This window comes from Esox lucius, chromosome 17 (genome assembly GCF_011004845.1).
Source record: "Esox lucius isolate fEsoLuc1 chromosome 17, fEsoLuc1.pri, whole genome shotgun sequence".
In the NCBI taxonomy this organism is placed as follows: Eukaryota; Metazoa; Chordata; class Actinopteri; order Esociformes; family Esocidae; genus Esox; species Esox lucius.
Genome location: NC_047585.1, coordinates 31162330 through 31218756, shown reverse-complemented (window position 1 = coordinate 31218756; position 56427 = coordinate 31162330). Strand labels below are relative to the sequence as shown.

The window sequence follows — 56427 nt, the reverse complement described above, 5'->3', positions numbered from 1 at the left end:
TAATAGCAGACAGGTGGAAGTAAATGGCACAACATAAATGGCAAAATATTTGGTAGACTTGGTTACACATAAGGTCTGGTCACTGATCTACATACAAAAAAGAAAAGGTTACTGGAGTATCCTTGACTTAAAACTGTGGTGGAACCCCTATATGCAATTAATGGAAACATTTTAAAAGGTTATTTTAAAGAACTACACTGCTCAAAGAAATTAAGGGAACACAATCATCACAGTATAACACTAAGTCAAGGGATATCAAAATGTTCAGTTAGGAAGCATAAGCAATTGTGAATCAGGGTCACCTGTGTTGGTACAAATGAAAGTAAACAGGTGTACTGGAGAGGCAAAAGCCAGACAACCCCCCCTCCCCAAAATATTTAGTGATTTTGCAGGTGGTGGACACAGAGAATTGCTCTCTCCTTATCCTTCCTGACTGAATCTTCTCTAGTTTTGTGTTTTGCTAGTGTCCTTGTCACTACTGGTAGCATGAGGCAGTAACTGCAGCCCATTCAGGTTGCACAGGCAGTCCAGCTCCTCCAGGATGGCACATCCATGTGCCATTGCAAGAAGGTATGCTGTGTCTCCCAGCACAATCTCAAGAGCATGGAGGAGATACCAGGAGATGGGAAGTTCCACGAGGAGAGCTGGACAGGGCTGTAAAAGGGCATGAACTCAACAGCGGTATCTGCTTCTTTGTGCAAGAAGGAACAGGAGGAGCACTGCCACAGCCCTACAAAATGAACTCCAGTGGGCTACTTGTGTGCATGTTTCTGACCAAACTATCAGAAACAGACTCTATGAGGATAGCATGAGGGCCGACATCCTCTATTGGGACCTGCTCACAGCCCAGCACTGTGCAGCTCGATTGGCATTCGCCAGAGAACAGAGAGCAGGTCTGCCATTGTTGCCCTGTTTTCTTTACAGATGAGAACAGGTTCTCACTGAGCACGTGACAGACATAAGAGTCACATAAGAGTCTGGAGATGCTGTGGTGAACGTTCTGATGTCTGCAACATTATCCAGCATGACCAGTTTGGCGGTGGGTCAGTGATGGTCTGGGGAGGCAAATCCTTGAAGGGATGCACAGACCTCCATGTGCTAGCCAACGGTACCCTGACTGCTGTTAGTACTGGGATGAAATCCTCAGACCTTACGCTGGTACAGTGGGCCCTGGGTTCCTCCTGGCGCAAGACAATGCCTGGCCTCATGTGGCCGGAGTTATGTATCGGGTGCATCCGACGGCCCCAAGTAGCGCCATAGACTGTCCAGGATGTCACTGATGCTCTGATCCAGGTCTGGGAGGAGATCCCCCAGGACACTACCCACCGGCTCATCGGGAGCATGCCCAGACATTGTGGGGAGTGCATAAAGGCACGTGGAGGCCACACACAATACTGAGTCACATTATGAGTTGCCGTGATGAAATTCATACAAGTTGGAACAGGCTGTGATTTCAATTGTTCACTTTTATTTTCGGTGCGAGTTTGAATCCGGCCTTCAATCAGTTGGTGACTTTGGTTTCCATTGACCGTTGTTACATCAGTTTGTTCTCAACGAATTACACAATGCACAGTAAAGATTTTGATCTTTAATATATTTAGATCATTGAGACCTGATGTGTGATTTAACTGGTCCCTTTTTTTGAGCAGTTTGAAAATAAACGTGTATTTCCCATACTTAGGATTTTAAATGCTGTACTGACTATGGGTTTGAAGTGTAGACTTTCACCTTTCATTTGACAGTATTTTGATCCACACTGGATGAACCAAATAATATAGAAATTACAGCAAGTTTTGCATACAGACCCCTTATTAGGAATTTGGGTTGTTGCATCATCTCCAAATGCACCAGAGGTGCCAATGTGCAGTTTTGATTATAGCCTTTTAATTTAAAGTATAATGCTAGTTTCTGACAAAAGGACCAAATAAGTCTCACTGCAGGTCAAGATGGCCACCATGAGGGAGCTAAATCTGAAGAAATTGATCAGAGCCATAGCCAAAACAAAAACTACTATACACACAAGAGTTCACCAGCAGACATCTTGAGGGGGACACCACAATATCCAAACCACTAGTGAACCTCAAGAACAGAAAAGCCAGGTTACAGTTTGTCAAAAGGTATTTTTTTTAAACTGCAGAGTTCTGCAACTGGTTTGTGGACATATGAGTTGAAGCTTAACCCCTATAACAATGGAAAGTGTGTAGAATTTTTTTTAAGAACGGCCCATGAAAAAAGACCACCTTGCCTGTGAAACATAGCGGAGAGAGTACTATGACTTGGGCATGTATGGCTACAACTGGAATAGGCAGACCATCACCAGGGAACATACCAAGCCTTTGGGGATGTCTATGGGTTGCAGACTTCAGGCAATCATTGTGTGAAAACAATACTCAACCAAGTCCTAAGTATGGCCACTTTATTGTACATAATGTCAAAGTACTTTTTGTACTGTGCACTATGCACAAATGTGCAGTAATTTCCAGAAAGTTCCTCCATTGATACCCTAAAATGAAAGTGGACAATGCACTTTAACTCAGACACTGGATCATATAAAATCCAAAGTGCTTGTATAGATTTTTTTTTGACATTGTCTAAATACTCTTGTTCAATGTATCCATAATTTTGTATTGCCAGTTTATATTGATTTCCTTAGTACTTTGGGTAAAAATCTAATACTTGATTTGCTGGTTTTTCGAAGTCCAATCTTTATTAGAAAATGTTCTACTGATACAGTGTGTTGTCCTGCATTTTTCTGAGATTCAGCTGAGAATTATACTTGGTTGAACTACAGAGCAGAACACATCTGAATGTTACTCCTCTCTGTGTTAATAAAGTATAACAGTATGAAAACCGATCTGTTAATGTTTCAGAAGGTCAGAATCTCAGGATATTTGCCCTAAATAGGTTACAATTCCCATTGAGCCCATTTTCTTCCACACCTTTAAAATAGCCTTAATAATAAAAATGAATGTGATACCTGGACTCACTTTGTATCCAACAACAACAAAAAAGGTTGGCTGGTCTACCCATTTGGAAGGTAATGATATAAAGTGGATATAAAAAGTCTACACAGTTTTTGTGATGTAAAAGAATGAGACAAAGATATATCATGTCAGAACATTTTCCACTTTTAATGTGACCTATAACGTGAACTATTCACATAAAAACTTACAATAACCTGGTTGCATAAGTGTCCCCCTCTTATAACTGGGGATGTGGCTGTGTTCAGAATTAACCGATCACATTCAAACTCATGTTAAATACACACCTGCCATCATTTAAAGTGACTTTGGACCTCCCTCCAAAATGTATGAAAAGACGAGAAGAAAACTGGTCAAGGAGGCTTCCAAGAGGCCTCCAGCACCATTAAAGGAACTGCAGGAATTTCTGGCAAGTACTGGTATTCTTCATATGAATGGGCTATGGGGTAGGGTGGCAAGACGGGAGCCTTTTCTTACAAAGAAAAACATCCAAACCTGGCTGAAGTTTGCAAAAACAAACATCAAGTCCCCCAAAAGCATGTGGGCAAATGTGTTACCGTCTGATGAAACCAAGGTTGAACTTTTTGGCCATAATCCAAAAGGTATGTTTGGCACAAAAACAACACTGCACAAAAGAACACCATACCCACAGTGAAGCATGGTGGTGGCAGCATCATGCTTTGGGGCTGTTTTCTTCAGCTGGAACCAAGGCCTTGGTCAGGGTGGAGGGAATTATGAACAGTTCCAAATACCAGGCAATTTTGGCACAACATCTTCAGCTTCCTAACGGACGCCTGAAGGTTAAGAGGAAGTTCCCCTTTCAGCATGACCCAAAGCACACATCCAAATCCACAAAAGCATGGCTTCACCAGAAGAAGATTGATGTTTTGAAACCAGAGCCCAGACCTGAATCCAATTGAACATCTTTGGGGTGATTTGAAGAGGGCTCTGCACAGGAGATGTCCTTGCAATATGACAGATTTGGAGTGCTTTTGCAAAGAAGAGTGGGCAAATATTGCCATGTCAAGACGTGCCATGCTAATAGACTCCTACCCAAAAAGACTGAGTGCTTTAATAAAATCAAAAGGTGCTTCAACAAAGTATTAGTTTTAGGGTGTGCACACTTAAGCAACCAGGTTATTGTGAGGTTTTCATTTGTTTCCCTCAAATATTTCAGTATTTCAATTGAATTGTTCACGTTATAGGTCACATTAAATGTGGAAAAAGTTCTGACATGATTCATGTTTGTCTCATTCTTTTACATCACAAGAACCTGGCATTTTAACAGGGGTGTGTAGACTTTTTATATCCACCGTAGCAATAACCATTAAATAAAGAAGAATATAGTGAAGGTAAATTGGGGTCCACACCCAATAGGATTAATTGCTGGACTCTAATCAGTAACACCTTTGTGTCCAGCTCAATAATGGACCAGTGATCAGAAGAAATAATATTTATACTTGTTCACTTGAATGAGTCCAGTTCCAGCTATTTTGTGCACACCACTACTTCTGTTACAAATACACTTTTCTTAAGTACAGTATTTGGATCAACCATAAAATTAAATTTTAGGAGAGCAACTGCCCCTTGTTAAATAGCGTAGTGGTTAGAAACGCGGACTCCCATGCAGGGGACCAGTGTTTGAGCCTCACCACAGTCAAAGCAAATTGTGCATTAGGATTTGTTCAGGATAGACAAAAACTGGCCACAACCTTCAGAAGCAAGTTAAATTAAACCTAAAATGAAATTGTTTACGATAATATTCAGACTATTTCTGGTGAATTTTTGAAGTATGCAGCCATGCTTGACGAAAAAGTCAATTATCACCTATATTGATAGTTATTGTGTCAATGTCATTCATGAATAAAAGATAAATGAAAGTTGTTGTGCCATGAAATAGCACAATACAAATGATGCATTAGGATTTGTTCAGGATAGACAAAAACTTCACTGGATACAACCTTCAGTAGCTACATTACAATAAGCCTAAAATAAAACTGTATGGTTATATTGCAACTATTTCTGGCGGTTTTTTAATGTACGCTTTTTGGTGTAGTATAGGCTAGATCACAACCCCTTGGGCAGTAAAAGAGGAGAGGTTTCCAGGTTTCGTCTTTCCACTCAACGAAAAACTAGCGTTGTTGTGCCATGAAATAAAATAGCTTTGATAGTATAAAGTTCATCTTCAGTCTCGCTAGAAATTGCTAAATTCTTATGACTATTCTAAGTAGTAAGTAGATACTAGTAGGCCTATTACTGGCTAATAAGCTGTTAAAATAGCCAGTGGAAAAAACATAGGTCCTAGAAGCTATTTGTTTTGGAAGTAAATTTAATAGGAAACGTTAATCAGTTTAACAAAATGCTTAATGGTGTCTAGTGAAATATTCAAACTTGGCATGATGTAGCTTTGTGGCGTAGTGGTTATAGACAGCCTCTCACAAGAGACCCGGGTTCAAATCCAGTGAGGGCAATGACAATCATCTTTTCTAATCGTGGGCCGGCTGAACTAGACTTGCATGGTTTCTTAACGCAGGTATTTGACAAACATGACCAAAAATGTATGAACTATGTATGTAAATATAGAGTGCCTTTGGAAAGTATTCTTAATCATCCACTTATTTTAAATAATTACAATAAAAGAAATGTTCATAATGACATTCATTTTTTAGCCATCAAAGCACAAACAACAGTTACTATTAACGCAGTGCCATTCAGCGGCCCTGTGCAACTTCTATTTGTAGCAGGCGCTTCTATCCTTAAAAAAAACTTAAACATACGTGGCATGTTTAGCCATTTCACACTTTAAAGGGAAATATTATTTCTTACAAATATTTTTAGATATAAAATGAACAAAAAAACATTAAAAAAATAATTTCAAAGAATGTAGACTTTCCATAAACAGAAAACTGCAAAACATTAGGGCCTAATCCATAGATTTCTAAATAAATATGCAAGAAACACTGAACCAATAATTTAGATGATGCATTTATATTTTTGTTCAGTACATTTCAGGATATTGTATCTACTCTAAGTACAACATACTACTAACACCTTTAGCCTAAGGACCAGATTATTAGCTACCAGGATGCTACCTTTCACATGATGGATTTAGGACCTCATATTGTAGTTTGAGGAGACCACAAGTGATGTACAAAATGGTCTAACAGTTTCTCAGTCACGTACAAGGATTCCTCAGAACAATGTATTTGTTTTTCCAAAAACAGCCTTCAAGACAAACAAAAAACAAACACTATGTGGCAGGAATATTTTTTTTTAAATGTGGTATCTTTCTCAAATCAAAATCATTCCAACTATTATACCATCAACATAAATACATTAATCAGCACATACATTTGCCAAAAAAATTAAGCTTTCAAAATCTCATTAGATCACATTTTCTTTTGCAATAACTAAATCACCATGATTACAATGACATGCAGTGCCAATTAAGTATTAATTACATCGCATTTTTCCCCAACCTGTGATGCAATAGCAATCATTAGCTTTACCTGAGCAAATTTATCATCTTCACAACCAAATAATTTAATGGCCTGAACCTTTGTGAAACTGTAGTAGTTCCATTTTAGAACAAATGCAGCAGTTTCTGTTGCGAACTGGTTCCACCTGATGGAGTACGGAATGACAAAAAAACAACCATGAACACCAATTTGAAAAGAACCATAGGGACAGAGTTAACATCCATAGGGACATCAGGAGGATGGGTATACAAAGATTTCAAAAACCTTGAATGCCCATGGGAGCGTGTTAAAGATTAATAAGAAATTAAAGGTGCATGGCACCACCAAGACCATGCCAAGATCAAGCTGTCACTCCAAACAGGGATAACCAAGACATTAGGAGACTGATCAAATGGCAACTTTGAACAGCCCTGGTCATAAAATTCTGCAGCTCTGTCAAAGTGTTCATGTGTAAACACTGCCCTGCAATGTAGGGTCCAGAGGAAAACCATTACACAAAGCCCACCAATGAATTATGCACAGACAAAAACAAAATTCAGGAGTAACACCAAGAAAAAAAATGAAAAGGAACCAGGCATGCCTAGTTCAGCCGGTCCGTAATTAGAAGGGATGAATGTTGTTGTCCCTGGCTGGTTTCGATCCGTTTTCTATGTGGCAGACTGAGTCTTTAACCATTTTGGTATTTAAACAGCGGGTAGTTTTGGACATGGTGTATACTGCTGTGCAAAGGCTAAAGGCCATCATTTCAATTTTGCTCAAAAATAAGTCATTGTTTTAGTTTTTTTAATAAAATAGTGTTATCTTCGCCATAACTTCCAAAAGCCCTAGAGAAGCCAAGGCAGAATCCTGGAACATCAGTTACGGGTCGTTTTCACTGCCCTCTGGAACGTCAAATTGCTGCGCATTAAAGTGAAGTGACGGTTTACCTTGCTGGAGTTACAGTGTTACGCATATGCTTATGTATTAATCTGTCAACAAAGCATTTCTGACACACAGTAGTTTGAATAAACTGTAAAGCAAAGTGTTGCAGTGGTGGTTTTTTCCAAACATTACATGTAGCTTTTAAGAATGGCCCATTGCTCTCGAAGGTTAATGCTGGTGGAGGTAGCTTTAAACCATACACCAAGATCAATGTATGAAAGATTAGGCTAAAACAGATAGGCAATCTATTAAAATTACTTTTTAGCTAGCTTAGACATGTTATGTGCCGGCTGTAAAATTACTGAGTGGATAAATATTTGAGTGAAAAAAATTGGAAAGTCTGAGGGGGGAATTGAACCAGGGTCAAAATGTTAATAATACAGGGGGGAGAACAAGCATTTGATACACTGCCGATCTTACAAAGCATGTAGAAGTCTGTAATATTATCATAGGTAATCTTCAATTGTGAGTGACGGAATCTAAAACAAAACTCCTGAAAATCACATTGTATGATTTAAGTAATTAGTTTGCATTTTATTGCATGACAATTATTTGATACATCAGAAAAGCAGAACTTAATAATTGGTACAGAAATCACATGTTTCCTGTAGTTCTTGACCAGGTTTGCACACACTGCAGCAGGGATTTTGGCCCACTCCTCCATACAGACCTTCTCCAGATCCTTCAGGTTTCAGGGCTGTCGCTGGGCAATACGGACTTTCAGCTCCCTCCAAAGATTTTCTATTGGGTTCATCTTACGGAGCCACTCCTTAGTTGCCCGGGCTGTGTTTTGGGTTGTTGTCATGCTGGAAGACCCAGCCACGACCCATCTTCAATGCTCTTACTGAGGGAAGGAGGTTGTTGGCCAAGATCTGGCGATACATGGCCCCATCCATCCTCCCCTCAATACGGTGCAGTCGTCCTGTCCCCTTTGCAGAAAAGCATCCCCAAAGAATAATGTTTCCACCTCCATGCTTCACGGTTGGGAGGGTATTCTTGGGGTTGTACTCATCCTTCCTCCAAACACAGCCAGCGGAGTTTACACCAAAAAGCTCTATTTTTGTCAGACGGGCCTGGACATGCGCTGGCTTGAGCAGGGGGACCTTGTGTGCGCTGCAGGATTTAAATCCATGATGGCGTAGTGTATTACTAAAGGTTTTTCTTTGAGACGGTGGTCCCAGCTCTCTTCAGGTCATTGACCACGTCCTGCCGTGTAGTTCTGGGCTGATCCCTCACATTCCTCATGATCATTGATGCTCCACAAGGTGAGATCTTGCATGGAGCTCCAGACCGAGGGAGATTGACCGTCATCTTGAACATCTTCCATTTTCTAATAATTGCACCAACAGTTGTTGCCCTCTCACCAAGCTGCTTGCCTATTGACCTGTAGCCCATCCCAGCCTTGTGCAGGTCTACAATTTTATCCCTGATGTCCTTACACAGCTCTCTGGTCTTGGCCATTGTGGAGAGGTTGGAGTCTGTTTGATTGAGTGTGTGGACAGATGTCTTTTATACAGGTAACGAGTTCAAAGAGGTGCAGTTAATACAGGTAATGAGTGGAGAACAGGAGGGCTTCTTAAAGAAAAACTAACAGGTCTGTGAGAGACGGAATTCTTACTGGATGGTATGTGATCAAATACTTATGTCATGCAATAAAATGCTAATTAATTATTTTTAAAAATCATACAATGTGATTTTCTGGATTTTTGTTTTAGATTCCCTCTCTCACAGTTGAAGAGTACCCATGATAAACATTACAGACCTCTATATGCTTTGTAAGTAGGAAAACCTGTACAACTCGGCAGTGTATCAAATACTTGTTCGCCCCACTGTATTTAACAATGTTGGGGATGTTCCCACAACACTACAGGGCTTGCTGGTACTCCATATAGTTTCTAAATGCAACGGGTACCTCAGCCATTATATTTTTGCTGAAATACAGTGGGCATCAAAACGTTTATTAACCAACCTTTGCCAGCTCTGCTTATGCGGTCCGGCCAAAAAAAAGCACCAACCCTACTGTGTTGCATGACAGAATTTGAATTATTTTAAGTAGGTGTAGACTTTCTATAAGCAGTCCATCAAAAAGGTGCTGCGAATGTCTTAAATACAAATCAATTCCTAATAAAAAGGTTATTGAACACAAAACAGGAAGGATAATAGACAAAAGTTTTATAGAATTTTATATCAATTAAAATACAAACAACCAAAAATAAAATATGGGAATAGATGTTCATGACACTAAACACTGCCAGAATATGAGAACAATGTTTGTTTTCATAAGAACAAATTAGTTTTTTGTGTTTGTGTATGATCAGCGAAAAAAACACTAATTGTATTTCAAGTTTGGCAAAAATGGGGCTAAAAAGATCAAAACAAGAAAATGCCTACATTAAAAAGATTTATCAAAGCATTTGATTATCGTTGTTATAGGCATGTAAGAAAACAGTGAAAAATGTGTAGGCAATTGAGAAACACAATGTCCCAAAAAATTTGCTACCTATCAATGAGGTCCTATTCCTAAACATTTGGCCTCTTTTTGCATGGTTATCTAGAAACAAGGCATGCTTTACCCCAGTCTCCCCGGCCACAGCACCTAGTTGTTAGGGCACTACGGAGAAGTTTAACTATAGGTTGCTAAGCCATTATCCATTGGAGGGGGTCACACCCAAATCCATACAAGGGCATGTAAGCCCCTAGAGGAGAAAGCGTACTTTGGTATACAACAGCACTATTACCCTAGCATGCTCTATACCTTACAGGGACTTGGACAACAGGACAGGTGTAATTAAAAAAAGTTATTATTAGGACACAGAAAAAGGAAACTGAAGAATGTATTTAATTGCTGTTGTATATTGTAATTATTTCTTAAACAGCACAGTTGATTTTTTTTCCAATGTAAAACAAGAGTAACAACTTTAAAAAATACAAAATCAAATATATAAAAAAAAAAATCATCAAATATTTCCAAATCGTTCGGCTCGCTTCCTCTTCTTTGCCTGAAATGGGAGGGGGTGGAGTAACAAGTAAGTAGCGGTCTACATAAATATTGTGCATGTCAAACAGAATGCCCAGAATCAGGATTTCTATCTGTGGAATTGCAGGGTTGGGCATTGACAGAGTTTGTTTTTGTGATGCATATTGACATGAGCCATCCCCATAAAAATACTGCTGCAAATTTCATTTCTTCCATTGGGGATTTTTAGACCCATTGCAAAGGTCTGTGTTGTGCAGACTTACACTGCCTCTGTGTTATGAATACCAAGAATCTATAGGACAAAGTGACTTTAATCATCATCATTATTTTAATAAATTAAAATGTGTGATATGCCATTAAATTAACTTGGTTCTTGACTTTTATTTTGGTAGTTTGTCCCAAGATCACTTCATGAAAACACAGTACAGTGGATATTGAAGTTCTACACACCCTTTGCACAGTCTTCACAGTTTGTAGCGAATTAAAAAGCGATGAAATGTGATGCTTTTCCGACTAAGACAACGTACTTATAGATGTCAAAATTGGATAGGTCTTCACACCAGAGAGCTTGTTGTAAGTACATTTGGTAGCCAAAACAGAATCAGATTCTACCAACTTTGCACAACTGTTTGAGCTAGATATAATGTAAAACTCAGAACATAATCTAGGTTGACACAACCGTAAAAAAAAAGATTAACAGATGCCAGGGTGGTTGAGGGTGCTTCAACTCTGTGGTGTGAAGACATGCAATCAATGCATAGACTTAGTGCACTTTGATTTCATTGTAAAGCCTGTGAAAGGGTGTGTACAAGTTCATACTGACAATACTAACAGTTCTAAATTACCAGTAATATTGTTTAAAACTGAAACACTTTAGCTGTTGGTCAGCAATCACCTGCTAAATTAATTTCACAGAAACAATTTCTTTGAAAACAAGAACCTTTTTCCAAAATTCTGAATTGTAATTATTTTGTACTGAAGATATTATGTTTGCCTGTAAAAGAGGACTCATAATGCCTTCAACAAGTTTGTCAAAACATCCATAGACTTAAGTTTTTCTTTCAAATGCAGTCAGCAATGCCCAATACTTTTTGCTTCAGATCTAGGCCATTCTTCACTATTTGTCCTCTTCTAGCACATTCTAATAGTGCCTTACAAAACATTGTAATACACACACACACACACACACACACACACACACACACACACACACACACACACACACACACACACACACACACACACACACACACACACACACACACACACACACACACACACACACACACACACACACACACACACACACACACACACACACACACACACACACACACACACACACACACACACACACAAAACACAACAGTGTGAACATTCCATTCACTTATTTTGAATGTTTTTCACAGCAGTGTTTGATCACTTGAAAGTCAGTCCAACCAGCTCTCTTTGGCAACAACAGGTCATAGCCTAGGAACATGAAAACAAAACCTTTTGTACCTCACTATCTTCAACCCCAAATGCAGCAGCAGCAGTGAGAATCCCAAATCGCTCCTTCCTCTTTTTCAGCTTCTCATCAACTTCAACCTGCAACAGAGACATTGATGAGCCATCCATCCAATGAAGAAGCAAACAAATGACAAAGCATTGAGGGGGGATAAAAGGGGAGAATAACACTCAAAATGTTCCCATAATCTAGTCTACCCCCCCCCACCTACTTTTTAACTGAGTCAATTTTTTGCCAACTGTGTTTATCAATATACACAGATGACACTTGTGTATGCCATTGCCTATACAGCTGGCCAGGCTATTTTGGAGCTTCATTCGGTCATCATTGCTTTGCAGAAAACAATATTGTTTCATTGAAATTGATACCCCACCTAAAACCACATATTCCAATTATTTAAACTGTTAAATAACACAAACGTAAACACTATTAAAAAAAAAAGCGCATTCAGTTGTGATAAATGAACAGGCAAAATTGGCCATTTCCTTTTTGGATTGCTAGGTTAACGCATATCTCAGTGGCTAGGTAGAAGACAGATCAAAACCCAATAATACCAAAGTCAATATCAGTTGTGTGAAATGGTTATAAATCAAATTTAATATCAATTCATTTCAAGTTGCCATGTGAACAATCAAAGGGTCCTGCAAGTGTGCAAGTTGTGAAGGAGATACAGGAACTGCTTTGTGTCATGGTAGTTAAAAGGCAATACATTTGAAGGTACACTTTGTACTTTCAGAAAATCCATCCATCCTCCTATAGATGACTCATACCACACCTTACACCTCAAACATACCATGCCTTCTATTAAATGGCATTACAATAATTGTGGATTTTGCATTATAGTTTAAGACTACGGTGATTTTGCCTACATGAATGCAGAAGCCATTGTAATTAAGTAGGTGAGCTACGTTAAAATGTTCCTTCGACTACTCCCACAGTCTAGTTCAACAGCATTGTCGGTATGTAAGTGCAGTGGGTATATGAAGTTACCACCCCTTTCCGAAATGTTCACCTTTTGTTGACCTGAGTTTTCATTTCAGGCTCTTTGGCAACAAAAAGGTGAATGTTTTGTAACGGGGTGGTGACTTTCTATACCCACTGAATTTGTACATAAACACTAACACCTTTTGCACAGTAGTACATGCTAAACAAAAACAAAATGCTATCAAGTATTGGTCCCATGTTTTGACCTAAATGAAATAGCCCAGAAGCACAATAAAAAAAAAAGAAGCTTCCCTCTCAGATTCTGTGCAGAAATGTGTTAACATTGCAGTTGCTGAGCGTTTGTCGTTATGGGTTTACCACCACGACAGGTATGGCATATCAACAAGCCGATTAATGAGCATGCTTATGACTCAGGTGCTGCTTCTGCAGGGGACAATTAAAGGTCACTACAGGAGGATGGGTTGTTTTGTCACAACACAATGCCACAGGTACCTCAGGTTTTGCAGGAGCATAAAATTGGCATGCTGACAGCAAGAATGTCGACCAGAGCTGTTGCCAAATAGGAATTTCTTTACCATTGGCTGCCTAATGACAGCGAGAAGCAAGCAAACTCAAAATTGCAAATTGAGGAAATGGTATTCCCTGCACTACAGGTCTTAGGTTTCACACAGAATGGTTGAGGCACTTGAATGTGTAGCCATTAAAAAGTACAGATTAAATTAACGCTAGAATAATTCCCGTAGCCATTAAAAAGAACAGATTAAATTAACGCTAGGATAATTCCCGTAAAATCAGCTGAATGTTTTTTTGCACCTGGGAAGAACCTGCCTTAACATACAAAACAGAATGGAAAGTCTTTTGCCAATTGGCATTTTATAGGTTGGTACAAAACATTAGAAAATCTGGATCTGGTGAATCATTTTAAGGTGAAGACAGCAAGTTTCTCCTCACACACGGTGTTCTGGCTAGATTGACAACAAGAACAAACTGACAGATTCCAGGCCACTGGTCAAAATACAAGCCCGGAGGTCCTCTCCATCCCCATCCCCATCCTAGAACTAACGTGCGGAGCAAGAGGGGCTGAGGGTGGGATGCCCCATACAGCAGCAACAGTGATGGTCCAGCTTTATTCTACATCCTGATTCTCCACCCTTCCTCAAAGCACTTTGCAGAGTTCTAAAAAAAAAAACATTTAAAAATATACAGAATTAAGGAATTTCTTAACTTTGATGAACACGCATTTTTAAAACTCAGGAATTCAGGGTTGACCTACCAATCCAAAAAACAATGAGTCTGTTATTCCTTACCAGAATTGCCATTGGCTTATTCTGCATTGCCTTACTCAACTGCACGTCATTGCAATTTAAAATGTGTTTACTGTAGATTACAATGCAAAGTTTAGAAGCAGAGCAATTAACAGTAACTGTGTGCCAAAACGTAGAAAATAAATCGGAGCATGGTACTTTTGTCATCTATAGAGCCTAATTAAAAATGCCACTTGGCTTATCATTCAAGTTAGATCCAGAAAATGGAATGACATAAGCACACCTCAAATCAACATTGGGGAAGCTTGGGGAGGAAATGCTACACTAAACGGTTGTTACTGAAAACATTTACCACAGATGAGATAAAAATTTAAAGATGTGGATTAAGAGGACGTGTACTTACACGATATTTTTCACAAAATATTGAGTTGAGGGAAAGAGGTCTGTAGTTTACGACGTAGGCCTATGAAAAGGTTGTGCATTTCTTTAAAGCCTGCACAGTCAGTGAAAGGCTCTGTGGGGTCTCCATAGTTCACATGGCAAACTCAAAAACCGGAGAGGGCTTTATCCCCCCGTCCCTGTCATGCCTTAAGCAGAGGCCAGTGTTGACACAGTGCTGGCCAATCTAATTTTGATTGTCAGGAGCAGGGAACGGCAATACCCTCCACCCCCCTGAGATCATCAAGTTCATTTCTCTGGCTGGAGTGGGGATTTTTTCCTTCTCCCCCCATTGTGCCCCCCCCCCTCCCCATCTCCCCACCCCTAGAACAATATTCAGCCATTCCTGGGCCTCATGGAGTGAGCTCACTGAGTTAATCTCTCAGGCCTCTCTATCCTCCCTCGCTCTTGCTCACTCTCCCTCTTTCGCTCTCTATTCACAAAGCCATTCTAGAACAGCTTGAATCAGTGACAGTTATTATTCAGACTAATGAGTAAAAACTCAGAGGCCACAAGAGTGGACCAAAGCATGTAGTTAAGTGCATTCATAAAACTCAAATTCTTAGATAAATTAAAAATGAGGGCGTGATGACAGGTATAACATTAACTCTTTTAGTATGAAGTCACTTTTCACAAATCACAACCTTGCCCCCAGAAACAAATTAAAACATGCAAAATGCACTACTTCTGATTAATAGGGAAACAGAGAGAGTTGATCATCTTTGTACCTCCCTTTGTGAGAGATGGTGCTCGCCATCAGATATTCTGAGGGAGATGAAATTGTGACATGTCAAGAAGCCTTCATTGTTTTCTCAGATCTGTATGGCTGGAGAGGACAGATGGCCCTCTATACTTCAATACAAAAGTGTGTGCGTACATTTGTGTGTGTGTGGTTCCATACAATGTGGGGGGGGGGGGGGGGGGGGGAGAAGGCCCATTGCTATTATCATTCCGGATTCAAATGCACACAGAGCTGAAAATCCAGCCAAGCCCCCTTCTCCTTAAAAATCCCAAATAAATGATGATCCTTCAAATGAGTGGACCAATGCCTTGTCTGTATGTGGAAAATGATGAATGACCAATGCTGGAAATTCAGTTATTCACTCATTCATTCCCAGGAATAATGAATTAATTTGGCTCATTGCATTCCTTCGATTCAAATTAAAGTATGCATGACGCGGTAATGTAGAAAACAGCTCCTTAATTGTCTTTTGTAGAGTGGAGGGTACGGAAAGGGGGGGGGGGGGGGCATAGTGATTGCCGGCCATCGTATTTAGGAGAGTCATCAGCATCGCCACAAAATTCTAACTGTTAAAACCGTTGCAGAAATGAATTGATTTCCATAATGATTTAAATGCTAATGGGAACCCTGGAAAGTATAGCAGAGACATAGTGGTAAGATAATAAAACAGAGAAGGCCTTTATGGGCACTAGATTCACACAGGTGGTTCCATGTGGCGTTCCTCAGTAAAGCATACACACGAGGAATGGAACATCAACCTAAAACCATTAGCAACACAAGCCTTGACATTGAAATAAAGGAACCCTTTGAACAACTAATCAGAAATGGAATGGAGAGAGAACATACAGTGCTTTGCAAAAGTATTCAAACCCCTGACTATTTCTACATTGTTACAGAAATACAAACAGTAGGAGCTAGAGTTCTGTGGCTGAGCCGGTGTTTTGTACAGTGGCAAGAAATACGCCACTACTCAAAAAAGTACCATCTGAAAGCATGTTATATTATGTTAAATTCCAAAACAATATTTCGAGAAACAAGAAAAGGAACCAGGTAAGCCTAGTTCTGTCGGCCGGCCATCAAACCAATTATTCCAAACGCGACTGTTCCCTACATTAGTTAACATCCAAACCAACAACTGGTATAACAGGATCTCTAAACTACATTCAACACAATAAATTAGAAAGATTACGGTAGATGGCTAGCTTATATAGTACCTACAGTGAGGGAAAACATTTTTGATCCCCTGCTGATTGTGTGTTTGCCCACAGACAAAGAAATTATCAGTCTATAATTTTAATAGTAGGTTTATTTGAACAGTGAGAGACAGAATAACAACAAACAAAATCCAGAAAAACGCATGTAAATTTTTTTATAAATTGACTTGCATTTTAATGAGTGAAATAAGTATTTGATCCCCTCTCAATCAAAAAGATTTCTGGGTCCCAGGTGACTTGTATACAGGTAACAAGGTGAGATTAGGAGCACACTCTTAAAGGGAGTGCTCCTAATCTCAGCTTGTTACCTGTATACAAGACACCTGACCACAAAAGCAATCAGATTCCAAACTCTCCACCATGGCCAAGACCAAAGAGCTGTCCAAGGATGTCAGGGACAAGATTGTAGATCTACACAAAGCTGGAATGGGCTACAAGACCGTTGCCAAGCAGCTTGGTGAGAAGGTGACAACAGTTAGTTTATTGATTATTCACAAATGAACTGTCAATCTCCCTCGGTCAGGGGCTCCATGCAAGATCTCCCCTCATGGACTTGCATTGATCATGAGAATGGCGAGGAATCAGCCCAGAACGACATGGGAGGATCTTGTCAATGATCTCAAGGCAGCTGGGACCATAGTCACCAAGAAAACAACTGGTAACACACTACGCCGTGAAGGACTGAAATCCTGCAGCGCCCGCAAGGTCCCCCTGCTCAAGAAAACACATGTACAGGCTGTCTGAAGTTTGCAAATGAACATCTGAATGATTCAGAGGAGAACTGGGTGAAAGAGTTGTGGTCAGATGAGACCAAAATCGAGCTCTTTGGCATCAACTCAACTCGCCGTGTTTGGAGGATGAGGAATGCTGCCTATGACCCCAAGGACACCATCCCCACTGTCTAACATGGAGGGGGAAACATTATGCTTTGGGGGTGTTTTTCTGCCAAGGGAACAGGACAACTTCACCGCATCAAAGGGACGATGGACGGGGCCATGTACCGTCAGATCTTGGGTGAGAACCTCCTTCCCTCAGCCAGGACATTGAAAATGGGTGGTGGATGGGTATTCCAGCATTACAATGACCCAAAACACACAGACAGGCAACAAAGGAGTGACTCAAGAAGTGGCCTAGCCAGTCTCCAGACCTTAATCCCATAGAAAATCTGTGGAGGGAGCTGAAGGTTCGAGTTGCCAAACGTCAGCCTCGATACCTTAATGACTCTGCAAAGAGGAGTGGGACAAAATCCCTCCTGAGATGTGTGCAAACCTGGTGGCCAACTATAAGAAACATCATGATACGTCATGTTTTGCAGAAGGGTCGAATACTTATTTCACCCATTAAAATGCAAATCAATTCATAACATTTCTGACATGCATTATTTTGAATTTTTTTAATTACACTATGTAAATCGAAAACTAAAGCAATTGTTTATCACCAATGCAGTTCATCCATCACAATATAACAACATTGCAGTCTATCCTGAACAAATCTTAATGCTGGATTTGTTTGGGATGGCTAGCTAATAGCCATACAGTACCTATAATGAAAAAAATTACTCAAATCACTACATGGCTGGTTTGTTTCTTTAGAAAACAAACAGACAGATGAATAGCTAAACACTACGCCAAGTGAATTACGCTACGTAAATCGTAAACTAGAGCAAAATGTTCGTCGCCGGTGCATTCGTCCATCACAATATAACGCAAAGTTCTAGTCCATCCAGAACAAAAACTAAAGCCTGATTTGTTTAGGCCGTGGTGAGGATCGGACCCCGGTTGGCTGTGTGAGAGACTGCATCTGTAACCACTATGCTATTTAACAATAGTTGGTCAGTCAGTAAGAGACATTCACTCTTCACGGCCTGGTCCGCTAATGTGGTCCTGCAGAAAATGAACACAGTTCTAACCATCCAAGTAGGGACACATGGAAGACATTGCACAGCAGTTGGCGGGTTTATTAATGATCCATAACTTACACAACCAGTAGCCCAAATTAACTTTTTATCTCACCTGCCAAGGGGACTGGTAGATCCACCAGCCAAGCATATTTTTTTTTAACCTTTTTGTGTAATTGCCTTTTTGGGGCACACAGAACTCATCATCATCAAAGCCTCAGCATCATACTGTAGCTAGTTTCTTGAAACTCCTTGATCTCAAAACCACCATTTCTCACAAAACTTGTTTTGTGATTCGGCCCCTCGCTATATTAATATTTTAAAACAAATTCTTGAAATTCTACAAATCCTCCAATGATATGTTTATTATTTTAATGCTAATATCCTGAAATTCTAAAATAATTCACATGAAGCTGAGAACAATGGCCCTGCAAATATTGTATACACATTCACCATTTTAGATGTAGCAATAATAAATAACAACAAAATTTCCTCAGAATAGCCCTGAGAATAGCCCAGAGAAGTTTTGATGTTTTACAAATATCCATGTCCTATGAAATGATTTACATTCTAGTTATTCAGGATCAAAACCACTTGTTCTTTGTTTTCACAGGTTGGCTAAAAGAAGGTTACTAATTAGAAAACTAACCTTGTAATGACTGGTATTGTAATGTGAAAATATTGAATGAATACCTTAAAGCCCCTATCTACTAAAGGCTTTATAATAACCTACATTAACAATATACACCGATCAGCCACACCATTATGACCACCTGCCTAATAGACTTAATATGTGAATTAAGGTGGAAATATTTGATGTTGTTGTGAATGGTTTGTAATGTTCTATTCATAAATAGGAGTGATCTACATTCAGGATCTACATACTTTATAAACGTTATGTAAACGTTATGGATATACAGGTGCTGGTCATATAATAAGAATATCATCAAAAAGTTGATTTATTTCAGTAATTCCATTCAAAAAGTGAAACTTGTATAATGTATACATTCATTCCACACAGACTGATATATTTCAAGTGTTTATTTCTTTTAATTTTGATGATTATAACTGACAACTAATAAAAATCCCAAATTCAGTATCTCAGAAAATTAGAATATTACTTTTAAATGTTGGCCAACTGAAAAGTATGAACATGAAAAGTATGAACATGAACAGCACTCAATACTTAGTTATGGCTCCTTTTGCCTGAATTACTGCAGCAATGCGGCATGGCATGGAGTCGATCAGTCTGTGGCACTGCTCCGGTGTTATGAGAGGTTGCTCTGATAGTGGCCTTCAGCTCTTCCTGATGTATCGAGTCTTCCTCTTCACGATACCCCATAGATTTTCTATAGGGTTAAGGTCAGGCGAGTTTGCTTGCCAATTAAGAACAGGGATACCATAATCCTTAAACCAGGTACTGGTAGCTTTGACACTGTGTGCAGGTGCCAAGTCCTGTTGGAAAATGAAATCTGCATCTACATAAAGTTGGTCAGCAGCAGGAAGTGCTCGAAACTTCCTGGTAGACGGCTTCGTTGACCTTGGACCTCAAAAAACACATTGGACCAACACCAGCAGATGACATAGCACCCCAAACCATCACTGACTGGATACTTTAAACTGGACTTCAAGCAACATGGATTATGTGCCTCTCCTCTCTTCCTCCAGACTCTGGGACCTTGATTTCCAAAGGAAATGCTAAATTTACTTTCTTCAGAGAACATTACTCAGCAGCAGTCCAGTCCTTTTTGTCTTTAGCCCAGGCGAGACGCTTCTGACGCTGTGTCTTGTTCAGGAGTGGCTTAACACAAGGAATGCGACAGCTGAAACCCATGTCTTGTATGCGTCTGACTCCAGCTGCAGTCCACTCTGTGAATCTCCCCCACATCTTTGAATGGGTTTTGTTTCACAATCCTCTCCAGGGTGCAGTTATCCCTATTACTTGTACACTTTTTTCTACCACATCTTCTCCTTCCCTTCGCCTCTCTATTAAAGTGCTTGGACACAGAGCTCTGTGAACAGCCAGCCTCTTTGGCAATGACCTTTTGTGTCTTGCCCTCCTTGTGTAAGGTGTCAATGGTCGTCTTTTGGACAGCTGTCAAGTCAGCAGTCTTCCCCATGATTGTGTTGCCTACAGAACTAGACTGAGAGATCATTTAAAGGCCTTTGCAGGTGTTTTGAGTTAATTAGCTGATTAGAGTGTGGCATCAGGTGTCTTGAATATTGAACCTTTTCACAATATAAAAATTTTCTGAGATACTGAATTTGGGATTTTCATTAGTTGTCAGTTATAATCATCAAAATGAAAAGAAATAAAACACTTGAAATATATCAGTCTGTGTGGAATGAATGTATACAAGTTTCACTTTTTGGATTGAATTACTGAAATAAATCAACTCTGACGATATTCTAATTACATGACCAGCACCTGTATACACCAATCAGCCTTAACACTATGACCACCTTCCTAATATTGTGTACGTCCCCCTTTTGCCGCCAAAACAGCCCTGACCCATCGAGGCATGGACTCCACTAGACCTCTGAAGGTGTGCTGTGGTTTCTGGCACCAAGATGTTAGCAGAAAATCCTTTAAGTCCTGTAAGTTGCGAGGTGGGGCTTCCATGGATCAGACCTGTTTGTCCAGCACATCCCACAGATGCTCGATTGGATTGAGATCTGGGTCATTTGGAAGTCAACACCTTGAACTCATTGTGTTCCTCAAACCATTCCTGCATTGTGGCAGGGCACATTATCCTGCTGAAAGAGGCCAATGCCATCGGGGAATACCGTTTCCATGAAAGGGAGCAGATGGTCTGCCACAATGCTCAGGTAGGTGGTACATGTCAAAGTAACATCCACATGAATGGTAGGATCCAAGGGTTGCCAGCAGAACATTGCCCAAAGCATCACACTGCCTCCTTCCCATAGCGATGCACACGCACCCGGCCATCCACGTGATGTAAAAGGAAACATGATTCATCAGACCAGGCCACCTTCTTCCATTGCTCCATGATCCAATTCCGATGCTCACATTGTAGGCGCTTTCGGCAGTACAGGGGTCAGCATGTGCACCCTGACTGGTCAGCGGCAACACAGCCCCATACATAAACTGCGATGCACTGTGTGTTCTGACACCTTTCTATCAGTACCAGCATTAACTTTTTCAGCCATTTGAGCTTCAGTAGCTCGTCTGTTGGATCAGACCACACATGCCAGTCTTCTCTTCCCACGTGCATCAATGAGCCTTGGTTGCTCATGACCCTGTTGTCGGTTCACCACTTTTCCTTCCTTGAACCACTTTTGATAGGTACTGACCACTGCAGACCGGGAACAACCCACAAGGGCTGCAGTTTTGGAGATGCTCTGACCCAGTCATGTAGCCAACACAATTTGGCTACACATTTAAAAATGTTCATGCTTCCAACACATCAACATCGAGGACAGAATGTTCCCTTGCTGCCTAATATATCCCACCCACTGACAGGTGCCATGATAACGAGATTATCAGTGTTATTCACTTCACCGGTCAGTGGTCATAATGTTATGGCTGATCAGGGTATATGCTCATGGGTCAGGATTTTATTCCTGTAATCTTGCTAACATCTGTCTCTGGGTTCAGTCATTTTCTCATTACTCTCTGCGCCCATGTCTTCCAGTACCTGCTGGTACTCCTCCAGCACCTCTACACTACCTTCAGTCACTGGTTCACAATCCAACAGTAAAAACGTACTTGAATTCTATAAAGCAGTTGCCCAGGGTTACTGAAATTATATATTACTTTATATTTTACATTTATTAAAATGTTTTGTCAGTAAAATCTTTAGACCTTGTGGTCATTGTGCTATGTAGTTCCCTTTCGTGGCCTCTAACTCTGAGTGGGGAAGAATTATGCTATTTTCCATGGTTTACATGCAAAATATGAACCCATTATCGCGCAACCTGTCTAATTATTAACAAAACTAAAACTCTGCAGCATTACCATAGCAAACTTTTTAACTCATAAATAATGCAGCTTATAGACACTGTAGGGTCTTCAGTCTGGGAGATTTCTCTCACTTCAAATATCCTTACCACTGTCAGTACAGTAGTGATGTGCAGTTTGCGAAAGATTCATTTGTTTTGAATGAATCTATTTAGTGACTTGGGACTCACAAGTATATTTTTCTAGTGACTCGTTCAATTGTATCATTCATTTGAACATTAACAGTGGATTTCTACAACATGATCACATGCTTCATACCCGGTCCTCCAGCTCAGTTCCCCGATCAACAGCTATGTACATTCGCAGAGAAACATAGATCAAGGCAGGAACATCATAGAGACATACTAGGAACAGGCTAATAATAATATAGTTGATTGTAGGGGGTTTGGCTGTAGGCATTACTGACTCAAATGAACAAAATGATCTGAAAGATTCAAACTTTTTATTGATCCGAGTAAGAAGAAAGAGTTGAAGTTCCAATCACTACAATACAGACATTTTTACTACTGTGCTAGCGTGAAGCTACCAAACAATTCTGCCCAACGAATTTAAGACTGGCTTTCTGACTGTGAACCTTCAAAAATGCACGCACATTTTCTCACCGAAGTTACGGGTGGATTTCAATGTAATACCAACATGAGTAATTTCCTCCGACCGATCAGGACAGGTTTTATTACATTACTATTTTGGTACAAACATTCTCCTGCCCGTGTGGCGGATAGCCTTCTGAAATGTACTTGCCAAACGGAAAATCTATTAATTTCAGGCCCTGTACACAACCATTCAAAAGTTTGAGGTCACTTAGAAATATTGTTTTTGAAAGAAAAGCAAATTGAGGTCCATTAAAATAACATCTAATTAATCAGAAATAGAGTGTAGACATTATTACTGTTGTAAATTGTACCCACAAAACACCAGTCTCAATATCAACAGTTAAGAGGGGACTCTGGGATACAACAGCGTTGCAAGAAAAATACAGCTCAGACTGGCCAAAAAAAGGAGGCGAAAAAGAGGACAGAAACTGGACAATGGAAGATTGGAAAAAAAGTGTACTGGACAAATCTAAGTTTGAGGTGTGAGGATCACAAAGAACATTCATGAGATGCAGATGAAATGAAAAGATGCTGGAGGAGAGCTTGAAACCATCTGTCAAGCATGGTGGAGGCAACTTGATGGTCTTGGGGTGCTTTGGTGGTGGTAAAGTAGATTTATACAGAGTAAAAGGGATCTTGAAGGAGGAAGGCCATCACTCCATTTTGCAACACCATGCCATAACCTGTTGACAGCACATGAGGAGCCAATTTCCTCCCACAAGACAATGACCCAAAGCACAGCTCCAAACTACTGCACATGTGCAGTCGCCACTTATCCTGGCCTTTTTCGATTTGTCAGATGATAGTCATTATTGCTACAACAGGAAGAGTTTCTGATAATTGGCTACCAGCTCAGTAACTTCAACTTGTTGGCTATACAAAAGTTCTGAACATTGGTTATGTAAGCAAATGCACATTTCTCAGATTATACGCATGCCACTTGAGGATAACTTGCTAGCTACATACAAACTCTGTTCTAGCTACAAGCTGTATAGGTAGTTTTTAATATGTGTAGAGCAGTATATTTGGCAGCTTTTGTTAGTTTTAGTCATTACAATTATAATTATGTAGGCCATACTTATTTACTATATTTACAAATATATTCATTTAAATCCGTTCTGACAATGCTTTTGAGGAGATGAAATGTATTACGTATTTATAAATTGACAGTTTCCGGTTTGAATAAATCACACGTTTTGGTGCACAAGTAGGAAAAATACAACGCATGCAACACCCCAAATGCAATTCATCCACAAAGGGTACGCATAGCGTTGCCTGTCTTTGCATCACGCTCATGTTCACTGGAAATGACTGAACCGTGGTTACGCATATTATTGACGGATTTGGTCTGGCCAAGGTGTAACAGATGAGAAAAGGTTCACACGGAGCACGTGACAGACTTGAGTCTGGAGACGCCGTGGTGAACATTATACTGCGTGCAACATCATCCAGTATGACCGGTTTGGCAGTGGGTCATTGGGGAGGCATATCCTTGGAGGATCGCAGAGATAAGTACTGGGATGAAAGACGTGCTAGCTAACGGTACCCTCAGACCCATCGTCAGACCGTATGCTGGCGCGGTAGGTCCTGGGTTCCTCCTGGAGTAGGACAATGCCTGGCCTCATGGGGCCAGAATGTGTAGGTGGTTCCTGGATAACGAAGGCTTTGAAGCCATTGTCTGGCCCTCATGTTCCCCAGACCTGAATCCAATTGAGAACCTCTGGGACATTATGTATCAATACATTCGACACCACCAAGCAGTTTATTTACAGTTTGATCCAGAAATAGCGACACTGACAAAAGTTATTTTAGCCATTTACCAAAATATTTTCAAGTTAGTTAAATAATGAATACAGGCATAAAGTGCAGTCTCCGCTTTAATTTGAGGATAAGCAGGAAGGAAGGGTTTAGAAATTACAGCTCCATAATATGTAGCCCCCCTCTATTTCAAGGGACCAAATGTAATTGGACAATTGACAAAAGCTGTTTCATGGACAGGTGTGAGAGCTATACCTTCAATTGAGTAGGTAAAAGGTTGATTCCAGGTGTGGCATTCACATTTGGATGCTATTGCTAGAAACCCACAACATGCAGTCAAATGAGCTCTCATTGCAAGTGAAACAGGCCATCCTTTAGGCTGCAAAAAATAATAATTCCAAGAGATAGCAGGAACATTATGAGTGGCCAAATCAACAGTTTGGTACATTCAGAGGAAAAAAAAGAACACTGGTGAACTCAGCAACACAAAAAGGCCTGGACTACCACAGAAGACAACAGTGGTGGATGATCATAGGATTCTTACCATCCAAAACATACCACATCTGTAAAACACGGTGGAGGCAGTGTGATGGCATGCACATGCATGGCTTCAAATGGCACAGGGTCACTAGCGTTTATTGATGATGTGACAGAAGCAGCTGAATGAACTTGAAGTGTATAGGGATATTTTGTCTGCTCAGATTCAGCAAAATACAGCCAAGTTGATTGGACGGCGCTTCACTTTACAGATGGACAATGGACCAAAACATACTGTGAAAGCAACTCAGGAGTTCAAGGCAAAGAAGTGGAATATTCTGCAATGGCAGAATCAATCACCAGATCTCAACCCGATCATGCATGCATTTCACTTGCTGAAGACAAAACGAACAAACATCTGAAGACAACTTTAGCAAAGGCCTGGCAAAACATCACAATGGAGGAAACCCAGCGTTTGGTGATGTCCATGCATTCCAGACTTCAAGCAGTCATTGCCTGCAAAAGGATTCTCGATAAATAAAAAAAGTTCAATTTAATACTTTGATTGTGTTAATTTGTTCAATTATATTTGAGCCCTAATAAGGGGACTTTATGAAAATGGTTGCAATTCCTAAACGTTTCATACAATATTTATTTTCCAATCCCTTGAATTAAAGCTGAAAGTCTACAATTTAATTGCATCTTGATTGTTTCATTGCAAATCCATTGCGGTGGCGTACAGTGCCAAAATTATGAAAAATGTGTCAGAGTCCAAATATTTCTGGACCTAACTATATCGCGTGTGAATAAACCTTCTTTTTGGGACTGGGTGTGTTATTTGCTGTGTGTGTCCATAATGGGAATCACAATCAGACATCCAGCAGCGATGAAATTACAAGTTTTAAAGTGAGTGGCGCTGATATCTCAGCACAAATGACTTAGTACACAATTTTTGGGGACCGTTTTCTGACAACACCACTTTTAAAACAATTGGCCAAAATCCCCAGAATGAATCTTTAACAATATCAGAAAAAGGTTGTCTCCAAATAATCATTATTTGGAGACATAATTCATCATCTAAATTCAAAAACTCATTAAGTAGTAAGTAAATTTAACAAACAACCTGTAGAAAGTTAGTACACCCCTCTTTACAATCACAGAAAAGTGATAACATTTTAATTAACTACACTAAAACAGGTGCCAATTATTCGAAAACCATTACAGGGTGACCTGAGAGGGTCCAGCCGCCCATTCAGATTAGATACTTGATCTGGTTTGGCCTTAACCAATGTTGTAACATCCTGCCAAGAACAAAATAACATTGAGGACTTCAGAAGAAAGATGATTAATACATTTTGGGAGGGGTTACAAAGCCATTTCAAAGTAATTCGAAGCACGTCATTCCACTCTTTGATGGATCAATCTACAAATGGAGAAAGCCTCTGCAAGCCTCTCTTGCCACAATCAATGTCGAAATGTATAAGTAAACGGTCAGAAAGAGACGGCACAGAGCGGTCACAGGATGGAAAAGGCCTCTGCCCTCAAAAAAACCATAGCCAGATATGACTGACATAGACGTCATGTTTAGGAAAAATTAAACAGAAGAATCACAACATTAAATTAACATTTAATGATTGAATTAATGCTGAAATAGTCAGATTTGTTTTTAATTTTTGCATAAATAACACTACAGATTCAGAGATTGTCATCAAAAAACAAACATTGACACTGTCATTACCATTAATATTAGTAAATTACTAAATGTGTCACATTCAAGTATGCTGAAATGCTGTGACGTAGTCACCAACACTGTCAATCGTTGTGGAGCCGTAACGTTTCCTGACCCTAGTTAGCCCATCAGTGTACCCATAATGAGCAGGGGGCCCCACCCTCTGTTCATTGATGCGTGTGCGCGCGAGTGCGTGCGTGCGTGCCACCTCAACGCTGCCAGAAACTCATGGGAAGAGACGTGTTGCATTGTCACACTAAATCAACATTGTTCTAATGAGGTGTCACACTTGACCTCCAGCAGTCTGAGTCTTACGTGGGTGTCAATGCAACACCACAATGGGCACCCCCTCCATCTCTAACACCTTCCTGACACATATTGATTCATGGGAATGCCTGGGCCCAGTCAGGACCAAATTACCCCCCCCCCATCAAAACGGCAAAATTGACACAGTCATCAGCCTCACTCACCATCCCCCAACACACTTTGCTGCAACAACACAAACTACTCAAGAAAAATGCACACTCCAGTAAGGCTATACCAAGTCTAATGCCAAAGCACACACTTAAAACTGCCACAAACCAGCTTGACCATTGCAAAACAGAGCCACACTGTGAGAGAATAAAAGATGGCACCCCCTAACCTGTGATGTTAGTCTCCGGTGTGAGGCAGCCTCTGACCCACTGACCCAAAACACACCCAAAGTGAGTAGGTCCACAAACAACACTTATCAGTGCCGGGAATGGAGCCAATTTCATGTACTGTGGAACAGCAAGGCAACAAAAGCCTGAGGCAATATTTGCTGCCAAGTCTTATAACACTAAAACCATGAAAGGTGTACTTGTTAGTCACCTTAAGCAATTTAACTTCAGTTGTACAGAACCCTGAAACATTAAGGAAACTAAAACGAATCAACTAGGGCATTGAACCACCCTGACGCTCAACTATGGTCTGTGTGATGGGACTCTGCAATGAACACTAAGAACCGAGACATAATTAGCTTAGAGGCATGTATTGTTCTTAACATCAACTGAGTAGTCTGAGCATTATCACACACACACACACACACACACACACACACACACACACACACACACACACACACACACACACACACACACACACACACACACACACACACACACACACACACACACACACACACACACACACACACACACACACACACACACACACACACACACACACACACACACACACACACACACACACACACACACACACACACACACACACACACACACACACACACACACACACACACACACACACACACACTTGGTGTTACCTAAGCCAATTAAAGAATACACTCTGTGGAAACATTCTGCCAGCACTGGAATGCCAGGTCATGACAAAAACACAAAATAAGCCATTATTTCTTCTTTTTATCATTTAAATTTCTCTTCAGCTACTCCTCTTTTACCTCCACTTTCTCACTTCCATTCTTACCACCAGCTGCCAGCAGCGCTGCCCCAATAATGCCTTCTTAATTAGTCATTTAAACAATTACGTTAGTCCATGCAGGCCTCCACAGACACTCCCAGGTCCACGGGCAGGTCACCAGTACTTGGGTCCTTGCCCCAGTCCCCAGGGGCCCCCTCATTAGAGCCGCTCCCCTCCTCTCCAGGTCGGGCCGGGCCAAGGTGGAGTAATGAGGCTTATGTCGTAACCAAGTCCGCAAGGAAATTAGATTTGGGTATGAAAAGGTAGAAGGGGCGAGGGACCACTGATAACTAAAGCACCACTGGCTCTACATGCATTGCTCACTGACTTGGCTTCTTTGAGCGATTGCATAATGCTGGAAAACATCATATTGTACAGTGGCATGCATGGGAAGGGGAAGGGGTAGTGGTGGGTTCATTCAGAAGCAGGGAATTTGTAGGATCTGTTTGGGAATCTCATTATCACCACCAGCCGTCAATACTAAATCACAGGCACATCAACAGAAGGATATAATTAGCCCTCTACTTTGCTTGAAAAGACAATACCAACTAAAAGTTGTTTCACAAATGTAAAAAGTTTGTGAATGCGTAGGATTTCAGGGCCACGACAGATCAACAAGAGTGCCTGTAGAAATGGTTTTAGATTATCCAATGAGAAAGGCCTACCAACATTACATCATTATGAAGGTAAACTGGGAAGAAAGATACATGACTAAGGGAAATAATTAGAGGGAAGGAGAGAAAGGACGGGAGAAAATGGACAGAGCAGGAAAAAAGACGATATATTCCGTGTTGTTGTAAGCACCAGAAGGTTTTGCTCACAGCATGGCCAAGTGAAACCCAATGACCCATCCAGAGGGTAGGTTCTTAGGGTTAGTAACCCATGGATGTTCCCCCCCCCCCAAACCTTGTAAATCCCATCTCACACGCTCAGGGTTTTCTACGAAAAGGTACACGCTTAAAAAAAGAAAAAAAAGAAACACCTCAAATACATATGCATTCTTCATCCGTGGAAGGACTTCATCTACACTTATACATAGGAAAGATCTGTCTGGAGTTAGTCATTGGAGTTTTTATTCTCATCCATCCATTAAAAATAAATGCCCTCCTTTTCAAATTGAACATAAACTTCAAATGGGATCCTTGACCAAGCTCTACCACGACCATCTTTTTAAAAAGGCTGCATTATAAACATGGAGGAAAAGCAGGGGCATAAATGTGGACCACGAGAGAATCTGGGCGTGGGGGCGAGTGGTTTAGGGTTGTGGGGGTGTTCTAACAATAGGAGAACACAGTTAATACCCCGGGCCACTCGAACCGACACTATTGGGAAGAGTGAGGCTGTGCAGGCCTCTTTGTGTAGAAGGAGCTCTTGATTTAGTTACACAGCTGAAACAAGAGCCTTTCACTTGCAAACAATGGATGGCTTTTCTGAGGGCTAGTGCTGGAAAACTGAGGAGCAAATTTTGTGTGCGTGTGTGTGTTTGTGTGTCTAACCATGTCCAACCCCTCCCCTGCCCAAATAAAAACAGTGTTAAAAGAAAGAGAAATCATCTACTGCTGAAGTACTTTACGAGATCTTTCTTTAAACAGAGGGAAGCCTAAGTGCGCAAGGCTCCATGGGAATCTTAGCACGTTAGGGGGGGCCTTTCTCCCCCTCTGGCTCTCCCCCCCCTGTACTCCTGGTCCAATGCAATTGTTTATTTTCACCTATTGAGGTTGCTCCATTCACTGGCTTTCACATTTAACCAGCTCAATTGGAGTGAGACCGGACTTATTCGTAGGAAAGGAATGCAGGGATACAACAGCGGTAATTACGTTATTTTTAAAAACTTTCAACGTCAGGGAACATTGTCAATCACATCATCTAATTCTGCAGAGGAAAACGGACAGGACTCATCTTCGATGACCACATCGCCCTGACATTACAGGAAGGTGTTTCAATAAAGGCACGTTAATAACCAGGGTAGAACAATGAATGGATTTATGAACAACCACACACCCGGTTGTCACGACAGATGTCAGTGAAGATGAGAAAAAATTTAAAATATATATTAAACAAAAAAACACCCACCCACACAGGGAAAGTAAAAGTCAGGGCGAGTTTCAAATTCATTCAAGTTTGAAATCAGCTAACAAAGCTTGAATCAACCCAGCGTGTGCTCCAAAACGATACAAGAGCCCAAAACTCGGAATATACAAACTGATTAAATTCTGAACTGATGTACAGGCTTGAGGACACACTGGATCTCCGGAGTTTTGAATACTGCCTGCCTTGCTAACAGCCTCATTTCTGAAGGATGAATGCATTTTGCTGCCCCTAGAGCCAACTCCTATGTGCTGCTGCTGTAGCCTTCTCAACCAGGCCTGGCCTAGCTGCCCCAGCACAATAGCCCTGATGAGCAAGCTCTTCTCCCCAGGGTTCATTCTCCACTCAAGGGATTGTTGGCCGACCACTTCTCCCCTTCTCTGTAACAATTATCATGGCTGCCAGGGCCTTTTTCCATCCTGTCAATAGCAATTATCCCTGACCAGCAAGAGCCCCTCATAGACAATCCACAAGACGTGGGTTCGAGCAGGGGCAAGGGGGTATTGACCAAAATCTGATGTATGCCCCTCCCCTCACAGCGCAGGCCTCTTAGCTGGGGGGACGACGACACTAAACACTAAACACAATGGGAGGATTCGGAGGGGTGAGGTAAGGGTTAAGTCAGGTTCATTGATTACCTCCCGTCAAGGTCAAAACAGATGATTCGCAAATTGACAGATTGACTGCCCAATGGAGACGCAATTTTCAACAGCAAGCTACACATGACTGCATATTAATAAGGACAGCCAAGGCTTCACCTCAACAAAATGTAAGGGGATGAGGGGCCATACTCCATTTTCTACTGACACACAAGTAGAAAACGGGCGAGAGACCGACAAGAGATCCTAGTTGGAAACGCACCTGACAGGCCAGAACTCCAACGCAAGAAGACTGGGAGAGCAGTTTAAAAGTAGAGGCAGCACATTTGTTCAGCAGCTACTTTACTCATACACCCCTTTGGATGGAGAGAACACATGCCAAGGACGGGGCAAAAGGGCAGGAGAACGGGAGTGAGAGAAGTGAACGTCTGCTGACATTACACAACATGCATTGTTGCCCACCTCCCCAGGAGCTTGGTGCCGGGCACTTCCGCCTGCACACAAAGGCCTCCAGTGAAAAGGCCCTGCCGCGATAATTGAATCTGCTCCTCACTCACTGCACACTCGTAACGCCATTTATACCCCCTCCCCCAAACCAGGAGCTATTATATCTGCCCCCCGTGGGCAGCCATTTCCGTTGTGTAAAAAAAAAATTAAGTGAAAAGAGAGAGGGAGGGGAGAGGGAAAGGTGAGGGTTGCGGTGCTGAACTCAATACGTGTGTGTGTGTGTGTGTGTGTGTGTGCGCGCGCGCGCACGCACCATTCTTGAATTACAGCAGATTAAACGGAGCACAAACAAGAACATTAACTGCTTGCAGGCCAACATCACCAAAAAGAATAGTTTGGGAATATTCATTTTAAACGGCAAGGTACAAATTGAAGAGGTTGTGATAAACACAACGGTCACGTCTAGGGTTCTCAAGTGCCGACATCGGTTTATTTTCATAATGATAAGGTACCGTCCTTTTTGAGCATCCACAGGAAAAGCGCAGATTGGTAAACCATGTCGTGGACTGTTACTATTACCCATTTGTTTACATTTTGTTACATGTTACCTCACTGGCCGGCTAAATAGCAACCAACTTAGTAACTTCACCAATTCCTCCAGAATTACTGGTGTCCTTGAAAAACATTTGCATAAAAAGGGCTGTGAAAACATCCCATTGATCTCACACTCCTGAGTGAAATAAAAGTTTTAATTGAGGTAGATTTGATAAAGAAAATGTTAATCAAGATTGAGTGGTCATTCATGAATACCGGTTTCACTGGGGTATAAATGAGGTGACACACATGCCCAACGCCCTTAGTCATCCATCAACATGGGGAAGGTCAGAGAACACAAATTAAATGACAAAAGGTTGTTGACCTTCATAAATTAGGCAACCGCTAGAAAAGTAAATAGCTACATGTGAAAATAATAACCACTACTTGGGCAGCATGTTCAAGAAACTATTTAGGAGACAATTATCATTAAAACAATTTCATTTAACATGGACATTTTCAATTCACACTATGAATGAAAAACTCTCCCTGTGCTGTAAAGTGAAACATAGGCAAATCCAGCGCTTTGGGCAGACCCTTGACATGGAAGGAGTATAAAAACTCACTGGAAATGTTGTTTACCTGGAAACTTACATGGCGCTCTCTGTCAACCAAGTGCTGTCACTGGTGATAGAACTGTTTCAGTCCAGTCGGAGATGCTATCAGTTGCTTCAGAACGACAAAGACTTTTTATTGGTTTTATTTACTGAAGTATTCATACATTTTACCACTTGTCTCCAAACTTGCTTGACCAACCTGCTTACCAGTCCATGCATCCATCACGACAAACACACCAAGCAGTTATATCCACACTGCTTGCTCAACCAGGATGCTTGGAAACATTGAAAGATTTGCTGGCAGGCACACAGCACTATCCTGGAAGCCCATTGGATCTTTACTTCTACTGTTTAACTGGCAGTGACACACCCTGGCATTGAACCGAGGGTGTAAGGTTTCCTCTGCACTATGGCTTAGAGCTTCAGACCAACACCCTACATTATTATAAATGTATCCAGTGTTACATGACTGTTTCTAAGGCACAACGTGCTTCCAAATTACCTAGAATTCATTCGCGAAACACGGCCATTTCAAAACAATGAATGTCATTGAAAAAAATACTTTCCAGTGCTATTAAATATACCGTGGTGCTCGTAATGAAGTTAGAAGCACCACTGCAACTAATGAAACGTAATTTAGAGCCCTGGTTGTGTTGTAAGTGAAGAGGTGAGGCGAACTGATGACTGGATTATCTGTAAAAGAAGGCTTGTAGAAAAGGCCATCCTTATAAAAAGCGTATATACGACGACGATTTCCTCAGTGGCATGGTTGTCAACAGGTTCAGTCCTCCCTTGTACTTTACTGATGTGTTATGGGCAATGCTAAGAAAAACGTGCAATATATCTGTTCTGAAATTGCCACTAATCTTTTCATAATTTTGTAATTTACTGATGGTATGTTACTGTTTGAGAATGTTTTTGAGGTAAGGGGGTACTTGCTAAAGTATTAAACTAAATTCAATGCATAACATTCTTGAGTAATTGCATTTTGCTATTTTAGCCTCTTCCCTGACTAACCCTAACACAGCGAACTGCACTCAAATCAAAAGCAAAAAACTGAAAACAGCAAACGTTTAGTTCCCAGTATTCATGAGTCTGCTTACCGTTTTGGCAACAGGGGAGACATTCATGCCAAAGCGCTCGGCCCGCTTCTTCAAAACCTCAACGCTGACCTGATGTCACAGAGGGAGGAGATGCATTAGTTTGTTCGGAAAACCCCGAAGAGCAATCAGGTAATTCAAAAACACCAATTCATAATGTTCCGTCTCAACTCCTCACTGACCCCATGGTGCCCGAAGGCCCGATTGATTCTGTGACGGCCCTCGGATTCGGACGAACCCAACAGCTGCACCGTTAAAAGAATCTCGGGCCGGCTGAGGCACCGCCTGTTATGGCAACCGCGCTGCCATTAACCGCACAGTTCAAAAGAGGGTAGCGGGGATGGCCCAATACGTCACAGGAGGTGAGCGCTCTGCCCTCAGAAGGCCGTTAAGGACGCCAGTCACCCCAGCCAAAGACTGTTCACTGACCCTTTAACCATCTGGCAAGCAGTATTGGAGCATTGGGTCTTGGACCATTGCATCAGACGGCTGAACGCCTATACCAAGCAGTCTCCCTGAACCCCTGAATGTCTGTTTGCATCTGCACTTGACAATATTTTCACTGACATTCAAGCCTTAAAAGCAGACACACAAATGGCATCAAGTGTGTATACAAAAGCAACAAAGCTTGTTAGACTGACTGCAACCAACTGATTTAGCCTAGTTTTAGAGCTCGCTCGTTAGGAAATGCCAGAGCAGTGACATGCCCAAACAAGATTTGTTTTGAAGGACTGTTTTAATATTGGTGTCTCCTGGCATGGCAAGTCCACCCCCACCTGTCAAAACCATGAAACCAACAACCAACTTTAACCCCAATCACGGCAACAGCAGCAAATCAAGTAGCTACTGGTCGAGGTTCAGGTTGAAGACAAGGCAAGTGAAGTGAACACAACCCAGTGCAAATTAAAGGGGAGAGGGTGGGGGATGTGAAAGAATGGCAGCAAGCTAGATAGATAACCCTTATGACAAAACTCTTAAATAATTTTTTTTATTGGTATTAGAATTTTAATTCTGCAACATCCGTCTCAGTCATGGTTGATATTATACTGAATGTAGGAATGTTCAAAAATCCCTACCAAAAGGATTCCCAACAGAATTACCTTGGGGGGGAAAAGCTCACTGCCATTGCCCGTGCAATGTGAGACACTAACAGGTATTCAAAAGAGGATTTTTCAATTATTTGGACTTCTACATTTGACAATTACAAAATAATACATTTTGTCTGAAAAGGAAATGAGTATTTAAATAATTTTTTACATATTTAAGTGGGTGAATCATTTCAGACCTCACTGTATCAGTCATATTGGTTGCACACCATTTGCTTCTGAACTAGTTCTTAGGACTGTAAGCCAGTGCTAAACTAAGAGAGAAAACACTGCAACATTGAAATAGCTGCCTAATACAAATGTGTTAATTATATTAAAGCATAAAGAAATACATTGATACTCACAGCCGGTTTACTACTGGCTACCGCAGCACCTAACAGACAGAAAACACAAATTACAACATCTATCTTCTGAAATGCTGGAGGATGTTTAAAAATTATAAGCTTCAAATTCAACTTGCCTGGTGTGGAAGACTGCGTGGGAGCTGGTAAACCAAACCTAACAAACATACATACATGTAATATTAACACAGCATATATGCAAGAGATACATGACGAGTTCCATCCAACAGATTCATAACAGGAGTTTTATTGAGTCAACAGCTGATCCATTGTCATTCAGTCTCAGGTCTCACCTGGCAGCGCGGGCCTCCTTCTTACTATCAGCAGTAGCAGGCAGGTTGAAACGTTCCGCCCTCTTCTGCAGCCTCTGTGATGTACATGATTAGGTGACAACGTAAATATTTAAGTACACTTCAAAAATGTAGAGCCATTTAAAACATAATTCCTGTCAAGGTTTCTAACACAGTAAGGAGTAATAGACCTGATTAGTGTTACTCGGAAATACAAAAAATGTCCATGTAATTAGTAATTCTATGTGTAATGAGCATGAGTAGAGCACCTCATCCGCAGCTGTCGGGGCAGTGATTTTAACAAGTTTCTTCTCAGCTTCCCTTAAGCAAAACAAAATGAGAAGTTGAATAAACATCCTCCATCGGAAAACCTGTAAACCCAGCCTGCCCTCTACTGGCAAACATCATCCATTGGAAAACCTGTAAACCCAGCCTGCCCTCCATTGGTAAACATTATCCATTGGAAAACCTGTAAACCCAGCCTGCCCTCTATTGTTAAACATTATCTACTGGAAAACCTGTAAACCCAGCCTGCCCTCTATTGGTAAACATTATCCATTGGAAAACCTGTAAACCCAGCCAGCCCTCTATTGGTAAACATTATCCATTGGAAAACCTGCAAACCCAGCCTGCCCTCTACTGGTAAACATTATCCATTGGATGACCAGGGGAATAATCACCCATCTTGTACATCAGAACATGATCATGAAGGAGATGCAGACAGGGAAAAAGGACGACATGCAAATATTAAGCATTCTCTAAAAATAAATTCAATTAGGAAAAGTCTTGTTAAAGAAAACAAAATGAGAAAGGTGAGAGTTACAAATAAGAGTACTGACTTTTCAGGCACAGCTACCACTTCTGCGGGGGTTTCAATGATTTCCTCCTCTTTAGGATCATCCTGGAAACGCAAACACAGCACACAAGACAAACCCATCATTTTCTGAAAGATTTTATTAAAAGGACATTTGAAAAAAAGCTTAAAATATCAATTACATTTTTCTTTGAAACATTTACACGCTTACCTCTAATTCTCCCAAAACCTCCTCTTCATTCACCTCATCTTCTGGAATACAAAACCAAATACATTTCCCTCAATCACATTGTCAAAGTAACAAGTTGGATATAAAAACAATACTGCTTATTATAGCACAGACAAGAATATACACTCCACCTGTCAGGAGTAAAAGGAGTACAAACAGTGTTGTGAAAAAGTATTTCCACCCTGCCTGCATTTCTGTGTTGTGGGACATTAGTTCAAATCTTCATGGTGGTTGGTATTATATAGTCTGACAGAAAGAAATTACAAAGTTACATAACGTTTTGGAAAGAGAGGTAGACCGTTGGGCAAGTTGGTTATTGAACAAAGATTTGACCTAAACATGCCAATACATGCTGCAAAAGATTTACTAGACTGAACTGAAGTAACCTACCATTCACAATATAGGGCTTTTGCATTGAAGTCCTTTACCACGCACTATGCCAAAGCACGTTTAGCAGTAAGTGTATATATATTTTTCATATAGATATACATATAAATATTTACTATTTAGCCATGGGAGGCATAGGTCCACAAATGGTAAATATACAAATCCCAATTGGCAGGAAATACCATTTGCAGAGCAGTGACTCTACATCACACTTTCCTTAATCTGATCCTCTCCAGACATAATCAGGAATTGGATTCTTTAACACCTGCTTCCTGCCATCAAGATCAGACCAATTTTCAAAATTTTCAGAAAATAATTGGAGGATAATTTTAACACGGACACCACAGATTGTGCTTTAGGTGTCTCTATGTACTAATCAACAAGGAAAGTTATGCCACAACCTTTTGATTAGCCAATAAGGCAAAGAAGTCTGCAACCTGTCACGACCATAGAATCAATTTTTAGTAACTGCATAAAAAAATTAAAATAAATCATGGACATCACATTGCATTTGACACTATAACAACATGCGACTGTATACTTCAGGCAATTCAATATTAAATACTTTTAAATCACTTAAAACTACATATAATCCCTAATGGCTAGAAGAGCCAGGAGAAAATAGCTGTTCTGGTTGATACAGTATAGGAGAAATTACAAGCAATAGACAACTCAACAGCATCAGATAGTGTGAAAATAAGTTTCGAAGTGTTGAGGATCAAAGACCTTTCCAACAAAGCACAACACTAAGTCATGCGCTCAAAAGCTGCCATAACATTTCACTAACTGACCTCTTGACGTTTATCTGCTCTGTGATTGGAGGATAAAGATATCAAAGCCGTAAGAGTGGAGTAGCTTGTTCTTACTTGGTGGGTATACAGTATTGTATGCTTAATTTAAAAATATACATTTGAACACACTGTCTAATCTTGTGAATTCACCCCCATTCAATGCTTGGATCCCGAATAAACAGCATGTTGTTGAAATTAGCGGCCGTGTCAGTTCCAGGTTACATAACCATGGGAACAGAGGTGAAGCCCATTTAAGCCTTATTAACAGGGCAGAGGAACATTATGCACCAATTCATACAAGGAAAAACACTGTCTTGTATGATACTCTTTTCTTCCACTGAATGTAAAAGTGTAAGTGTGCAAAAAAAGACCCCACACCCTACCATGCTCCTCAAGGTACGCCTGCAACCGGCCAATAAGGTCAGCTTTGTTTCCTTTCACATCCAATCCCCTCACAGCACACTCTTGCTTCAGCTCAGCCAACTGAGGGAAAAGTAAACAGATAAAGACTATCAGAGAACACAGTATGAATATAATACAAAAGTCGTCTCACAGACTCAAAGGGTATAAAACATTAAACAGGGCAACACCAGCATAATAGACGTGACATTCACACAAAAGGTTTAATTTCTGCCAGGCAATTTCTTTATCAACAATAACTTAAATGTTCATGAATATATTTGAACCCTACGGAGGTTTTGGCCAACTCAATGCAATTTGGCAAAAGTACTCTACAAACGGACCCTTTTTACTCATATATGCAGTTACATATTTGTCTGTGGGACTTAACTTTAGACACAGGGTGTTACAAAAATGAACAATTACCACTTAAATAGCTCAAACATGTTTAAATGCATCGTGCTCATACACTTTTCTTTTTTACAAGGAGCATTGGTGCCGCTAAACTGAAAAGGCAAACGTAAAACCCATAACAGACAGGGCTTTCAGTACGTATATTTAGTACAATAAATATTACATCGTATTAAAAATGAAAAATGTAACATTACCTGCCTTTTCAATAGGTAGGTCAAATTAAAGAAGCTTAAATAAAAAAGCTTAGGAAAAAGCTGGAAAGGGGACAGTCCTTTCGGGTTACTAAGTTTAAACTCGGTCACAGGCTTGTATAGTACAAATGCTAATTTAAACATTAATAAAGCTTGCAATAGTGTTGGAAAACTTGAAGTTCACTTTCCTTAAAGTACATTTAGATTGCATTTGCTGCACACACCCGGAGTTGGGTGGCATTTGTAATTGAATAATCATTTAAAAGGTGGTGAGCAAATTTGTGGTGAGTCACCTTTACCCAAAAGACATTATCAGTCAATATATTTCAGGAAATAGCAGAACAGTAGAGAAACATTTTGAAATAAGGCGTGCATCGATTGGTTATGACAAACATAAATAATTTCCCCCAATGGTTTGTCAATAAAACCAAGAGAGTGACATTCAGGACAGAGGAGGTCCAGGGACACTTTGTTCCAGATGGAATTGCATTAAAAGAATATAGCGTATTCCCTGAGAGAAATAGGAATATTATCAAGATGAAAGAAATCCTCATAGACAGTAGACCTACAGTAAAACCTGGACACACCAGTGAAATATTAAACCAATTCTTCAAAAATAAATATGTATTCCTGTATAAAATATCCTTGTTGTTCCAATTAATTAACGATGTGGGAAAAGGTTCCATTTATATACCAAGGTAACAACCCTTTTCTATGGAAAACATAATTTCATGGGTATCTTATCAATGTTATACAAAGCAAGTCAAAGTAGAAACCACCAAGACAGGAAGAAATAAAATTAGGGATCCAACCAGGGCCAGAGTGGGACTCATTTTCAGCCTGGGAGTTGCATGGTGCCTCAGCCCAATTGGGGTGGTGACGTAATAATGAAAACTACACACTTCTTTGGGGAACTTCACAACTAAGTTATACCACACAAATACAGATAGCTAACACTGAAGCGCTTTTGAATAAAATGTCATAACAAAAAAAGCTGTGCCTTATGTATAAGACACTGTTTTATTGTAAACTGAACAGTGCTTGACTTGGAATTAAATAAATGCAAGTTGTCACAGCCCTTAATGTCAGTTCACAATCACAATAACTGGTAGCAGCATATACATGTAGCCCATGTAAATCTAAACACACTGCACAAAAAATAAAAATACTCAAATGAAGGGAACACAATCATCACAGTAGAACACCAAGTAAATTAAACATCAGGGATATCAATCAATCTGTCCAGTTAGGAATCATAAGTGATTGTGAATCACTTGTTTGGGGGCAAATGAAAGTGACAACAGGTGCACTGGAGAGGTGGTGGCCACAGACAACTGCTCTCCGTATCCTTCCTGACTGATTCATCTCTAGTTTTGCATTTTGCTCATGTCCTTGTCACTACTGGTAGCATGAGGCTGTACCTGCAGCCCATTCAGGTTGCACAGTTAGTCGAACTCCTCCAAGATGGCACAATCATACGTGCCGTCGCGAGAAGGTTCGCTGTGTCTCAGTACAGTCTCAAGAGCATGGAGGAGATACCAGGAGACAGGCCGTTACACGAGGAGAGCTGGACAGGGCCGTAGAAAGGCATTAATCCAGCAGCAGGACCGGTATCTGCTCCTTTGTGCAAGAGGAACAGGAGGAGAACTGCCAGAGCCCTACAAAATGACCTCCAGCGGGCTACCAAACTGTCAGAAACAGACTCCATGAGGGTGGCATGAGGGCCCAACGTTTTCTAGTGGGACCTGTGCTCACAGCCCTGTTAGGCACCGGGATGAACTGCTCAGACCCATCGTCAGAACTTATGCTGGTGCAGTGGGCCCTGGGTTCCTCCTGGTGAAGGACAATGCCCGGCCTCATGTGGCCAGAGTGTATAGGCAGTTCCTGGATGATGAAGGCATTGATGCCATTGACTGGCCCTCACGTTCCCCGAGTCCAATTGAGAACCTCTGGGACGTTATGTATAGGTGTATCCGACATTGCCAAGTAACACCACAGACTGTCCAGGAGCTCACTGATGCCCTGATCCAGGTCTGGGAGGAGATCCCACAGCACAACATCCACTGTCTCATACACACTGAGTCACATTGAGTAGCTGTGATGAAAATCACATAAGTTGGAACAGGCTGTGATTTCAATTGGTTACTTCGGTTTTCAGTGCGAGTTTGAATCCGGCCCTCAATCAGCTGGTGATTTTGGTTCCCATTGACCGTTGTTAAATCCTTTTGTTCTCAACTAATTACAAAATGTACAGTCAGGATTTTGATCTTTAATATATCTTGTTCATCGAGGACCGATGTGTGATTTGAGTGTCCCTAAATCTTTTTGAGCAGTGTATTTAACGTTGTCTAGTCAAAGACCTATCTATTGTTTAACTAACGTAACACCCCGGCAAGCTTCGCAAGGCTACAGAAATATTACTTTGTAACTACAACTTGCTGACGTTGTATCCTTACACTTACCGGCATTGGCTCATCAATAAGCTGGCAAAAATGTCTTATGGACAATAGATAGATAAAACCAGTTGAAGGCAGAAAGCAATGTACACACTTTCTTTTTATCAACAATTGAGCATTTCCTTTAGCCAAGCCCAAAAGGTTGCAATATGCTGTTTTCTGGGTGACAGGTTTAGGGATCGTCAAGAAGAACATACATAATACTGTCTTTTGTACAGTATTATTATCTGTAATAATGTATGCTTAGCCAATTTGTTTTGAACAAAGTATAACCTTAAAATTATGCGAAAACATGGAAGTTGGCATAACATAAAAAACATTTCTAAACAATAAGTGATGCAGATTGCATTTTTAAGACGGTCCCTTAGTCACAATCACGTAATGGTCTCCGATTGAAAATAACGAATGATTTTTGAAAACGGAAAAAAAGGAGCAGCCAAAGGGTGTACCCAACCAAAGGGTGTAAACTTCTCCTGACTTTATCTATATCAATGTCGTCTTCGTAAAACGTTGCGTGAGACAGCTGTATTGACGAGTATACTCCGAATAATGACCATCGCCAAATTTACCGCGGTTCGTTATTTTCATGTTTTACATACTAACATTTTGTTGGTGTACTAAAACATAACAGTTGTTTTCTACCTAACCATCTTCCATTTACAGTCAAACCCCTCATAGTACTGAGCAACATTAGCTACTGTACCCCCGTCCAACTTAACTAGCGTGTTGTGGACCTTACGTTACACATACCTTCAATCAGTTATAGCTACACTTTTCACGAGGCCAAACTATAAATATTTTCATTATGTAGTTAATATGATTCTTTTTAAAACAGTAATTTCTCACCTTCAATTTCTGGAGTTCAACAACCTCAGCCATCTTGTTTGTATCGGGTAAGAGTGGAAGAGAATCGTCGAATGGTAATACGTTTTATTTAAAGGCGTAATAAAACCTCAGATGATTGGCTGTGCACACATTGGTCGCTTTCATGTGAGATCTTAAACATTTTGAAAAGGTTCGGTAGTGCTGCCATCTGCCGAAACTTATAAGATTGCCACTGTTTTGATATTCATCCCGAAGAAAATAAAGGAGAACTGGATGTGCTTGCCCCCGTTCTACTCTTGCCACTTTCATATAGCCTGAAAGTAATCAATGAGCCAAGGCAACGTGCAAACAAACATCATATGATTTTGTAATGTGTAAATTATTTTGTATTTTAAGAAACAAAAAGTGATGTATAAGAAGAATAGTGGATTTGTTAAATTACATTTCTTCAATTTCAGCAATTTTTTGTATCCTCACATTTTCATGATGTCCAATTTGTTATCATGGCCTTACCGCATAACAACCACTCCACAGCAGGAATGGAAACACTCGAACGGTTGTAAACATTTCCCCTAATAAATAAAAGCTCAGCTGTTAATGCACCTGACTAATTTAAATTCATTAATAATAACAGACCATAATATCCCAAATCTAAGATGGGAGGACAACATCACACCAATCACTAAGGCACAATAGCAGATGTACCACTTGTGGAAGATGACAAATCAAGATGATCCATTAATTCCTGATCCAGCTCTACACATCAATAATCCATCATTAGCACATTTATTACTGGCTGCAGAAAGTGTCATCAACTCCCACTTGCTCTCGAACAAGGTCCTACAACTATGACTCATGGGCAAGTAATTGTGCAGGGAACAGAATTGCTGACCCTCACCCTGATCTCTTTGTCTCAAAAAGTAAAAAGTGGGGAAATGTGGATATGATTCATGGGGCCAATAGCTTTGGGGGCGGGGGGGGGGGGGGGGGGGGGGGGGGGGGGGGGCATATATCTTTTCAGGGGGCCCAGAATTCCTAGCAACGGCTCTGGGCACTACACATCAATCACAATATTGAAAAAAATAAATCCTGCCATCTAAACATTTTCTTTCCCTGTGCTGTGGCCTTCAGCAACTGGCCATCTGTCCTTTTGAGAACAATACGACAATGCCCAGTTGCCCACCACATAAAGCCACCTCAAAACCATTAACAAACACTATATGTAATATATGTGACTGTTCAGCAGCAATACTGACCCGAAAACTCATTCACCTGCATCTAGATATGCATGTACAAATAATTGAAAAGGAGGTACTATAGCTCATTTACAATTATTTTACAGTGCCCTCTTGAACTATAGATTAAGCCTTTGAAAAATTACGCTTGTTTATCAGCCTGATCATACACTGAAAATAGTAGAAGTCTAAGTAAAAAGAAATTTTAAAAATGTTCTACAAAACTCAGAAATAATTCTCATGATTATTGGCATGTCTAGAAATGAATATAAACCAAATCTAATAGAGGCGTCGTATTATTTGCATCATAGTGGTTATTCATGACCGCCTGTTTTACTGGAGTATAAATGAGCTGACTACTCTTGTCACGCCAGTATTTCTAAACGTCATTGGAACCTCAGGAAAATTCAGGGGTCTTTGTTTCATATTCTAGCAGGAATACAGCCACGAAAAAGGGTGCTAGGAATAACAGCTAGTTAGTGTATCTAACTAGCTGTTAGTGTAATCTCGAAAAGCTGGCGGCAGTAATGTTTTTCATGTACTAACCGAGTACATATTTGACTAGCCTATATATTTGCAAATTACACTACCATTCAAAAGTTTGGGGTCACATAGAAATGTTCTTGAATTTGAAAGAAAAGCATTCTGCCCATTAAAATAACATCATTTTTTTTTAATATACTGTAGAAATTATTCTTGATGAAAGCTTGAATGTAGCTGTTAACTGCTGATTTTAAAAGGAATGTCTACATAGGCTGTGAGGGCCATTATTAGATTTCCTATTCAATCTCACTTCTTTCATTGAAAACACATACATTTCTAAGTGAACCCAAACTTTAGTGTACAGTAGTGTACATTAATAATTTATTGAACTGCACCATTGTATTCTACCAAAAATGCCTTACCCTGGATGGCAAACAATGTTTAATCAAATATTGCCTCTTTTCAATCTTAGTTCATAAATACTGCTAGATTTGATGTCACCTATATGTCACCACTGTCTTTGTTTCATATCTGTGAATTAAAATGCTGTTCCAATAAAGATATAGTCATGTTTTTTTAAAGACAAGGCTGGATTACATAATGTAAGTCAATAAGCAAAGCATTGCCTACATTGCTTAACTATCTGTATAGAAACTCCAATGCATTACAACGGTTGATTTTCTAAAGTGGTGGGCCACTGCATTCCAGGCCAAATCCAAAATCATGTCAGGCTCTAACATCAAAACATTTAACTGAATGCAGCCCTGTTATTTCGATATAAAAATTGACTTGCTCCACTGGGTGTGTTTGTAAGCCACTAATAGGCCCAAATGATGGTTAAATAGCCTATTTACAACTGTCTGAAACAGTAACTTCAGATAAGCACAGAAAAAGTTCTGATGTGAAATATCTGATGTTTAAAGAGGACAGTTATACTGTGTATACACACCCACACATTAAGGCCCAATCCTTAAATCGACATGAAACCCATACAAACAGATTGGAATTTTGAGGTGTGAGAAACGTAGAAAATAATCCTCTTACCCCGAAAGGGTAATTAGTTAATACCAAACATGTCCTCTCACGTCTCCATAACCGCATTGGGTTTACAAGACGTCATATCTAAAAGAATACAAGTGCTACTGAAGATGTTATTATAGAGGCAACATAGGTAAAATTATATAATTTTTATAGTTTACAAACAAATCCACAGGCCTGACATAGGATTATGAACTACATACGTAAACATTCAAGCATTATAAAATGATGAATTGAAAAAAAATCACAAGAATGAGAAAAGTTTGTCTTTATGTTTATCACTGAACATTTATAAAATTGGCTAACAAGTTTTGGATAAAATCTAAAATGGCAACATTTTTATTATGAAAGTATAACAATAACCTTCCAGAAAGTTTGCAATAAAACAAAATAAATACATTTAATCACAAGAAATGTCCAGATGGATAAAAATCCCTGCACATTTTTTTTTTTCACCTCTAGAGGCAACATTTGAGAAAAAATAATCTGAACCTGTTTAGAATCATCACAACGATGAGATATTTATCAAATACTGAAGAGTAGATGTCAACCCGACAGCTCCTCCTTCAATACAGTATTCTGAAACAATTGTGAAGTAGAGTAAAAACTCAGTGGACATCGAACTTATAAAATGCTGGTTTTGGCTGCTGGTAGGATTTCTGGAAAGGCACCCATAGTTCCCTGCATCTCTACTATCCCCTGGACTGTAATATTTAGGTGCGGATGAGTGCTCTTGTGTAAAGACTCAGGGTTATGTATTGTCCCTGTATGTCACAGTCGTAGATGTGGCACTGGCATGGTGACATCCCGGAAGAACCGATGGACAAGGGCATTTTTGGCAGATATTCTCTTGTTCGGGTCATAACTCAGCATTTGCTGGAAGAAAAAATAAATAATAATCATAAACAGGACATAACAGATTTTTCACATATCATTGAACCTTTATGAGAGTGAAGCGTGACACTGTAATTGGAATTATTATTTTAAAGGGACAATGTTGTTCCAGTTCTAACCCCAAGCAGCTCTCTCCCATCCTCATCCAGAGGTGGCACCACTTTGGACAGCTCCTGCCGGGCCCACTTGGGAAAGGAGGGCTTGTAGTCAGGCATGGAGGTGACCCCAGGCCAGGCAACCTCATCTGGAGTACCCAAGGTACGAAATATGCGGAACAGCTGATCGATTTCTGAGTCTCCTGGAAACAAGGCCCTCCTAGTAATCTGAAGAAGGAACTGGATATGAAGCAACCTTTTTTCATAGATGTTAAAGCCCCAAAATACTTTAACAAGAGTATATATCTACCATTTCAGCAAATATGCACCCCAAACTCCAGATGTCAACAGCTGTTGAGTAGTATTTACAGCCCAGGAGAATTTCTGGAGCCCGGTACCACAGAGTCACCACCTAAAAACAAGTTAGCCTCCTCATTATGGGCTCTGAAGTAATGTGACATCCTTACAGGGGCATAACACAAGGGAAACACACAGCAGTGCTATCCACTGAACGACTTAAAAACCACACAATATAATGTTTGGGGTATGCATGTCTCACCTCATGAGTGTAGGTGCGGACAGGAACCCCGAAGGCCCTGGCCAGACCGAAGTCAGCCAGCTTGATCTCCCCCTGCGCGTTGATGAGCAGGTTCTGGGGCTTCAAGTCTCGATGGAGAACCCTATGGGAGTGACAGAAGGCTAGGCCCTGCAGAAGCTGAAACAAGTAACTCTGCAAACACACAGATCATAATTAGTTCCATAGGGAGATTAAACATATAAAGCAACAACACAGTAGCTTTCCATATAATACTAATTTCAGGCAACAAAACATACGTAACAAAGGCATATACAATCCTGAAAAAGCTGTGCTGCAACTAGGAGATGAATCCAAAAAACATTATACATACAGAAACAGGTTAATTAGTACATTCTCAAAATTACCCTGAATGCACTTTCCACTTTGGTCTTTCACTCTGACAATATTGGAAAATACCCTAGTTGTTAGATATGCCTAACCGACAAAAATAAATAGTGTTTTATTATGTATATATATATACATACACCAAACTACATTGAGGACCTATCACTCAGTCCTGCAAAGGCCCATTGTGTTGTTTATTTTGTTCTTCAATATCAGTATGTTGAGTTTTGCAGTCTGGGCATACCTTGACAAGTGGCAGAGAAATACCACTGACTGAGGAAGAGTCCATGAACTTCTTTAGGTCCTGATGAAGGAACTCAAAAACTAGATAAAGTTTATTTTCGGTATGGATGACATCACGCAGCCTGTCGTTGTGAAAGTACACAGAGATGTCAATGTAAGTACAACTTAAAGTATACTAGTATGTATAATATTCATAACATGAAGCGCAATAATACACACTTGACAATATTTGGGTGGCTGAGCTCTTTGAGGAGCGATATCTCTCGGATAGCAGTGCTTGGTACTCCCTCGGTTTCCCTAAGGAGAAAGCATAATATATTCATCACACAAAATCTCCCCCTTCCTTACACAAAGACAGCACATGACTCATACATACAGGCCCTAATATAGTGTAATGTGTATAATGGCTGCTGACACAACAACGGTAAATGTTGTGGCACACAGGACAACTAATCTTAGTACAACTGGTTCACCTTACTGTAGTCATTTTAATAGTTCAGTTTAATATTCCGCCATTTTAGAAGAGTGCAATATATTTATTCACCTGTGCCTGTAAGGCTACACATTTCCCACGTCAGCAACAAGGCACCATTAGTTATTAGCCTGCAAATATCGTGCAAGGTTTTTGATTCCTCCTAGTTTGTTGGCTCTCCGTTTGAGAGGTCTGTGATCAATGCAATGCCATATAATTGCAGTAGCTTACTGACATTATTGACTTGTCTTTAAAAAACAAACCTATAATTAGCTAATTATGTTCTAGTCAAGCAAGATTACTAGTAGTTTTCTAAAAGCTTGTAATAAGTATTACTTACTTGCAAGACCCACTGTATTAGTTATCAACTCAAGTCACAATGGCTAACAGGCTACCAACATCGGTAGTTAGCAACTGAGGATTCAGCGAAAGATATATTCGGCGGTTTGACAACTTGTCAGACAAGGTTAAAATGTGCTTAATGTTACTGTAACCATAGCCAGCTAGATGTCAAGACAGCACTTACGTGTCTAGTCTGATTTTCTTCAGAGCAACGGTCTCTCCCGTAACTTTGTTCTTTGCTTTGTAAACAACCCCGTACGTCCCTTCTCCAATCTTTTCCACTTTCTGAAAAGATTCCATGTCACACATAACTTTATGTTCTGCCCTTCCTGTTGGGCAAGCTAGCCAGGAGCTCCTAACGTTCCTTAACTACTGAAGCCTTGTATTTGTGAAAACAAAGGAAAACGTCAACGCAACTACAAGCTAACGCACGTTAGCAAACGAATTCTTTTTTGTGAATAAAACCGCAACGTCTCCAACGTGTCCCGCCAGAACCGAATTGGAGCGGGAGCACATCGGATTTATTCCAAACCAATAATAATAAAAAAAAATGTATCAGTCGACTGGGCTGTAACACTTCACAACCGAAACAAAAGTAACAGAACCCGAGCAGTTCCCGCGTTCATTATACCACGCCCCGGATGAACAAAATAGACTCACCCCCTTCAACATACGGCCTATCAAATGCAGTCCAATGGTTTAAAAAAATAAAAAAATCACGACCGGTACGCCCATTCAGCGCAGAATCAGTTCACTGACACTGAACCAGAGATATTGAGCTAGAGGTTGGAAACTGTAAGGAAAGCGGGGTCTCAATGAGCCTCGAGGTGCATTCTGGGTAAGTCTGGGACAAAGACTGCGCTCCTTCAAGGGAGCTTGCTCAACAACCCAACATTGGCAATAATTACGTGAGAAGAAGAATACTGTTATGTATATTTTCTGACATCTGAGATATGTCGTTTATAATATTTTGTCGTTGTAATCGTGACATTATGAACTTTGAAATAAAACTGCTCAACTCGCCCATAGCTACCGGGATGACAACTTGAATGCAATTGGTCTACTGTCGGCTTGGCGGAGTGTCATTCAGTCCTGAATGGATTTTTATCTTCTCCTTGGACTCCCCTTGAGGCCTTATAGCTTTTAAGTATCTTCGGCGCTTGTAATTGCCCGTCTTCAGTGGACATTCAAAGGTTGATATTCCCTTAACAGATGTAGCTGTGCTACAGCCTTCTTTGGAAGCATGCCCTGCATCTGGCTTCCACTTGTGTCATAATTTCTTTGGATTTGCTATTCCGTAGATACACTAAAGTCTTTACCAGTTTTAGCCGCACATGAAAATCATAGCAACCTTTTCTGCTCTAGGGACAAACCACAGTCAAAACCCTGCCAGATGGCACAGTGGTCTAAAGTAAAGTTCCCTAAGCTGACCACTGCAGTCTGGGTTTAACCTTGACTGTGTTTCTAGATGACGAGGGCTGGGAAGTGAAGCCCCATGGGCAAGCAAATGGTTTAGCATCGCTCGAGAAAACATAAAGAGCGGAATTCCCTGGTCTCACTGCTTTCTAGCAACTCTCTCAGGCCCTCAACTGTCTCCTGCAGGAATATTCTACGTTCTTCCATTTACTGACTAGCGAGAATCACATTGTCTTCTTTTTCAATATCTTTGACTCAACTCAAATCATATTTAGCAAGACTGCGTTTCTAGTGCATTGTAAAAAGAAAGTATTTTCAAAAATATAATACCATTGGCTATACCAAGTCTCACAACTCTAATTAAAGAGCAAAATATGTTCTGTAACTATTTTAAACAAACAAAAAAATAAACTGCCCACTGGTTGAACACCTTTGATGTACAATATGGGCCTATAAGTGTACTTTATTAAAATACAACCCATGTATGAAAAAGGAAACTATGTTCCTTATTACCTTTACGCTCTATATTTTGGAGTGCAGACTTTTTTTTACTAGTATATTTAGGAAATTCCGAACATTTTGTCCAGGAAGGTGGTCAAGTCATTTATAAGGCATTTCACTCACAGCTGCCGCCCAGTGTTTGTTAGAAAGAAAAGAGATATTAAGGAAGCACTGCATATTTATACAAAAAAACATGTTGACAATCTGACTGGGATTGGCAATGTAACATTTTACGTGGAGGATATTTTTGTTCAACATTACATTAGCTTCATTACATGATTTCATTACATGAGTTCTTATCCAGAGCGACTTACAGTAGTGAGTGTATATATTTTCATACTGACAGATGGGAATCAAACCCACAACAAATGCCAAAAGGTTTTTCTTACATTTCTGCGTTGGTGTATGACAACTATGCACAATATGCCCAATCTGTGAATTATTTATTATTGCATTATATTTGGAATTATAGGTGGTAATATCTCTCTAGGAGCTAATCAGTCAGGAGTATTTATGGTGAGATTCTGCTGTTGAGACGATTAATGAAAGCAGGTCTGAGTACAGCATTGCATTTTTGCCAATCCTATTGGTGTCCACCAAACGGTGAAACTACACACTTAGTAAATGTTCTTTCAAAGGTTGTTTTGTGACACTCACTGTACATCTTCAGATGTTTAGGATGGCAGGTATCCTAGTGGTTATTGTTTTTAACTATTAACGAGCAAGTAGGACATCTGTTGCTCTGTCGCAGAGCAATGTATTTCTCTAATTGCCACCAAGTCATTGCTATAACAATGTATTCACAGTCAACCTGGTAAAAAAGGGGTAAAAACACAAAAACAATTTCAGGTAAAATATATCATTATATGTTCAATCATTTTTGGGAAACCAGGCTTAGAAAACCAGGCTTATAAAGCACTAGTTAAATCAGTGAGCAATCTAGGTTGTAACAAATCAGTGAAATGTTTAGGGGTCACTCTGTAGATGTAAAAAAACCACTGTTTTAAAACATGACCTATTCATCACTAAGCATTATTCTAAAAACATGCTAAATGTTTTTGACAGGTTTTGGAATGTCACATGCTTTTCTATAGTGACTTCCTCCTAATTGTCGAAATAACTTACATACCTCAGGGGTTTATCGCTATTCCCTTTTCTATATGATCCCATAGTGGACTGACCTTTTCTCAGAGGTATGTATGTGTGTGTGTGAGAGCGAGAGGGAAACAGAGATTTGAGAATGTCACCACTCTTTCCAAACAATGTTTGTGGCCCCTATCCCATGAAATATCTGTAATGCAGCCCACTCCATGTGTAGGTCAACGAGAGCATGAAAAAAAAATGAAAAATATAATTTCCTAACTATACCAGTGGACAGTCCTTCCCACAGAAGAAAATTAGCTGTCTTGTCTAAGATGATGAACCTGAGAATGGGGGGGGGGGGGGGGGGGGGGTGGCTGTGTCATCCACATAGCAATAATAGGAGAGATCTTGTGACAATACAAATGAACCTTTGTTGCTTTATGTAGAGAATAGAGAGGACCTTAAATGGAGCCCTGGGAGACACCACAGTGCAGACTCAGACCCTCTCCATGTCACCAGTCATAACAGCCCACAGGGCAGACTCAGACCCTCTCCATGTCACCAGTCGTAACAGCCCACAGGGCAGACTCAGACCCTCTCCATGTCACCAGTCATAACAGCCCACAGGGCAGACTCAGACCCTCTCCATGTCACCAGTCGTAACAGCCCACAGGGCAGACTCAGACCCTCTCCGTGTCACCAGTCGTAACAGCCCACAGGGCAAACTCAGACCCTCTCCATGTCACCTGGTAGGGGGCGGCCTGCGAGGTGAGATGCAATCCAAGCGTGTGCAGAGCCTGAGATGCCTCGCACTGACAAAGGGAATAGAAGGATCTCGTGATGCCTTCACACTCGTGCTGCCTTCACACTGTGGAAGGCAGCCAGATGGATCTAGCCCAATAAACACAGAGAAGAGAGGCAGGTTTAGCAATGCATGAGCCTGTATGGTCTGACTAGCTAGGTTTAAGAAGACTTTGATGCACATGATACAGTGCATTCAGATAATATTCAGATTCCTCCCACTTTTACACATTTTGTAATGTAACAGCCTAATAAAAAATATATTAAACATGTATTTTCCATCATCAATCTACACACAATACGTCAAGCAAAAACATATTTTCGAATTCTTAGCCAATTTTGATAAAATAAAAACATATTGAGCAACCGGGCAGAAGTGTCTTGGTCGGAGTGGTGACTCTGACAGAGCTCAACAGTTGCAGGCATCAGGCTTTTATGGTAAGTTGGAAGCTACTCCTAATTAAAAGGCACATGACAGCTGCCTGAGGTTTGTCAAAAGACCCCTAAAGGACTCTCAGACCACGTGAAAAGATACTCTGGTCTGATTAAAACCAATACTGAACTCTTTGGCCTGAATGCCACGGGTCAGTTCACAAGGAAACCGGGCACCACTCATCACCTTGCCAATACCATCCCTATGGTGAAGCATGGTGTTTTTCATTGGCAGGGAGTGGGAAACTAGTCAGAATTGAGGGAAAAATTAATGGAGCAAAGTATAGACAGATCCTTTGTGCAAACTTTCAACTGTCTACTAAAGACTCATCTCTACAGCATGGTCTATGATTAAGTGTAGTCTGGCCCAGGGGCGTGAAGGTGACCAAAGAGGCTTGATACTGTTCACCCTTGCTGATTTGCCAGGTGGGCTCTCATCGCCACTGGGATGCCCTCCTTCCAATGCCATTTGGGGGCGGAGTCACTGGCTTGTTGTTGTCTCTCTGTTGCGCACTTGTGCAATTGGGCTGTACTCTGCTGGCAATACTCAGCCCTCTTTCAGGGTGGTTGCGGTTGGTGGGGGGGCCTTTGGTGGATGCTTGGCAATGTGGGTGGATTGATTTCCTGCCTGTTGGGCCCTGTCCGGGGCCTCCCCCTGTCTCAGCCCCAAGGTCTTACACTGCTATATTGTTGTGCTCTGGGAGTAGGCTCAGTTCTCCTTCTCCACTATAAATTCCTGTAGATCTAAGGAAAGCATTTTTTATATTTTCCCTGTCATCTGCCGTTTTAACCTAGGAGGACATGAGGTCTTGGCCCACACCTGAGGAGTACCAGGCTTGAATGATCCGTTGCTGTCCCTGTCCAAAGTCCTCCTGGTTGTGTTGCAGATCAAGACAATACTTGATGATTCCAGCTGCAACTCCGCTGACCATTTCTCCCCCCCGGATTGTCCCTGTCCTTGTCCATCTGGTCATGCTTCTGACCTGGACTAAGTTTAAATTAGACTCTGGTCTCAGCCCACATGCATTTATTAATTATTACAATTTGTACTCTTAATACGGCACAGCCAGATGAGGACTGGCCACCCCTCTGAGCCTGGGTCCTCTCTAGGTTTCTTCCTAAATTTCTGCCTTCTTTGGGAGTTTTTCCTAACCACTGAAATTCAACACTACTGTTGTTTGCTACTTGGGGTTTAAGGCCGGGTGTTTTGTAAAAGCACTTTGTAACAACTGCTGATGTAAAAAGGGCTTTATAAATAAATTTTATAGATTGATTGATTAATCCTTGATGGAAATCTGGACAAGAAGCCTGGTTACATTCAAACGCATAGCAATGGGGTTCGTGGGAGACCATGAACACAATTGTTTTGGAAATAAAAGACAGAACATACAACCCTGTTTCCAAACATGTTGGGATGCTGCCTAAAATGCAAATAAAAACAGAATGCAATAATGTGCAAATAATGTATCCCTATTTTAATTGAAAATAGTAAAAACACATGAGGAATGCTACTGTTTTTGGCAAAATACATGCCCATTTTGTATTTGATGTCAGCAACATGTTTCAAAGAAGTTGGGACAGGGGCATGTTTACCACTGTGTTGCATCACCTCTTCTTTTAACAATACTCTGTAAGCGTTTTGGAACTGAGACCAATTGCTAAAGTCTTAAAATTTAACTATATTTCCATTCTTGCTTAATATAAGATTTCAGATGCTCAACTGTTTGGGGTCTCCTTTGTCATATTTTTAGTTTCATAATGCACCAATAGTTTTCAGTGAGTGACTTGATTTCAGACACTGTAACATCCATAATTGAGGTAGAAACACCCATTAAGGTTTTGGATCTGTGAAGTAAAAATGGAAGTGTCAGTCTTTTTAAACATATAATTTTGTGTTCAGTCAAGCCTTTTTATTTGAAATGGCAAACCATGATTTGACCTAAGACTGCATGCAAACGGAACATCTCAGTGAAAAGTTATTTTACCAAATTGCGGATAAGCTCTCTAATTATAATTACACATCAAGGTACGATCTGGTTTTACTGGGCTTTGTCTAAGCCCAATGTTTTGTGTGGTATCTCTGCTGTGCTGTTCAATGTGGTCAGTCAGGTGCTCTGTGGGAAGGATTTAGTGAGCCATTAGCAATGTTGTTAGCACGAGGGGTCACATGCAGTGCAGCTTGACAAACCTCCACTGGAATGGCAAGATCATACGTCTCTGTTAGCCACAAACATATTTTGTATGGAATGCCCCTCAAGAAAAGAAGGATGTGGATTTTCTTTTTATCTATAGTTTTCACTTTAAAATAAGAGAACTTCAGGTTATTTAAGATATAAGGCTGCAAAGGCAATCACATACCACCTCTGATGTGATTTGTTGAAAATGTTTAACTGATAACTGAGTAATGCATGGTGTTCATTCAAAATATTGCTTTATTGTATTAAAATATTTTTTGTCATTCAACCACGTTGCCTAAAACAATAGTTTTTCCCCTTTAAGAGAATATTGCCATATTGGCTCAAGGCCGGTTAAAAACATAACAGCCTTTTAGGCTGCCAGTGGACTACGCAATGGAGATTTTATTGAATCTTTCCATTTTTTTTTTGTGTTTCAGGTTATTGTCCTGCAGCAAGACCCACATTATTCAACTTAAACACAGTTTTTTGACACTGGGTTGCACTCTGATATAGGGTTGGTGTGTACTATCCCGTGCCCATCTTGCCAAATAAATAACCCCAAAGTTGCTAATGGTATCATGTTTGCTGGATGAGCAGTAACAGTGCGGAAAAAAAATATACAATGCTTTTATTATCCCACACATACCATCACACTGTTCAAAGGTTATGGCATTTTCATAACCGGTGTTCTCTATCCAGTAATACACAGTTATAATACCGTTACTTCAGTAATGACTCTGACTTGTTTAACTCAAATACTCTGGAATGCGGAAGGACAATGAGCTCCCACAGTATTATAGAGGAAGCACGAGTGTTTCCCAGCGTGTGTGGATTGCTACGAGCGTAGATACTTCACGTTGGTATTAGGCCTATGGCACTGAAAGGAAGATATGTGGAAAGAGAAGAGTAAAAGGATGCTATTGATTAGCTATCCCCACACACTCATCTTGTGACCCCCCCATGCACATACAGCAGAAGGTTGGACGTCAGGGCAGACATGACTGCAGCAGAGACGATTCTTCCCTGTAAGGATGAGATATCACACGTAAGGAAAGCCAATTCAAGTTTAACACCTGTATTATGCTTGATAATATTTGATGACTTCAAATTAAGGACACTACAGTATGGGTACATCCAATCAATTGTATTGATGTAGCCATGGTCCTGCTAGAGAGTTTCCATTTTGAAGTTATGCCCATTTTCAATTAAAACCACAATTGATCACTGAAATGTGAGGTTCATTAGATCACATGCATTCATTCTATTTTTGATTAAGGCATATATGTATAAAACATTTAAACTGATTTCAAATGAGCAAATACAAGTTGGAAAATGTGTCTTAGAGCATTTCTTCAGTATGGAAAGGTATTCACTCATCACTGTCAGTGGCTCTGGATGAAAATGTTTTCTTACTGACCAAACTGCTAAATGTACTTTCTTTCCTTATGTGGCAATAGGACATACGTAACACATTAGACCTACCTTGGTTTTACTGTTTTCTACTGAATATTTATTCAGTAATTATATTTATGATTTATTGAGTAACTAAAATATTTAATTACGTTTGTTACTGCAATTGAACTTACTAAAAGGAGAATTGATAGTCACAAACCACAGGGACAAACGCTGCTGGTCCTCTGTTTCACTGACATACTGTTGTGTTCAGCTAATTATTTTCCATCTACCTTGTCTCCATCTGGTTTGGAAGCAGTTGTCAGAAGCAGTTTCTTGCCTTGCAGTTGCAGTCCATTACCTCATATTGTTGTTTAGACAAAAGGAAAGTAAATAATCGTACGGAAACTCTGAGGCGTGGCAGGACCTCAGTTGACCCCTTGTCTAAGTACATTTTGTCGGGGTTCAGAGGACACGTTGTTGTAATGAGACAAGGTCAAAACAGTGAATTGGACATAAAATAATTTGGAGGGGAGAAGTGAGGTGTATTTTTTGATTTTATGTCTGGTTGCAACTTCAGACTATTACATAAACAATGGATATTGAAACATCCATGATTGTCATTCTCCTCTTTAAAGTAATAATGGAAATGAAAATCTTTGCATTTATGTTCAGCCTTCTAAATGGCTATGAACGTTTTGGCCTGAAACCTACTACTGTGATGTCCTCCTAAAAACATTGTCCATTCCATACGTAATGTTTCTACTTCTACTGACTGTTAATTTCTCTTTTTCCACCATAACCACTAGCCACCAATTCATAAAGTAGGAAATCTGATGGAAATGGGAGACTAAATTGTTCTGTACAATATGTAAACACTTTCAATAACTGAGAAAATGTTCAC

At 40.4% G+C, this 56427-nt stretch overlaps 2 protein-coding genes across 2 annotated transcripts; both read right to left on the bottom strand.

Moving 5' to 3' along the window:
• Positions 1-9538: 9538 nt before the first annotated feature.
• sarnp (SAP domain containing ribonucleoprotein) lies at positions 9539-42109 on the bottom strand. The gene is made up of 11 exons (XM_010881170.3): positions 42019-42109; positions 38096-38195; positions 36517-36557; positions 36331-36392; positions 35761-35812; positions 35495-35568; positions 35321-35358; positions 35205-35233; positions 33758-33826; positions 11859-11945; positions 9539-10380 (listed from the first exon to the last, which is right to left on the bottom strand). Exons 1-11 carry the CDS (start codon positions 42049-42051, stop codon positions 10339-10341), a joined length of 627 nt encoding a protein of 208 aa, XP_010879472.1. The 5' UTR covers positions 42052-42109; the 3' UTR covers positions 9539-10338.
• A 2906-nt stretch (positions 42110-45015) lies between these two features.
• Positions 45016-48502, bottom strand: cdk2 (cyclin-dependent kinase 2). Its single transcript, XM_010881171.3, has 7 exons — positions 47906-48502; positions 47127-47204; positions 46909-47029; positions 46302-46472; positions 46053-46154; positions 45767-45970; positions 45016-45629 (listed from the first exon to the last, which is right to left on the bottom strand). Exons 1-7 carry the CDS (start codon positions 48028-48030, stop codon positions 45525-45527), a joined length of 906 nt encoding a protein of 301 aa, XP_010879473.1. The 5' UTR covers positions 48031-48502; the 3' UTR covers positions 45016-45524.
• Positions 48503-56427: the final 7925 nt, after the last annotated feature.

What these genes read in the sequence shown, in the direction of transcription:
- sarnp (XM_010881170.3), bottom strand. Translation starts at nt 42,051, where the DNA reads ATGGCTGAGGTTGTTGAACTCCAGAAATTGAAG. An exon ending in AAGGAGGCCCGCGCTGCCAG is followed by an intron (nt 35,359 to 35,494) that starts GTGAGACCTGAG and finishes TATGTTTGTTAG; the next exon opens with GTTTGGTTTACCAGCTCCCA. An exon ending in TCTCCCCTGTTGCCAAAACG is followed by an intron (nt 11,946 to 33,757) that starts GTAAGCAGACTC and finishes TCTCTGTTGCAG; the next exon opens with GTTGAAGTTGATGAGAAGCT.
- cdk2 (XM_010881171.3), bottom strand. Translation starts at nt 48,030, where the DNA reads ATGTGTGACATGGAATCTTTTCAGAAAGTGGAAAAGATTGGAGAAGGG. An exon ending in AAGAAAATCAGACTAGACAC is followed by an intron (nt 47,205 to 47,905) that starts GTAAGTGCTGTC and finishes CTTTCTCCTTAG; the next exon opens with GGAAACCGAGGGAGTACCAA. An exon ending in TTTCTCTGCCACTTGTCAAG is followed by an intron (nt 46,473 to 46,908) that starts GTATGCCCAGAC and finishes GTGTGTTTGCAG; the next exon opens with AGTTACTTGTTTCAGCTTCT.